This window comes from Anarhichas minor, unplaced genomic scaffold (genome assembly GCF_050575085.1).
Source record: "Anarhichas minor isolate MPS153535 unplaced genomic scaffold, ASM5057508v1 ptg000021l, whole genome shotgun sequence".
In the NCBI taxonomy this organism is placed as follows: Eukaryota; Metazoa; Chordata; class Actinopteri; order Perciformes; family Anarhichadidae; genus Anarhichas; species Anarhichas minor.
This window is the reverse complement of record NW_027466467.1, coordinates 5666052-5737893: the sequence shown is the minus strand read 5'-3', so window position 1 is coordinate 5737893 and position 71842 is coordinate 5666052. Positions and strand designations below refer to the sequence as shown.

The following is a 71842-nucleotide window of genomic DNA, read 5'->3' as shown; positions in this document are numbered from 1 at the left end:
TTGATGAAGGACAGGTGGGGGTTGATGAGGGAATGAGGGTCAGGTGTGCAGGGAGGAGAAGGGGTGGGGAAACTCGCTGAGGCGTGGAGAACAAGGCCCGGAAGTTTCAATAAAAATGATTATGTACTGAGTTTGCTAATCGGACATTTTTCAAGTACTTTTATTTAGTTTCGTGCTTTTTAAGTCTTTTTGTGAATGATCCTCTTTTTTTTATTCAATGTTTAAATGTGAATTGAAGCAATATCATCAACGTGTGAAGTACAGTGCTGGGAAAAGACAGATTTAAGATGCATGAATGTAATAAATACCACTATCAGTGGGTGAATGGCTTCCCATATGATTTCAACATCCCATGTCACATTACATTATTTGACCCGCTCTCATTCAGCGATGATGATGTAACTCTGCCCAGCTGGTAGGTGGCCTGTAATCCCAAACACTGGGGTTTAGCACGAGGAAATGTAAAACACCTCGAGCCGCGGGAGGGAAGCAGGAAACCTGCGGTACCCCAGAAGATAACGATGCTCGAAGCTCCATTATTCAACACAGAGACGAACTGAAAGTATATGAAGCAAGTGATCAATTATTAACCCAACCCCATGCATTATTGAGTTGGCAAGCTGGAACATTCATCGGGACTTTGTTTTCCATGTTTGTCCGATGAAAACAATAAAAACCCGCAGCTATTGCGCTTGTAATTTCTTTGAATGACCATCACGTCTGCAGAGATGCTTTTGTTTGGGGGGGGTCAGGTGTTTGATGCAGTGTTTGTGTGTGAATGAGTGTTTAAGCCTTCAATTGCCACACATTTTGTCAAGCTAATTTGTTTTCCTCCCCCCGCATTGATTGCCACTATCTCTGGAGCAGATCCAGCGCATGGGACGGCCGATCATCTCCATCATCAATATGCATGTCTGACTCCCCTGACTTTGAGACTAGACGAGAGGAAAACAACTTCCTGAGTTTGTTTCCTAGGGCGTGCGTAGTGATAAATAGCTCTTCCCCTCGCGCGCAGTAGGTGAACTCATACACTAACTGTGTGGGGTTGCATCACCAGGGATTCTGCCATGCTCAGCTAATGCGATTTGAGGCTAAGTTTAAGGAATTTCTAATGAGAGGAGCGTCTTCACAGCAAAAGTGTGAGCTTCAGGCACATCAAAAGGGGCGTCAGATTTGAGGCAAACTGATGAATATTCTGCGTGGCAACTGCAACTTTGACAAAGGCAAAAAAAAAAAAGGGCCTTTTCAAGTTGCACGTCAACTTCACAGCAGAGCACATTCTCTATTTATTACCAAAGAAGACAGGAGTTTAGGCCCGCTGGAACAGCAACTTATAGAAAAGCTTGCAGGAGATGTGCTGCTGAGTTATTATATGTTTAATCGTGTCATTTCATAACTTCTCATTTGTCTGTTCTTTTAACTTTCTCCCACCTTCATTTGAATTGCAAAGTAGTGATGCAGACCAAGTAGCTAAACCCCTCCTCCTGACAATGATTGTCCAATCAGAGCTCAGTAATCGTAACGATGAACAACTAGTCTGCCCATCTTCGGATTTGCACATGCTCAATACTTGGTTTTGTTGTGCGTTTTTTCTTCTTTTTTTTAGCATTTTCAAAAACCCAAATCAGAATGTAAAAAAGTATGAAAACATGGAGTGTTTATCTGCCCTAATGTAAGCTGTAAACAAGTCCTGCTAACCAGCCTATACTACCTGCAGTAGCAACCGAGCGTTACATCCAAGACCAAGGATTATGTCATTAACTAACTATATAAATGTGTGTGGTTACAGGTCGTTCACGACGAGCACATCCATCATGTAGTATACCATCACTCACTGGGCTTTTAAGAGGCTTTCACTGGAGATTTCAACAGCCTACATCCCTGTACAACATTCGCCTTCCTCGTCTGGCACACAGCCCAGGCTTCTGAAACAGCAGCGTCCGTTGGGAGGTAATCTCTGCTGGGAACCCAGTCAGAAATCACACTGTCAATTTTACACATGTCGCATGGGCCACATTGAATCACACCAGGCAATTTCAGAGTTGACTCCCTTGTAACCAGTGTTTCTGCGGCAGTAATTGGATAAGCTGTCAGCTCCAAAAGAGCTGGCTCTTACTGTACCTGTCGGTGTGTGTGTGTGTGTGTGTGTGTGTGTGTGTGTGTGTGTGTCACACATGTGTGTACGAGTGCTGCTTTTGTGTGAGTACTGTAGCAGAGTCATATAATGGTAGCCTGTCATCATTGTCATCGCTCCGCTCTGTTAAAAGTCATTGTTTTATCCGTTTTGTTCACCAGGATTAGAGCATTTTTTTTGTTGCTAATTGTGGTGCGCCATTTGTTACAACAATACATCACTATGATACGGATCAAGCAAACAATATAATATTAGTGAGCTTTAGACGTGCTGGTACAGTAGGTGGATTTTGTTACCTTTGGACAGGGTTAGCTTTGCCACTCAAAATTGTGTACATTTTGAGCATGAAACTCGTTTGGGTTTGGATTCCTGTAGATTCTATAACGAAAACGTTTAACCACGGTGAAAGTTAGGTTGGGCATTCAATCAAATCTTTTTTCAATTACGATTTTGGCTTCCAACGATTATGAAAACAAGACGATCGAGATAAAACCGTTATGATGCCGAATTCTGTACTGTCGTCTTGTCTTGTGTTATAAACCTCTCCTTTGCAGTGGTGCGCTTTCGTCCCGCCCGGTTGGGTCAGGGACGGGACGGCTGCTCCCCGGCGCGGTGCTTTAGGTCGCCTTGCAAAGGTCTTGCGGTGAAGGTGGCTCGCGGCTCTGGCCGTGAGCTTTACTGCACCCTTTGCCCGCCGTGACTGTCAACCGAGGCAACAAAACGTGACTTTGACATGGTAGTCCACTGTTCGCTTCCTGTTTCCTACTGACAGTCAATGTTGGTTTCTTTTAGCCATGACTAAGACCGTTCCCAAGATCGTTCCAGCAGATGTTCTTCACCAACACAGTTAATGTTCTCAGTCTGATTCCCTTATTTATATTCATGAAAAAATAGCGGGAACATTCATAACCAGATGAAGATGATTTATAAATTCAGCAGATGTGATCCATGTTGGAAATTTGTATCCTTGTGGGATGCTGAGCCGTTAAAAGTTATAATGAGATTCGACTGTGTTGTTTTGAAATCTTTCCTTTATACAGACGTGGGGATTTGACATATCAAACACTCCATAGTCCTCTCTCCAACAGCTCAGTGGGCGATTATTTAGATATTGTAAATGTTATTTTAAAAACACATCTTTGACATCGGTCTCTAGAGACCTGTGTTTTTCCCTTCAAAGATGTGAAAATAAGTGAAAATGAAACACCAACCTTTCTATAATTAGAAGTGATATATACATGGTGTTACATTCTGTTCTTACCGTCTGTCACTCATTTAGTTAAACTGCAAACTGAACAAACCATTACAAGTTCTTTAATATCAATTCCACAAAGAGAGTTTTCATATTTCTTCTTATTTTGTTGTAATAAATGTTTGTTTAACTGTGCCAGGACATCTGATGCATCGCGGCACAACTCAGTGATCAAAAAGAACATTTTAGTTGTTGCCAAATAAAGGTAAGATTTTCTGACAGCCAGCCAGAGAAAGTAGAGCACACAAATAAAAACCTCAGCTTCCCGAAAATTAAAACCATCACCATCAGTATTGCCTCGGTTCATCTGTTTTGTCCCTTTTTCTTAAGCGTTGCTATTTGTGCAGACGCAGGGAAATGTTGTAATTGTTGGTAAAGGCGACAGCATTCTTTTATTTTGGGAATCTGCCATCTCAACAAATTATCTGAATAAATAAACTAGATAGTAAGCTGTAAAGATCGGAAGCAAGCCATATGGTTGAATTACACTCACTTTAGACGCTTTAGACGTTCGCCTTCCTTAATGTCCTCCACCTTTGCTTGTTTTTCTTGGTTCCAGAATTTCAACCACAGATGGTCTTCCTCAGGTAAAGGTGAGAGTGTGAGCACGCCGTTATATAGCCTTGACAGCTAGTAGTGTGCTCACACTCTCATCTTTATCTTCATTAAGTGATATCGAAACGTCAGTCAAGTTTACACTGAAAAGATACTTGAAGAAATACGCAGAGTACGGGCAAAATAGGCAAAAAACAGAGCCCTAAGCCTTAGTCACACACTTCTGGCCGCTGTTATTGCACCCAGCCCAAATGACATCCCACAGTGCATGGAGACAGTAATCGGATTAGCTGTGGTCTTGAGGAGACAAACATAACATGTTGTGCTCTATTCCAAGACTTCCCCTTTAGCCATCATCTTCATCAGGTGCCATTGTCCCTTATCTCCTTCCCTCAGCGCCTGTCCTCCAGCTCTGCTCTGAGGACACAACACTCGCAGCCAAACCAATTTACCCACATCCAAGAATCCAATCACTTCCTCTATGAATCTGTGTCAACGCCCGAGACTGGGAAAACTGTTGTCCAATGATCTTTGAAATGCAATGATTCGCTCGGAGTAAAAAAACAAACAAATTGGATACTGTAAATGGCTAATCTGACTGACGGCAAACAGCAGTGAAATGATTCATCACCTGCTAACTAAAAGTGAAGACGTATCTCTGTAAAAAACACTACCTCAGTGTTTTATAAGCATTTGTTTAACTGAACTCGCCCTCCCTATATTGCTTTCTAAATCCAGTAAAAGCCCTGTAGGACAGACTGTATTGATTGCTATGATAGCTGCCAGAGGAATACTAGGGTGTAATAACAGCTTTAAGGCATGTCCTGGTCTGACTCCGCTACCACTGCAATGCCATACCGCGACGAGCAGGGAACAGGGCAGGAAGCACATGAATAATTCACTGTGATCTCACTCTGGCTCACATGTAATTTAGCTTGTCTCCCCGATGGCTCGACCAAAAGACCGAAAGTGTTCTGTTTTACTCATCTGAAGGGAACCCTACCTTCCTACAGACATGAGGCAGGTTAGAGCGAGAGAAGGGTGAGAAAACTGCTGGACTCATCACTCTGCATGCAATACATGAGGCGGGGGGATCACAGCATGACTGAACAATTAGAGCATTCGTAACAGGAAATCATGGCATAAAACCCAATCATCTTTCCCAAAACTGCAGTGCTGACTATCTATCTTACTGCAAGTTAACTCTTTTCCTGTCTTAAAGATGATATAATGTATGAATCTTTTCAGTTTGAGTGAAACAAATTTGCCATTGCACGTACTTGTGTACATACTACAAACTCAAATTTGAAGGGGAAAGCCATGCAATTTGTATATTTTGTTGGTTAAAAAAAAACACTTTTAGCGCTCTCTGTGTGGCGGTAAAAGATAGATGTGGGAACCACAAGCATCAAGTAACGGTCAATGGAAAAGAAACCTAAAAGAATAAACATTAAAAAAAAAATATCACATGGCAAAGGTTGATACATGTGTAAACCTTTGTAACAGCTATACCCCCAGTGAATGTTTTCTTTACTTTCTGTAAGAAACTTCAAGTTACAGAACATTATTTTAGTTAAGTGCACTGGACCCTTTGACACTTAGTGAAACCTTAAAGCTGCTATAAATATTATAATATAAATGTATCAAAAGACAGTGGGATTCACTGATTCACTGGTTATAGCTAGCTGTTTTTTAACACAGCTTTTTTCATCTGAAAGCTCTCATAAACATACTGTACAACTGTGCACTACCTGCTCAGTACCAAGCAGAAGACGGACACAGTTAGACACATAGCGAAGTATTTAGCAGCTGGAGATATTTTCCTCAGGAGGAGGAGACCCAAAACTGAGCTAAAAGAGAGTGAATATTGTACGTACATTCATCAGGTGGACACAAAACATGATTCAAAAAATATAATTTAATATCAGCAACCAAAGTCGAAGTATTTACGTTTTGATCCTGATCCTCTCTGCATTCTGTTCAGAACCCAGACAAGTCTGATCAGCTCAATGCGGCAATCCCTCCCCCCCCCCCCCTACTCAACATGACACATATGTGGTGGTGTTGTTGGACCCCCTGCTGTCTCTTAGTGTGTCTGTGAGACTGTGTGTGTGCTCTTCCCGGCCCTCAACTCCATTTACTTCAATCACTGCCTCACGACTCCACTGATCGCTGTCAAGTTGATCAGGTTGTGACACCACTTTGGTACATCTAATCAAAAACATTGCTAAACACTGGCCCTTTAAGGCAAATCAGGCAAAACAATTGCGTTCAATTTATAAGGAAAATATCCTGTGTGTTTAAGGCTGATACTGTAAGACGGGTGCATTTCTACATAAACACTTCAGCTCAAGATGTCTTGGATGTGGACTTATGCAGGTTCCCAGAGTCAGTCTTCCCATGGCAATCAGCTGCTCTACTAGGAACATACTGAAGCCATTTAATAGCCATCTGCAACAGCCACAAACCTAATCAGCAGAGCCGAACAGAATGTTGTTCTTTCAACCTCAGCTGCTCAATTTGTCAGATCCAATCTTTGTCACATTCTACTCATCTTTCATTGAAAGTCAGGGGTGCTGCTAGGAAACTGCAGTCGTGTCAGCGCTGCTCACCTCGAACAATTACTTGGTTCTGAATGTGTAATCTTGGTGTTTATGTTACATCCACTGTCACACATTTCAAGGAGAGTCATATGACGTATGACAGCAAAAGTAATCAAAAATAAAGATTAGAGTCATTAAAGCTCTTTTTCATACCTTTTCCATATCTCGTATGCTGTGCTCTGAGCAAATGGGACTTCAGATTCAATGAGGACGGCATGTGTGCATGGGTCTAAAAGTCTGTACATACCAATACATGGTAACAGTATACAGGACATTATAGTGCATTATGTTGAGTTTTCTTTCGACTATTAATTATCTAAAGGTGCACTAAAGTTTAGTATTTTACCTTGTGGGCAGCAAAACAAGCTGTAAACACAACATCTGACATTATTTACATTTATATAGCGAACAAGTTGACTATTCACACAGCCAGCAAACACTGACCTCTGTCCATTGCTCTGTTTTGGTCTCCACCAGCTGCTGGAAATGTTGTTGATTCTTATCCATTGGCTAAATGCTCCACTATGTTCACCAGCTACAGTAGTCTCAAACTTGGTGCATGGCGGGTAATGTACAGTGGGTTTATCAGTTGTTTTTGCAGCCTTAAAAAAGGTTGATCAGAGCGAACTCTTATCTAATACTACATAATATACTACATAATATCCAACAAAAAATGTCACTGTTTTGATAAGAAAATATCGTTAGTCTTGAACCAAAAATAAACTCTGCTAAAAAATCTGCACACGTCACATCCGCCATCTCCTTGTAAAATAATAATGAATATGTTAATTCAATAAAATCGTATTCTGAGTCAGAAATCAAATCAGATTATTGGCTCATCAGATAATTGGCTGTAATACCGGCTCATCAATAATCAAGAATGATAGCGCTGCCGGAGCTGCTCTACCACACATAGCTAATGTTGGCACAGATGTGTGCGTCTGTGTTACTAAAGGAGGGAGGAAAAGCAAAGTTTATGAATAAACAAGTCTAATCGGGGCTCTGTGGCAGATTGTTACACAACCCCTTTGAAAATCCTGTAAATCAGTTTATTCATGTGGCTTCGCAGCAGGGAGGGATGCTTGACATGTTCACTGGAGGAGAGCAAACTTCTGCAATATACGTATATATATATATATATATATTTCTATCTGATCAGCTTTGTTGTGGTGAAATCCCCTGTAGTTGATGGCAGAGACATGTTCTCTACAGCAAATCAGTTTAACAGGAGATGATGGATGACGACAGAGGTTGCTGGGAAAAAAAGCAGCTCATCAGTCTTCCCTCTGCCAGGGTGACGGGGGCATGAAGCTGTCATTTTCACTCGCTCTGCTACTTGCTCTTCTCCGCTGTTCACAACTCTATACACGCCAGCCTGCTCCGCTCCACTGCAATGCTGGATTTGCCTCCTGATCCGCAGTTTAGAAATTCACATGTATGTGATTCCTGCACTGCAATCGTGTCAGTGGATAGTTGCGTACACATGTATATATATTTGTCATATTTATTCATGTTTTGAGAGCATTGCCATGTCTGTATGGTAAATATGAAGCTGCAGCCAGTTAGAAGTTTACATTTTCCCATATTGCCCATTCACAGAACCCCTCATTTCACAATCAACTCGAACTGCAAAGCTGTGCAGCAAAACGTGTGCTGTTTATATCTCTTAAGTTGTCAAACCAATAAAGATTTGTTTTCTTCTTTTCCTCCAACCTGTTTTTGTCCATGTTCCATGGACAAAAACCTGTTTTTGTCCATGTTCCACAGCACCATGATGCTGAAGCGTCAGCGCTCCCCTCCTGCTCTCGTTTGCCTTCCAGTGCTTTACAAGCTCTCTGTGGCATGGGGAAAGTATTGCAAGCCTAATGTGTTGATATTAAGCCATTTACCTTGATAAGTACTTAATGCTTCTGGACCCATGCTTGGTTTTATGGGAGTTTATCAGAATCCTCCCCGGAAATGAGTGTTGCAGTGAAAATGCGATGCAAAAACCCTGCATTACCTTCCGCAGCACGTTTACATCTGTTCTTGTTGTCTTATACCTGCATGTTGGTGGAGAGAGATTAACATCTGGGAATTTCATCACCATCTGGGACAGTGGTGACGGATTGACAGTGATGATTACGAAGTCACAGGAGAGATGACGACAGGGGTTGGAGATGCACCTTTATGAGGATGAAAATGCATAGTGACATTCACACGCACAGGTGCTGCAGGATGCGGACAATTGGTGGAAACATAAAGACCAGGACGTAGGCAACCCCACTATAAAGACACATCGTATCTTTATATTACAGCCATTACTTGACTATCGTGGCAGTAAAAGCAGCTTCATCAGGCTCTTTGTCGCTGCGCTGCAGGAAGATTGGGAGGACATTAGAGGTTAGGAGAACAGCTGTGAAACTCCTAAACACCCAAGAACCACCACATCATGTAGTGCATCTGTCTGAGGGCAATGTAGTCTGTTTAAATCGTACCTCCTCCACTAACATATAAAGACATATTTATTGGCTGTTAGACTTTGCAATGATTTCTGTGGCATATTTGCGATAAGACACATTCTCCAAAGAGAGTTGCTGAATGACTGCTGGAGAAGAAGCTTTTCTTCACCGGCTTTGTCGGCGTGTATTGTGAATTTGGCTCGGTCAGCAAAGGATCAGCACAAGATGCCTTACTCCGTGGCTGGCTGGCTGAATGCAGCCCTGTGAATAATCTGGATAAATAATGTAGTGCACTAAGTGGCAACCCCTGCCTGCCAGCTACAGCAGAGCCTCATCAGAGGAGCTGATTATGCTGGCCCTCTGTATCCTGGTCCACTGGTCCAACAGGCCGATAGCGTCGCTTCTCAATATCAGCTACAGTACACCGTTGCAGATGGATGAATATGCATCTGATAGAGACACGGTGGTGGCGCTGCCCGTTGACAAAGCGCTGAATCATGTGTAGTATTGACAAACTGGGCTCTGACCTTGGTAGGTGTCTACGGCTGCCTGATTGATGGCAGAGAGATGCCAAGCACAACAAAGATAGAGTGATCGATCTGGCCAGGACTCACCGAGCCCTCACTGATCCCCGCTGAGGCCCAGACCCACATAACTGTCACAGTAAAGAAGAAGTCCTACATCACATCAGCTCGTCTTGTTACACTGCTTTATTAGTGTGTTTTGCTCTTATCACAACTCCAAGATCAAATGTTTTATTCTACTTTGCAGGCAGTGGTCACCCTTGGAAACTCTGGGCCTCGTTGTTAAGATGATCAGTGACATTATGTCACATGCCATAAATAAACATTACGGTTGTGATTACGAAGTGCAGTGTCTTTACAAAGCTTAGAAGAGGTTATTTTGAACGGAAGTTGCTCAGTTGTCGCTGCATCCTTTATTGTTTTCAAAGTCATGACAAAAGCTCAGGGGAGATTAGTTTACTTACTGATCCATTTTCCAGACAATGATCCTCAGCGCCCCTTCAAATGATCATCACTCCGCATCGCCATCCAACTTGCAGCAGAACATTGTTTTCAATGGCAGCACTGACATCTCCTGGATGAAGAGCAAACCTGCAAGAGTAAAAATACAATACAACGCACAGCAGTCTTTATTTAATCTATATCTTTACCCTTTTATGCAATCAGATTTAAGTCTGTGGCTCTGTCATAGTAACTGGGTGATGAAAGATCCATCTCCAACAAAACTGTTCAATATGTTAACCGTCATTTGATAGCCTACTGGGACTCTTTTGAAAAACACTTGACGAGCAATTTCCCCTAGAGGGCGCTCTATCTTTTCTTAAACAGACCAACATGTTTTTACTGTATGTAGGGTTAGTCACTTCAACAAACATACAATGGCTGGCACCAAGCTGTTATTATTGATGAGCGCAGCTGAACTCGATCGAAAAGTGTAACTTTTTTAAAAGCAAAAAATAATCATAAAGTCATAATATTCTGTTATTCTGCTTCTTTGTAAGCCAGCTGTAGGTTGTATTCCTTCAGTCGAACATTACATGAGTCATTGCAGACACGCCTGCAGAGATCTGCAATGTGTTTGGGAAATGGTGGCCAACAGAAAGACGGAGGCAATCTGCGCGGCAGTGGTGACGGTGGATGAGGGGGTTGGAAACAGCAATCAACTACACAATCTACACCTCATGTGGCCTCACAACCACTGAGTGATCAGAGGCTAATGTCTTTTGTACCCAACAGACCACACAGCATTGCATTTACCTGTGGTGCTTGCACACACGTACACACATGTCACAGGCAAGGTGCACATCACAGCAAAGCTGTTATGGATCATTAAGCGCTGAACAAACTGGAAGTCCATGACCTGCTGGGTGACACAATAATACACCAGTCAATTACCTCGACGTGTCCTCCGACTCCATTGGCTGTGTGTGGTTAGGAATAGTAATGCCGGGTCCAATGCATAGAAAGGATGTAGATGAATGCAAAGCTGTGTCTACAGCCACACTAACAGCTCTTTGAGGCTGTGAGTAGGCACAGGGGTGTTTTTCAGCAACATGCTAATGTTAGCACACTACTGCGACAATGTTTATTGGCTGATGCTATGCTGGTATAATGTTTACAAAGTTCAACATCTTAAGTTAGCATGCTAACAATAGCACTAAACACGAAGGACAGCTGAAGCTGATGGGAATGTCTTCGGTTTTGCAGATATTTGTTGCAGGTTCATAAGACTAACAAGAACTTATAGGAAGGTTGACTCTGGGGAAACACTATTTGCTGTCACTGGCACTAGCATAGTTCAAGTTCTACCTCACATGCCAGACAACTGTTTGTTTCCATTAGCAGCTTTAGCTCTGCCACTTCACAATATCCTTCCTCTTGGATATACAATTCATCAGTATGGCCTCAATCTTCATTGCTATGCTGATGAAACACATCCTCTACCCTCGTCTCCTTCCCAGCAACACGTTGCAGTCTCCTTTCTAAATTGGTCCATCCCTTGTTTTATTTCATCCTTTGAAACTGAGGTGAAAAAAAATCTTGGTGTAACTTTATACTGCATATGCCAACTGTAACCAGCTGTGGAAGAAACAAGTGCGACCAATACGAGTATAAGCTGCTACACACGCACAGTAATAAACCATGAGCCTAGGAGGACACGATAGATTTGATTTTGCTCTTGAATGTGGACCTCTAGCCAGCAGGCAGCTTGGTCCAGAGAGCAGAAACACAGCAACTGAACACATTAATTTCAAAAGAAAAATAGCCAATCAAAAGTAACCGTACAGAAAATTGTTCCGGTCTAATTTTACACACAAATTCAAAATGGAAATTGTTTTTGAAAAAATGTATTCCCTTTGCAGGATGAGGAAACGGCAAGAATTCTTGAGCTGAGGACCACAGAAGCATGAAGAAAGTGTGCTATTACCATTTGATTCCATCTCAAGCTTTTACAGAATGACCTTTTGATATGCAAAAGGTCTCCTTTTTAAATTGGGGAAAAGGGTAGATAAGATGAGGTAGTTTACTTATCATGTGCAAGTGGGTCGGTGTGGGTTTGTAGCACAACGAATGCAGACACTAATATTTACCTTTGGCTCAATGTTCTCCCAGAGCGATCAGAAATATTGTTAGAAATAACCACAGGCTATTTTTTTCAGCCAAGTGCAGCATTTTCACATCCCTGACTTCGGTGTCTTCGGGTGATAAAGATTGATATTTTCCATCTAACTACTCTATACTGTATATATACATATACATATACATATATATATACATATATATGTTGAATGTTTACGGTTACAACCGTGAAATGATCCAGATGGATGACGTCATTTGTATTTTCCAGTTGTAGGTCTACATCAATGTAAGAAGTTTATCAGAATGTGGAACTGTGAACTGTTGCACTGATCTGCGCAACCCTGCTGATACACTGTGTAATGAATGTATGTACACAACAGGGGAAGGTTACAGTGGGACAGAGTAGTTGAGTGAGCATAATAATTCTTGCTGCACCCACCGCAGTGTCCAAAGCTCTTTCTATTAATTTGGGGGGGGGGTAGTTCTGTGTAATTGTCTGAGGTGTGTCTCATCTCAAATTCCAGTGAGGCTTATTATAATCCTTTTCTCATCCCTGCAGAAATGCTGCTTCGAGGCAAACACACCACATCAAACCAATGCTTCTTCAGATGGTGAGAAAATGATGAATAATGAATGATGAATAATGAATGATGAATAATGAATAAATTGGGCAGAAAAATAATCCACAGCAGACCATGGACGGAGGTTTGTTTAGTCAATATGTATTGACATCTGCTGAAACAATTATGTCACATGGTGGCATTGAGGTACATTAAGATGTGTTCAAGCTCTGTTCAGTAAAAATGAGTCGGAGGCGATGATGTAATCTTGTAAAATGTAGTTTTGGGCAAGAAATCGGATCATCAGGAATTATCAATAAATTTGCAAAAAAACAGTAAGCCAATGGTAATAAATCAGAATCAGAAAGGAGTGTGTGTCAAAGTACAAAACAGATTTATTGCTTTGTTTTTGTTTTTTACTGCTATCGAGAATCGTGGAATTTGCTTTGTATTGGTATTAGATTTCTGGTACTGTGACATACCTAGAAATAATATAGCAGTTATGCTTCTTAGAAAGCAGTGTGGTGAAATATTTAAATGTGGTAAACTGGGTGGCCTCTGCTGATTCCCTGCCTAAGGTTATACAATTGAATAAAGAGCATTAAGACTGTCTCTCACTGCACTGAGCAAGATTGTCAGTTTTGAAAGTGTGATGAAAACAGAATTAATCATAACCACTCTGCAAAGAGCAACATTAAGTTTAAATAGATTCTTCCTAAGGCCCTTAGGCTGAATCTATGTAGGCGGGGGAAAAACATAGTAAATATAATTACAAGTTGCAAATATATTTTACTTTTATGTAAGGATGAGCTGTCAATTCTGAGAAGCATGAAAAAGGGAAAGAAAATATGAGACAGCGCATGTTCATTATTTACAATCTGTTCAGCAAAGTACTTGAGATGACATGCTGTCATTCAGATAGCGCATACAGATGCAACATTTTATTTGGATAAAGAAGAGTGTGAGGTGTACGCCACTTCCAACAAAGTTGTGATCCATCAGCAGCTGTCAGCAGCTGATGAAATTTAAATTTTGTGTCACGGGGCATGATAGAGGACCCAAGCGCAGACAGTCAGATGCAGCGAGAAAACGGGTTTTAATGAACCACGAACACAACAGGGAATCCAAGGACGAGACAAGGCAGGCAGACTGGGAAACCGGGAACAGGACGAGCAAAAACGGGCAGGTAGGTATGAACAATGACCTGGCAGTGAGTGACTGAGAGACAGGGGTTTATAAAGTGACTTGAACAGGTGAGGAGAGTTGTGCTGATGAGGGAGTGCTTGATTACTGATCAGGGACAGGTGGAGGGAGCTGGACTGGTGCTGAGGGAGTGGCTGAGTTAGACTGGTGCTCAGGGAGTGGCTCCTCGCTCTACCTGAGTGAGGAGCTACAGAAAAACACACACAGAACACACAAGGCAAAGCCTGATCGTGACATTTTGAGGACATTTTTTTCACTCCATTTCACGCATCTTGGTCAGATTAAATAGATATCTTAACACAAAAAAAGCGTAAAAAGTGTAAATGCATGCAAGAAGCATTCAAGATGGGCTGGGATCCCATTGCCCATTGGGAGATTGATCTGGCCAACGGAAACACATGTAGCATGTAAATGAAAGTTTTTCTCAAATCTCAATTCCATCCGGATATGAGAAACTAGAAATGGTAAGTGTAAACGACATGGCATGGAAGGAACAGCACAGGTAATAAGGTTGGCTAGAAGGGTGCACTCAGCAGGGTGCAGATAATAATACATTATAAAGAATAATGGGTTGTTAACACCCGGGCCACACTGCCTGCGTGATCAGCGTGTGACGGCTTCATTAACTGCTGCGTCTGTGGATCTGACAATCAAGTCAGTTGTCCGAGCCCATGCACATCTCTGCTTACCATTTAATGGGCGAGATGGAGAGTCCCCATCGGGCGTCGGGGAGGAATCGTTTCGTCACGTGTGATGTCAGAGCTGGTGGCAAAACTAAATAAAGACACACAAAACATCCAGGGTTTACAAAATCAAGCAAAGGCATTAGCTCAATCAATATGTGAACTGTGCAAATCAGTCATTGAAACGAAGCTGTACTCTCAGGCTTGATGGAATGGACTATCTTGTCAGCAATGTTAGCTGAAGGACTTCATAGGTACAGTAACTCTCAACACTGTTTCAGCCTCTAATGCATTATTTAGACACTGGCCTCATGCTCGGATATGCTATCTTTGATCAGGGTGCATTTTTTCCTTTTTGAACACATCAAGGTATTGCCACTGTGGATCTTTTTTTTCCTTTCTTTCTTTCATTTACACATCCCTCGTTTGTGCTTTCAACCACCGGACTGTTAGATCATTATCAACCGGAAATATGTCTATAGAGATGAATCACCACTGGATGGAGAAGGGTTTTTCTCTTCTAGATCTGCTGATACCATGGGGTAATTTGAGCCAAACAAATGTTCTAAACTATACAACTTTATAAAAAAAAAAAAATCAAGCAATCTTGCTGATGAGTAGCACATTTGATATTGTTGCTTTTCCAAAAACAAGATTGTTTTTTTGTATAGAAACGTATCACAGAGCATCTGTAACCTTAGTGCTGCTTACAATCAGGCTTGGATGGAAACTTCCAACAATGTATTAATGGATTCTGCAAAACACTGCAGATCTCTTACTTTGTTTATCCAGAGAGCTCTCTCATGTGGAGGAAGGGGTTTTAGTAGCCATGCCAACCACAGCACTATTTGCAGGTATGTGTCTTTTAAAGTAAATGACGGATGTAATGATAAGTAGCATAATTGTAAGAGGCACATAATAATGCTGCTGTATGTACTGTACAGAACGCACACATTGTGTAATGATGTCGTGTAAAAAAACAGCCATAAGTGTGTGCAAAAAGCAAAATCAAAAGCAAAAAGTGACTCTTTTTTTATGAAACATTAGTCCTGTCGAGCATTAACTGTGAAGTTTGATTTGAATTAATACTCAAGTACACAATCACATGTGCGCTAATGATCCTGTGCCCCGCAAGGCACAGGTGTTCATTTACATGCAGCAGGTATTTTACTCCAGCCTCCGCTCACACTGCTTCCTCCCTCGAGCACTTTGCTTTTGCGCAGAACGGCGCCTTGAAGAGATGAAAACACTGGTCAAACTACTACTAATTCACTGAGCGGTCTATGTATTGTGTGCGACCAGTTTTTTACATTCTAATGTCACACTGAAGTTCCCACCAGTCTCCCTACACAAACAAAATGAGCTCATTCTATACACCTTGTCACTCTAATTAGCCCAGACATACCATCTACAGGTAAGTATATAGATACCAACAATATATGTACAGTAAATATTAACATGATTTCACCAAGATATCAATAATAATTTACAAATATTTACAATCCCTACAAATAGAGTAAATTATAAACACATAATTTATCGAAATAAACAGAGCAACACATATTTTGACTCCCCCCTGTTTCCTGTGGTTGGTACTTCCCGGAACTATAAATAGGTGCTCGAGCCAAGGGGGGAAGTATTTTGCCTGAACACCCTGGGAAGAGGAAACAGGCAGAAGTGAGAAGTTGCAATATTTATGCTAACTTTTATCCTTAGCTTGGCAATATATACACACACACACTCTATTGGTCTACCACATAACTAATTAGACATTATTACAATCTGGTCTGTTCAATCAGTCACTGCAGTTGTCCATTTGTTTGTTCCCAGGGAGAACAAAAGGAACATCTCCGGTCCCAGCTGTGCACATGGCTCCTGCAGCATCCACAGTCCAACAATAAATAAATAAATACAATGAACTTGTGTGTGTTCTCCTTAGCTCCTTCGTCGTCGTTACGCCCCCCGCCAATGAGCAGGGTGTGCAGCCCCGTTCTAATTCCCAGGTCAATCACCGCCTTGACTGAATTTTGACTGTGCTTAAAAAAACAGCAACCGACAACGTGACTACATATTATACATTGAACTAATCTATCAACACCAATAAAATACCACAGCGGTGAAAGACAAAAAGGACTATTTGAAATAGCTAACATAACTAAACTATGTATCTAGGCGTAAGTATATAAATTGTCAGTGCCGCAGCCCAAATCTACTTCTTGTCTACTACTTACCGGGGCAGTTATTCTGTTTCCCTTTTGATTCGGTTTCCTCTGCATCCTGTCTTTGCCGCTGCCCCTCCTCACTTCGACTGCTGCAGCCTATACGTATACGGAGGAGTATAGAAAGACGGCCTACAAAACAAACGGAGACTCACACATGCAGGTTTGGTTTGCTTGGTCGCTTTCCTTTACCTAGCATATAGTAGGCGCTGAACCAAGTCCTTCTGCCTCCGTCCTGGGCCATATTTAGTTTTTTTTTCATCCAGTCACTCACACACACACACACACACACACACACAGCCCCACAACTCTGTGGTCCAAACTCAGTGTGTGAAGCTCTTCTCCCCTCCAGATACACTTGTGTCTGTTCTCTGTTCTCCTCTTCTCCTCACCTGTCTCACATTTGTATACAGTCTACGGTCTCACAACGACACCTGAAGGGATGGTGTGTAGGATTTAGTGGCATCTGGTGGTGGGGTTGCAGATTGCATTCAACTGAATACCCCTCGCCCCTCTCTTTTCAAGTGTGTCGGAGAGCTACTGTGGCCTTCAGGTAATGTAAAAAACGAAAAGCCAGTGTTTGGTTTGTCCGTAACAAAACTTGAAACTCGTCGAACCGTGCGACACATATCAAAATCAATGAAACCAAATGTAAAATATATATAAACAGGCCTACTGATGAAACACGAAATAAATCATAAATTAAAAACATGCAAATTCAAGTGAATAACTTAAAAGCTTTAAAAAAATGCCCCGACATTAGCAGGTGCAGCTTGCCGTCAAGATGAAGATATCCTGTTTTTAGCTTCTCTCTTTGTCACAGAAACCAGGGGGGATGAGTCCGATAAGTGCCTTTAGGCATGAGCTGAAATTATCCCTGTTGGGTTGCAGGCGACCTAAGTGCAGGCGCATCTTAGGTGGTTTAGCTTCAATTAATTGGAAAGTCTAAAGATTTATTTTGCAGGTGTAGCAGCTGCTGGGTGTTTGAATAACAAACACCACTCGCAACAGGAATCAGGATCTGCATGTATATTCAGTTTGGGGCACAGATCAATTCTCACACATTGGCAAGCTCCCGCTCAGTCCCCGGCACTCTAGCTGTTTTGTTTTGTGTTCAAATATATGTAAAACAAGTTAATGCAAAAAGAAATGTGCCCACTAGGCGTAATTAAATCTAGCTGTAAGTTACTCACTGAAACAAAATGTCTCACCCTACTTTACATGTAAATATAGGCATACTTAAGAAGAAGAGTGCACATAAGCAACATATTTTCACTTTGGCAGGTTATTCTTTCAATGCAGTTACACGAGAACATTACAAATAACAATATAACACTTTAAAACACCTATAAAAGTAGCACGGGGAACAGTCAATGCACATTTAGTGGCAGGCTGCATGTCTCTCGCAATCCCCTGCGAGTCAGAAAATCTCCAACAGATTTAACAGATGTAATGTGTGTCATTATTTTTAGGGATGTTTTGTATCTTCTAATGATTTATGTCTATTTCATTCAATCGGCAAAATGTATTGTCTGCTGAAAAAGAGGTTAGATGCAGCTAAAAAATTCACCGTGCTACTATAGACACAGTTCTTTCATGTAAGTTCTGAGGTCGATTTCCATCAACGACTCTCAGCTTGCCTGAAGTCAAGGCAGCAAACGTTCTCCTAGTCAATGTACCAACAGACCTATATCTCCTACTGCCTTCTCTCATACAGCCGCTGACACTAACATTACTCTAAACGTTGGCTCTATAGAGCTTGTGATGATTGTCCTCTGATGCTTCTGGCTGAGGTACAAAAGCCTGTAAAAATGTATTTAGCCTGGTTGAAATTCCCATTGTGATTTCTTTAACAGGTTGAAAAATACTTTCTAAATCTTATACACATTTAGGTAAATCATTATTTGATTACAGTGGACAGGTCTGTACCACCTCTGCTTTTTCCTCACTATTCTTTGCACAGCTGCTAAAGCGAGTGTGGGTTCGTAAGTGAAGCGAAATTCTCCTGCTACGGATGTTCGGGTGAATTGACACTCCAGGACATTCACATTGTTGTGTTGAAGTCATAACGGCTTTTTTTTCCAGTTTTTTTTGCTGAAGCGATTTTACCTTTCAACAAGCTTTGCACTAAACACATCATTTCTACCTAAATGAAGGTGGGAAAGGTGTCAGCGGAACAGGAGAGAGTGACCGGGTCTGGAACGACAAGAGAGTTAGTGGCATGGTAAACCGGGCAGAATGAATGAATGAGCAACGGATCAGCAGGGACTCCTGACACGGTTTTGACAGGAGATATAATTACAGTAATCAATAAGTCTTTCAATTTCATTCATTCGTTCATTCTTTAGAAAAGACGTGAACATTGAAATAAATGCAACTTGTTCCGCATACAAACTCAGAGCACTAGCCAAAGCACCACGAAGCTGCTTTGAAAGGAAAAGATAACTGGCACCAGTCGTTTTTTTTCCACCTCACTTAATCTATTCAGCAACACCTGCTGCATGCTGCTGATTGAAGTGCCTCAGAGGTTTTGCGGCCCACTCTCTCATCATCCTTTAACGGTCTCTGTCTCCTCAGCACCACCTTCACCTCCTCTTGTTGTCGTGCGTTCTTTTCCACCTCTCTATCTCTGTTTCTTCTTTGGCACTTTGGATTTCACACTCTCCTCTCTCTCCTTACTTTTGCTGCAGAACACTGTGTGCTCTGCTGCCCGTTTGCCGTAGTTTCAGCTGTTAGCGCAGTTAGCTTTGAGTCTCTGGCTCAGGCGCCGCCATGTTGAGAGCCGTTTAGGGCCAATCGAAATGCTCCAATCCTCGTGTCTTGCACCTTTAACTGGTGAGGATGCTGACTTTTGGCCTGGGACATGTTTAGCTTTAGTCTTTGGCACGATATCATACTGTGAGTGTAATCAAAATGTATATTTATTTACATACCAGCAGATAATGAGGAGTCAGACCTATTCCTGTGTCATGATTCATATCATTACAATAGACACAATAGTTTGATTATTTATGGCATGCTAATGAACGCTTCCTCTGCAAGACATGCACAGCTTCTCTTTCCGGACACTGATCAACATGTGCTCTGCATGTGTTTGTCGTGTTTATTGACTTCAGGATGAAGTTCAGCATGAATGGCAGCAAAGTCTTTCCACTGTAAAACATTGCTCGCTATTGTTGTTTCTGCTAAGAAGCAGATCACACGCACAGGGGAGGTTCCATGCATGAAGAATAATTAAAACGGTATTGAGGACCCCGTTTATGTTTTACAATTCAGTGTTTGAAACAACTGCGGGAATCGAGATGTGACACATTTGCACGCGCACAAAATGTGTATATATTATTTATACAAGCACATCAGAACATGTTGTGAACATCAGATGCAGATGACTTTGGTGTTATGAAAACACGGCAACACTTTCTGGTTCATATTCCTCCGTCAGAAGTGTTTTCTATTTAAATGTGAAGTGCCACTAGAAGATCTTTGGACGAATATTAAGCAGGTCAAGCAATTTATTACTTGACAAATTGACAGCACTTGCATGAATAAATAAACTGACTTCATGCCTATATAATTTTTAATATGCGTTGTATCAACAGGTGTCTACTCATTTAGAAATCAGCAAACGTTTCTACTTTGACAGCGGCTCTCACTTACATCTGCATTATTGCACTTTTTTTCCTGATTCGAATAATAAAAGCATATATTATGTATAAGAGGCCTCTTATGTTAATAGCAGTGACACCTTCAGTAATCATTTGCAATTGAACACGCATCATCTTTAATAATTGCTTTTTGACCACAGACGTAGGGCGTGCTTTCACGTACATAATTAAAGAGTGTGAGGTCTATTTTCTTCTGATCATGACTGCAAATATAGGCTTGCATTTCAAAAGAGTTACTGGTTGAAACTAACTTTTTACAGCATAGCTTTTGTGTAGAGACCTGCCACTTGATTTGAGAGGTTCCGATTGTATTCGGCTTTACATGTTGAGCACAGTTTACTTTTTATTCTTATGAATAAATTCCATTGAAACAGAAACGACAGTGAATTCATTCCACCAACTAACTGTGTCTGCGTAGCACATTCTTGTATTACTTCTGCGTATGTGCTATAGTACTCCATTGTTATCCAAAAGAAAGTCATATATTGCATTGTGTCATATTAATTAACTGTCCACCGGCTGTCTACTGAAGATGATTGCTGTAAGTCGTCATTGCAGTGTAAACACAGAAGTTACCAGACATGCTTAGTCTGCTGAACATTGAACAACTGTCACGGATATTAAAAATGCAGTTGTGGAGTTGTCTCTGAATAAATACAAATATATATTTTTTCTTTAACATGAGACTATTTAACTTTACCCAGTGTGATATGGAAGCATATTACGAAGAGTTAGGCTCTTGCAAAATTAGAGTGCAAGCCCGTAAATGTGTTTTGAAGCCAGTGTTCTCAGACATCGTTGTCCTAATTGTATGTTTCAGCTACAGTACGTACAATTTGTTGTAAATGGTGGTATGTCTCTGCTGATTGGATTTAAAGATCAGCACAAACTGTTTCCCACATAGACCCCTTTTCATCCACACACAGCTGGTCATCATTAGAGATGGTAAACATCTCACTTATTATTATGCATTTATCCAGTCCATATTTCGCAAAATCCTTAGAAAGGAAATTGAAAATGAAAAAGCATTCAGAAATGGGACAAAAGAAATCCCTATTTCCATTCGATGAGTCTCTGTGTTAACGGTAAAGTGGCTTCTCCTCAAAGAAGAACACATTGTGGTGACAGAGACAAACCTAACGTCACAAATCAAGTCACTTGGTGATTTTATATTTGATTTGAGGCATTGAAAGTCCCCACGGAGGAAACTGCAGCACTCTGAATTTTCACAGTAATTTTCATGGAATCCAAAGTATTACACGTTTTTCTTGATGATTCCTCTTGTTTAATACAATTTGTCTAGTAAAACATAGACAGTGCTGTTGAGAAGAAAGACATGTGAAAAGTCAGTTTATTTGCTAACACCTCAGAGATCAGCATAAAGGTGGAGAGGAAAAAGACTTGGAAGAATGTAAACATGTTGTGACATTGATCACCGAGCATCGTGCTGGATATTTGAAGATACTTAACACAGACCCATCTGTTGTGTGAGCTGACTGTTTAAACCAATAACCAACAGATATCTAGCATTATCATACATATGATCGTACACACAGATTATAAAGTAGACTGAAGGATCACATTCAGAGGACATACGACGCATGCAAACTATTACATATACTGTATACAGGAAAAACAACATTTCTATTTGAGTAAAACACTTTCACATTACACGGCACACTTACATGAATCTTTGACACAAAAAGATTACATTCAATGAAATAGACGTAACAACTTTAATGCAAATGTTCTGTCCATTTCAGGATTCTTGTTAATATTTGTCTTTCTAAGAAAATAACCTGATCCATATTGTCCTGTGGCGAAGTACAATTTGTCGACCAAGTCATTCGGAGTCTCAATCAATTCTAGTGGCTCTGTGAGGCTGTACACCGGGGCTTTGCTCTGAGTGCTAATGTCAGCATGCAAACATTTGCATAATAACATAATAATGCTAACATGCAGATGTTTAACAGGTATAACGTTTACCCAATTCACCATCTTAGTTCTCTGTGTTAGCGTGCTAACATTTGCTAACTATAACTAAACACAGCTGAGGCTAGTGGGAAATGGGAATGTCATTAGTTTTGCAGGTATTTGGTCATAAACCAAAGAAATGGACCAATAAAAAATGTGACCAGATGATGATCTTAGAAGGGAAGTTAGGGGATCCCCAAAGTTATTAAAACGTATCTTCTGGGGATCATAAAAGCCTGAGACAAATTCCATGGCAATCCATCCAAAAGTTGTAAAGACATTTCACTCAAAAACACGGACGTCAACCTCATGTTGGTGATGGAGGAGAAGTTCAGGGATCAACAAAGTCAGTAGGATTCATCCTCTGGGTACCATGAATGTCTGTACATTTTATGCCAACCCATCACACTTCATTGAATAAGTGAAAACGTTGACCTGCTGGTAGCGCTACAGGAAAAGTCAAGGAGATCATCACTGTCGTCTGGATTCATCCTCTTGGGAACATGAATGTCTGTACAAAATCCCATGGCAATCCATCCAGTAGCTGTTGAGGTATTTCAAGCTGGACAGAAGTGAAGTTAAAACGTCTCGATGGCCCCCTGGTGGCTAGCTGCAGCCCACCCGGAGGCTCGGAAATTGTACATTTAGGAGGAATGTCGAGAAATGTAACTGTCTGTTTCAACCAGAGACTGTATGTAAATATGACTGTATCTTCATACAGTCACTGATCGTGTTGCCAGCTACCGTAGCAACATTTCCAGGGCAGTCGAACCTTGCGTGTGTTCACATCAGTGGCAACAGACACGTAAATCACACGAATCAAGAGTCTGTGTAGAAGAATATGCTTTAATTTCATCATAAATATATTTCTAGAGATATTGTGGTAAGTTGCTGTGTCTGCCGTGGTGGTAGCGCAGCTGCATTTGTGCTGTGGCTGTTTTTGGACGAGCCGGTGTTTGTGCGTGACCTCTATACCGCGGGAACTGCATCAAAAACCCAAGATGGCAGCGTCTGGATCCAAGATGTATTGGCTTCATTTTTGCACAGCGGGAGGAAATGGAGACGCGTCGTCCATCAATACAGTCTGTGTGTTCAACAGGCAGGCTTGAGGGGAGATAAGCGTCCGAGGCCTCAGCACCTTTAATCCGACAGACTCTTGAAGCTGATGTAAAGGGAGCTGACCATGGTGGCATCCTCCTGGACGGACTCCTTCCGATCCGGCTGACGCACACAATCCAGGGCCACCAGCGTCTCGGGCAGCTTCCCACTGAACAGCAGGTAAATGCAGGGGTTCGCACAGCTGTTCAGATTGGCCAGCAGCATCAAGATGGTGAAGGTAACAGCTGGAAACAACAGAGGAGCAAGTGAGAAAAATAATCAACTGTGACTTTAACTCTGATATTTTGAGCCATTTTACTACGAAGGACCAATTTCTAACTTTGAAGCGTCATCAATTAAACTCTTTTCAATTAAAACTTTCAAGGAATGAGGAGCAATATCTACTTAATGTATTGCACTGTTTTCTATCAGTGTGAGTTCACGTGGAGATGACCCCTTAATATTTGTATTAATATTATCATTATTAAATAAAAGATGTTACCTAAACTCATTCACAGGGAATTAGGATTCCAAAATGCCATTCAATTACCGAGGATATAAGACACATTCTGTTTCTCTGAAAATGTTTTTCATCATCACAGTTAGTTGATGGTGTGCAGTGATGACAGTAAATATTTGGCATGCCGTGCATTCACATCTCAGAATGTCTATGTTTTGGAAAAGCTGAATTAAATATTCTCAGTAAGAATGTGTCTGTTTTTCAAGTGAGATCCCAAACCATGTCCTCTTACTCTGAATGGGCGCATCAACGTCCCACACGGACCAGAGCTGCACGGTGAAGAAAGGCGTCCAGCAGGTTATGTAGGCGAGCACGATGACCACGGTCATCCTCACCGTCTTCACCCTCGCCTTGGACACCCCTGCCACGCTGCTGGCCCTGGAGGACAGCGGCTGACCCTCCGCGACGTGCTGCGTCTTAATGTGAAAGTTGCTGCGCACGGTGTGGCAGATGCGCACCTGGCACACGATCACCACGATAACGGGCAGAGCGAATATCACCAGAGTCGTCCAGGTCACGTAGGCTCTCAGTCCCCACGGCTTGACGAACTGCGCCCAGCAGTCGTACACACCGGGAGCGACCTCGACCCGAGAGAAGATGAAGATCTGCGGCAGGCTGCCGACGAACGAGACGCACCAGGCGGCGCACACCGGACCGTTCCAGCGCGCCCTGCGCCTCTGGAAAGTCACCATGGGGTTGCAGATGGCTTGATACCGGTCTATAGTCATCGCTACGATCATGTAACTGGAGGCGAACATCCCGACCACCTGCAGGTACTTCACGACGCGACACAGTATGTCGGGCCCCACGAATCGGTCGGTGATGTCCCACATGAGTTGGGGACAAACTTGGAAGAGTGTGACCACCAGATCGGCGACGCACAGGTGGAAGACGAAGACGCGCATCCGGGAGAGCTGCTTCCTCCACTTCCACAGCACCGACAAGAGCGCAGAGTTTAGGAGTCCTGCTGCGATGAAGATGACGGACAGAAGAGCCATCTCCACTTGAGCCAAGCGCTCATCTCGCGGCTCATCCCCAGAAAGTGGACTCCCAAAGTGGTGTTACTGACGTTGACAATGAACCAAGACATGCTTTCTCCACAAATAAAGTAGCTAAAGAGCTGAACACAGTTATATTCTAGCTGAATCCTGCGGAAGTTCCGAGAAAAACAAACTACTTGTGTGAGTTTAGTGTGGGTGAGTGTCCAGTAAGCAACAAGTGTTGAGAGACTCCAGGCAGAAACTGCAGTGTTGGTGAAGCACAGCAGAGGGCTTTATATCTCCTCATCTCAGGAAGGAGGAGCAACCTCACCCCACACACACAACATATTTCTCACAGCAACAAAACACATGGAGGTGGAGAGGATGTAAACATGGAGCTTTGTATTCTGCAGTGCATGCACTTCAACAAAAATAAGTCACTCTTTTCAATAAAAGGTACAGCCTTCTTTTTAAACATTTTCTTTACAGAAAACACAGCAAAGAAATGATACACAACCGCAGTTAAACTGAGGAGAAAATCAAAACAATCAAAAACCAAACTTCTGCTTTTCATTATTGTTTTAACAATGAATATTTTCTGTAGAAACTGAGCATAACAGCTGCTCAGCCAATGGATTTGCACAGAGCTCTGTAGTAACACATTCAGTGAAATCGGTGGTCATTGTACACGTGTTCTCATACAGCTGTGTTGCAGAGAGGATATTGTGTGTGATCTCTTTACATGGCGTCGCAGAACAACAAAAGTGGCACTGGGATTATTTAGAACAAAATTGCATTCATCGGCGGCTTCGCATTTCCCAGTTCTTGCAGTGTCCTTTCTTGACAATATGCAGCAATCTGCTCAATCAATATCTGTAATGAGGCCCAATTACCTCCACTTTCCTCCTCATTTATTAAGACTTGATGTAACTGAGGAGTTCATCTTTGTCCATCTGGTAACGACTCTTCTTCCAGATGTCGCGGAGCTTCTGTAAGGTGGCGCCTATCTCCTTGCCCGACGTGACCCCGAGCCTCCTCAGATCGTGGCCGCTGACGGGGAAGCGAGGGACGGACCACCTGCTGAGCTCTGCCAGCAGCTTGTCCTCGCCCTGATACTTCAGCAGCTCACACACTTTACTCTGGGAGTCCAGGTCCCGGCTCTGAAAACATACAGCACGTGTGGGAATTACACACTGAAAACCTGGTTTCAGATAAGAAGTCATTTTCTATAACATAACTTAAAAAAACGTAAATTACGGTATTATTTTGATTTTGATCATTTAAACACGCAGCTGATCTGCTGAGTGCTGTCTGATCAGATTTGATTGACAGCGGCTGACGACCAGAAGCAGAAAATCCCCCTCACTGTCGTCACCCTTTGATTAAATCATTCCTGAATCCTGATTGGTTCACAGTAATTTGTGACATCACATTTTTCCAGCTGAGCTCGGCCCACTTCAAACCAGTACGAAGAGCACAGTGGGAAAAACACAGACGCATACCCGGTGTGTTCATGAACAGTGTGTACACGTGTAGGACCACTTCACCTGTAATAACAAGACGAATGTGACGCCTTTGTGATCCAGTTATTCTGTAGCGAGATGTCTCTTTCTTTTTTGACAAATCCACTCATCCTGCTTCGTCGAACTCAACAGAATTATTTCAAAGCTAAATCCAGTGTGGAGCTACGTTGAACTGATCACATCTGAATCCTTTCGAATTCATTCAAGCTATGATATTCATGTTAAAACTAAGAAATGAAACTTCAAGTTAGCCGGTCAAAGAACTGAAATGTATGTAAAACGGATAACATACTTGTTATTAAGATAAATGAGAGCCAGAAAATTGCGGTAAGTTCTTCTTGCTAATAATCATAAAAAAGTCGAGACGATTATTCAAAAAGACATTTGTTGGATCCGAGCACTTAGAAACAGATTCATTCTGATTTGTCTTTGCGAACTCAATCCTTGTTAGTGATGACAAACGTTTCATAGAAAGCCTTTCACCGGGACACATTAGTATGAGAGGGAACACGTCGCAATCAGATGTGGGTGATGGATGTAGGAGGCGAGTTAAAGAGCACGATTCCTGCATTTAAAGTGGGGCTGTAACTACAATGAACGTCATGGTTGGTTAATCTGCTGATTATTTGACTCGTTAATAGTTTGTCACAGAGCCCAAGGTGACGTCTTTAAATAGTGTATTCTGTCTGCTTCTTGTCATAGAAGACTAAGAAAACAAGCAAATATTCACATTTGAGCTGGAAACAGTCAAGTTTTTGCATCTTTCCTTAAAGAAAAAAAGAATTATAGATTGATCGATCTTTTGACCGACTAGTCGATAAATCCACAGATCGTTTGAGCGCTAGTTCAAAGCATGTGTTATCAAGAACCACATTGTTTTGGTAAGTGTCCCAACTATAAATCTCTCCATCTCTTTTTAATTTAAAAACAAAAGAACGATCGCCATCCGACAACTGCAGGAGGCTGAGACTTACGTCGAAGATAAAGTCAGTGAAGGGTTTGAGGCCGTCCGGCTCGTCTTCGCTCTTGCGGAGCTCCCGTCGGTGTTTGACCAGGAACAGAGCCAGAGTCTTCTCCTCCCTGGACACCTTCAGCCGGATGTCCATCTTTTCCACCTCCTCCGGGCGGCGGAAGAGAGCAGCCAGGACGGTCATGGGCTTGGGAGAGCGGTCTTTGGCTTTCTGCCACACTCGCTTCATCTCCTCGACGTTGCCATCTGGAGGTAAACCTGAGGAGGTGCGGAGACGGGAGGGACTTTAAACAACGACAGAAACTAAGCACGACGAAGAACACAAAGACATTTTACTGTTGATGACTGTTGTTTTTTGCTTAACAACATAATTAAGCAAATATTAATAGTAATGGTTGATGAATAAACTCGGTGTGTAATAAAGCCAATGCTTGCATTTCTCTGATTTTGTGTATTTTTTTATATACCATCTTAAATCCATGTCAATGTATTGTTTCTTTGTACATTTAGGCAAAGCAGCACACCCAATTTATACACGCCAGGCTGAACACCCATGTGTTTGTCCTTCTTGTTTACCTGGTTTTGTGTTTAACACCACAACACTATGCGTTGGAGGTAATTCCCTCAGACAAAGTCTGCAGAAATGCCGAGTTACGGAAAGTGTGCATAGAGGGCTCAAAGTGTCTGCGAGAGAGCCCTCGTGCACATGTGACAGTGGGACAGACCTGAGCCCTCGCGGATTTAGCGGCAACGCTCCTCGAAGTCTGTGAGTCTGGAGATTGAGATTGGACCAATGACTTAATGTTTAAAAAACACACAATACGTATTCCCATTTCCCCCTCTGCTCATAGTCTTCATGCTGAGGTGAGCCAGTCGTCTCCTGGCTCCAGCTTCATATTCAGAATATTCATATTTGGGGTTTTGTTCTGATTTGTTTTGTTCTGTCCCGTGTTATAGTTCCTCTTTCCTCCTCAGATGCCAGAAAAAAAAAAATACTTTCATTCCCTGCCCCCCTCCCCCCTCTCACCTATGTACTGGGCCAGGTCCAGACTGTACATCAGCTCCAGCATATGCGCAGCGTGGTTACCGACAACCATCTTCTTCAGTTCCATCCAAATGCGTTCTCCTGATATGGCTGCAAGTCCCCGACCGTTCTCCTTAATAGCAGCCAGCGTCTCGGCCTCGTGGCCGTCAGGGTCCAGGGCCACCCTGCCGTAGAACCTTGGAGTGAAATGACACGGTTCAGGTCAAAGCGCTTTTAGGTCAGAGAAATACAAACAGTGATTTTCTTCTTTCGCTTTTTTTATATATTATTATTATTATTATATATTAGCCCACCTAAAATAGCGCAGTATTCTCAAGTAGTCCTCTTGGATTCTTTGTTCAGCGCTGCCAACAAATCGAACTTCACGATTCTGCAGGTCTTCGTATCCTTTGAAATAGTCATATAATGTGCCATCAAGCCCTATAAAAGATCAACAAAACACAAGTGTAATAAATGTAATAAAATGAGTGACAATGTCCCCTGAACTGATCCCACGCGCACAAACACACAAATACCTAAAAACATGGAATTGATGGTGAGGTCTCTCCGCTCAGCGTCTTTCTGCCAGTCAGTGGTGAACTCCACCTCTGCATGACGTCCATCCGTCTCGACATCCACGCGCAACGTGGTCACCTCGAAGTTCTCATTGTGTAGCTATGAAAAGATTAAAAAACAACCAGTAAACAAAACACAGATGACTAGAGGCTCGGCAAAGACTCCCATAATGCCCTCAGTGACATGAACATAGTCCCTCATTCTGAAGTCAACCAACTCTCCCTTCCAGGTAGAGCAGTATGACAGAAATAAATAGCTGTGTGACAAGCTGTAAAGCTACCTGATGCCATTAGAACAGAGTCGTTTTTATTTATTTATATAACCTTATGGCACCATATGCTCCAGCACACAGCTGCTCATTAGATGCAACTTATTTACATATTCCAGGAATAAAAAAGAATCAATGTTCGAGCTTCCTGCCTTGCTGGGCTGCTAATCTGTGTGGTGCTTTCCCACAATCCATCAGGATGGCTGATCCATTAACTTCTTCAAATCAAGACGTCAGACCTGCTTATTTGATCGATCAGACTGCATGTGTAAGACGAAAATGACCCATTTAGTGCTATAGCCTCCCATGATGCAACTGGCTGGTCCAACAACAATGATCTTGTATGCCTCTTACTCTTGCTGTAATGGTGCCATGCGTCTCTCCTTTGTTGTTGATCATCCTGATGCCAGCTTTTTGGAACATGTGCTTCATCTCCTCTGGAGTGGCCGTGGTGGCGAAGTCCACGTCTTCAGGCCGCTTCCCAGAGAGCAGGTCTCGTACAGCACCTCCGGCGATCCTCAGCTCATGCTGGTGCTTCTCGAAAACCTCTGGAGAGAAGGAACACACGCTTACAGAAGCTGGGTAACGTTTCAGAGGAAGTGAGTCTGGAGGCACAAACAATCTCACTGTTGAATCAAACCTGGAGGGACAGAGCTGGAGAAGAAGCTTTCCAAAAACATCCCAATTATTATTTTTTCCCTTTTTATATTATGAATGCAGTTCTCACTTTGACAATTAGCTAACAAGTCTTTTTGACTCCATCTGAGGATATTTCACTGAAACAATGAGATTATCACCTCCTCTGGAGATATTTTGGAAACGTGTTTTAGTCTTTTAATGCGTGTGAAGTGGCAGTTAAACCAACAATCACAAAATCATCTACGTTCACTCATGGCTGGCCTTAGAGATAAAATGAATAGAGCCTGTTCCAAAGTGGAGATGTAGAGTGTATATTTACCAGACAAAGAGGGTTTTACAAAAATATTATATTGGTTGCACTATGAGAAATAGAAGATCTATCTATTTTTGGCATTTGGCCCAAACTAGGGAATAAAAGTCTGAATATTTTGGCCTCTGCTGCATTAATATTGACAATTTTAATCCGTCTCTGGCCCAGAACCCCAACTTCATGGGAGTGCAATACTAACCACCTGAAAAACATACAACATTCCATGAGTCATTATCTAATAATTGGGATAAAAAAGACTTCCCGACATGACTTTATATTTGGATTTCACTGAGCCTGGCCATTACTAGATTTATGAGTATATATATATATTGAGTGGGACATATTAAAGCAGAACATAGTAAAACATGTCAGTGCTCTCTGGTGGAGTAACTGTCACAGTGACAATGTTTCTGAATAATTTCCTAAATCTTACATCCCTGTGTACTGCAAGTGCCTCTCTCATTTGTAGACCACACACTACCTTTGTTGCCAATGCCTGTGAGTTGTATGGGACCATATCTCACCTGCTAGTCCATTCAGCCCATCCGAGAACAGAGACTGGAACTCACTGGTCTTCAGCTTCATAGTGAAGAGACTCCTCCAACAGACAGATGTTCTACCAATCACACGAGGACTCAATACTCTGCTCCACATCTGTAACAACATAAACAAAAAGTCACCGTATTACATCATTTGAGCTACATGTCATTGCTTTCCCAAGCTCGTTAGAGGTCCGCGTGCACTTGTCGCGGTGTCCACGCCGTGTGTCACACATCTCCAACACACGCGCAACATCCACGTGTCAATGTAAACACACCAAACATAACAGTTAGGACCAACCTGCGACTTAAACAAGGAGCTGTTATAACCAGACAACGTTGTTGTCACTTCATGGTATCCCTCTCTCTGCTGCGAAAGCTTGGCAGGAAGTCTTTCAGCCACGTGCCGTTTCTGACCAATGAGGTTTCACCCAGGCTGAGGAGGCGGGGCTTAAGATAACGAGCTTTCAACAGCTTCTCGCGAGAGTTTAGTTCGTGGCTTTAGGTGACTTTTTCCGGCTGATGAAGCGGATACACCGTACTGTCAGACTAGTGAACGGAACAAATGGCTGAAGTGCAGCTGACACCGCTCAGACTGTGGGACGACTTCTACCCCGGCTCGGAAAGATTCGCCAAACCGGACGGGAAAGATTTGGCGAGATGGAACAACAGGGTTGTCAGCAACCTGCTTTATTATCAAACTAACTACTTGGTTCTGGCCATCGCTGTTTTCCTGTTTGTAGGGTAAGTTACATTGTAACTTTATGATATCAATACAGCAGCTGTCAGGCGCTTGTTTTGGTTATTCTCTGGCAACTTTTCAGGTTGTTTGGGGGTTGCTCGTCCCCTTTTGTTGTCGTTACCGTTGCCATAGTGTCAACTTGGATGTAGCCTCCTTTTAAAGGGATTAAAGATAATGGTGCAGACTGGGTGCAGGCTGTTATGTGAGAAAGAGTTGAAAGGAGTCCCGTTAGAATGAATGGAAAGATATTGTTCCTGCTGTAAAGTGATGCACTGTTACTGGTATGTACTGTCAGTGTGAAATATCTTCTTTCTCAACATGGGAACCAAAGCCAACAACATTCATCCAGTTTGTGCCCCTCGTGTAGAAACACACATTCATTGATTATTAATATATAAGTGTTAAACGATAAATACAACAACATGAGGCTCCTATGATGTACTCATGTGGAAGCACATTCAAATTAATCAATGTTGTGCCCTGACTCATGCAGTACAAGGACCAAAATCAAGATTTCCACAAGTGTGAGGTCTATTATCAGATAATAGATACCAGGTAGATTCAATCAGACGGAGAACACACACGGTTAAATCTAGGAAGTGTCTTGGCTTTAGTTGGCACTTTGTTCCATCTAAATCCCAGTTTACTAAAAATAGCGGTGCCCTGTCACGGTCTGCCCGCTGGCCTGTATGATGACACATTGTTGCTCTGGTCATGGAGGCCTCATAAGCCGTGTGTCTAGTCAGCTGTTGGAGAGCACAGAGAAAACAGCAACTTTAATCAGGTGATTGGGGAGATCTCCCAGTATATGTAGTTATTGTTACTGTCACATGGAAAAGGACACACCAGGTTGGCCGCCTGCTGCGCGTCATAAGAATGCAGGCAGAGGTAGTAGTCGTGTTTGTTTTATGGTTCGTTAAATCTATGAAGAGGCAACACTAGTTTCTCAACTTAGTTGCAGGGTTATATGTGATGATGTGAGAGGTTCCATCAGATGCAGCGGTTCAGGAGAGGTCTTCCTACGAGCTCACCACGACACAGTGCAAGTGAGGACTTGTATCTCAAAGCAGGACTGGTAGTAAAGACAAAGCTAACCGGCTTTTTCTGTTTGTTTACAAGAGACTTTGCATGACATGGAAATAACATATTGTAAATGTGTACACAGCACAATCGATGTCCCTCGCTCGGTATGAAACATGGCTTCAGGGAGATAGTTTTATGTAGTGTCAGTAACAGATACAATTTACAATACTATACAGAGGTAGACCTGACTAATAAGGGCATGACATAAGCTGACATAAGCGTATTAAATATATATTGATATCAGCAAATATGTCAACCACAAATTGCTCTACAGAAATTGATATTTTACATGTTTATGAGGCATCTTTTGAGTAGAACATGTTTCTATAAACTCAATAATATAATGCCAAATACAGAAAACAGTGTCCCAGAGGAACGCTGTGATTGGCCTTTAAAATAAAACAATATCTGCAAACTGTCTTTGAGTTTTCTTCAGCTTTGTTTTCCAGGATCGCCGGTGTTTATGAAGAGTGAGTTGAACTCAGTGTGAGACGGGCTCTGTGAGGTCACGGACTCGGTTTGATGACATCACCGTAGTCGTGCCAAGTCTTGATTTTATCCCACAAAGCTTTTCTATCCAAGCCGTCTGTCCAGGCAGGGAGATCACAACAGTAGATGTGATGCAGGTTCAAATCCTGATGTAAATGCCTGTTGGAGCAGTAACTATACTGTGTACAATATGTGGCTGATTTTTATTTTTCATATTTTTGTGTCCCAACTAAATTATTGCAGCGTTTTGGAAAAATGTAAGGTTTTGGGGGTTTTCAGAGCTACAACTAAAGCCTATTTTCATTGTACATGAATTTGTCGGTTATTTCTCATGATTAGTGGATTTATCATTTGGTATTTAAAATATTAGAAAATAGAGAAAATATTAAAATAATAATTTCCCAAGGGGCACCTTTTTTTTATTTCCTTATCAGATGTTCATCTGTGGTCCTGTCCTGTTAGTAGAACAGACGCATTGCTAATAGGCGTCTTGTTGTTGTCCAAACGCCGTCTAACCACTAGGGGGAGCCAGTGACCACACACACACACACACGCTCCAGTTGAACCAGAGCAGTTTCAAACCGACCCCTCTGCTCCTCTCGTGTCCTGTGTTGCTGCCCCGCAGGTTCCTGAACCCTCTGGGGATGTTCACAGCCACGGCCGTGGTGTCGGCCGTCTTCATGGCCTCGGTGTGGGCCGGAGAGAACAGAGCTGCGATCAGCGACTTCAAGAGGCACAATCCCGCGGCCTTCGTGATCGCCGTCATGGTCGCCAGCTACATGTTGATCTCTCTGCTGGGGAGCGTCATGGTGTTTATGACGGCCATCACTTTACCTCTGGCTCGTGAGTTCACGATGATACTGTAGCACGTGAATATAATATAATACACGTTAGGCCTACTGCGATATCATTTCTGGCAACAACAAAAAAAGTAAACAGACAAATATTAAACTGATCAGTTAAATAAATATGTTTTATGACATAATAGATAGTTAGAGGATTATGATGATTGCATTTGAAGTGTTGTGAAATGAACCCTAGGCTTCAGCCTTCTTTCTAAATCTATAAAACATGTTTTGGACTGAAATCTCTCAGATCTTCAGAGACTGATGCTCCGATAGTTTGACTTGAACAGAAGTTTTACAGGTTTGTTTTTGCCAAGCTTTTTAAAGCATTAACAGTCTCTTTTTCTCATCTGCTTTCATTTTTTTTTTCAGTGATATTTGCACACGCTTCCTTTCGCCTCCGCAACATGAAGAATAAACTGGAGAACAAGATCGAGGGAGCCGGACTGAAGAGGTCCCCCATGGGCATCTTGCTGGAGGCTCTGGGCCAGCAAGAGGAGAACTTACAAAAGATCCAGAGCTTCCTGGAGGGAAAACTGAAGGAGTGATTGTGCACTCGTGTGTTCTTCTTTTTCGCCAAAGATCTTGACTTTTTGTCTCAATCCAAACCTCTTAAAGTTTGTTTCATGTACTGTGTGTGTTCACCCGTGTGTGTGTGTGTGTGTGTGTTTCGAGAAGAAAGACTGTAATCTATTATCTTCTCCTCCCTCAGGGTATCTGTCACTCCACTCAGAACTTGTCGGGGCACTTTTTTCTCAAACGGTGGTGACAGACATCTCTGCTATGCAATGTGTCAGTGTTCATGTGAAGCACAGCTGCGGACTCCTTTTTTCTCGGTATATGAAATCTGTGTTTAATCAGTCTGAGAAACAGCCGTCGGTCCTGTCGGCCAGAATTGTGAAAGCAATGCAAGTGTTGCTTTGTAACAAAGAATAAAAAAAAAAAAACAGTGCACAGTCAACACGCATCACTGGTCTGTACTGTTGGAAGCTTTTGACTAATGTCTCCTCACTTAAAAATCTAAAAGTTGACTGAAGTATGCATTTGAATAGAAACAATCCAACTTCATGTTCACGCAGATAGAACAGAGAAAGCACTGCTTTGACTTGAGCTGTGGAATACATGTGACTCCAAACACTGATCACTGTGTCAATATAAATGAAGACTTCAAAGGAGTGCGAGGTCTTAACCTACGGCCATCAGTATTCCTCCTGCACCTCTTGACTGTTTAATCTTGACAATGCCCCCCCCCCCCCCCCAGGGTGATGGATTGGCTAACTCCACGCCGTACCCCAATGCTAATCAATGGGCTGCAGTAGATTATAGAGAGCTGAGCGCTGCACAGTGACAGAGTGGATTCATCTGCAGTCATTCTTCACCTCCAAAGACCCGAGTTAGTCGCTGCGTCAGCTTCTTCCAGCTGCTTTTTATTTATTTATTGGATTCCATTTGAAATTGGCTGCAGATAACGAGAATCCATGTGGAATGTACAGCCCTGTTATTTGGTTATGTGGCAGCGTGACGATAAGAATGATGGGCATTAAAAAGAGTAATCACTTCAGAGGGCTGTGATGTTTTTTCATGAGTGTCCACGTTAACCCTTTGCTTTCAGAATGACACTTTTAAGGCAGCATCATTTCCCCGTACGGTGTTTATCTTCTGACGACCTCTGCATACTCGGGCTCTCCAGGTTAACTTTGACTTTAGCTGCAAGGCTTTCCCGCCTCTCTGCTACAGTAGTGATTGATGTCCTCTCCTGCGGTGCCTCATCTCCATCCATATTGTGCAACGTGGAGGAGTGAACCAGAGTGCTGGTGGCCATAAACTCAAGTGAAGTCTTATGTCTCCCGGGGCACAGTGGAGGCCCTTGTTCAGCTGCAGCTGCTGTTAGGATCCGACCAACACGTGTGCGCTGCCGCACGCCCAACAGGTGCGTGATTTCTGCTCGACGGACGTGTAATCCAGGAGAGGAGGTCACAAACACACACACACACAAAACAACACTTAACCTTTCTTGGTGTTTTTGCACGAGTCGACACGACTTAACCCAAGTTGTCATTGTGAAACGACCATAATTGCTTCCACGGGTAACCGTCGGTGAGGCAATAGAAGTCAGTGGATGCGACACAATAACAAACGTGTACTGTTTCTGCTCGAGCTGCTAAGTAACGGCACCGTGCGTGCTTTTTGACTTGCAACATCTGTTTAGTTTCAACCACAAACAAAACAAGGCGTGGGACAGGGAGTCATCTAGTTTTATACAATACTTCATGTTGTTGGTGATAAACACAGCCCGCTGCCTCTGGGTTGACCCCTTTTGGGCTGACCCCTTCATCCCTCAGCTTGCCTGAGAGGCTTCGGCTTTTGGCCGGCCTAGCCTGTTAGCCAGCCTCATAACTTAAGCCAGCCTGTCAGTGAGCAGATGTGGCTGCTTGGGCCTTTACTCCAGCTGATCATGTGACATGTTAACGATGACAGGCTGTGACCTTTGCAGTCTCCTTAGGTTAGCTCTTCAACCATGCATGTTTAAAGAGAAATGGATGCAGCGTCGGAGGCGGAGCCCCCATGCTTTCCTTTGATAGTTGCTCAGAGGCGCATGAAGCACAATAAAAATCAGATGAAAATACCCGGATTTTCCGGCAATGTCCCGCATTCATGGACCTGTAGAGCATGCGCACTAGCGTCTCCTTTAACCCCGCCTCCTTGACCTCGGTCCAGCCCACAGTATATGGTCCAGCCCAGGCGGTTCTGCCGAGTGAAGCCAATGCGTGTCTTAAAATGTGCATTCTCTATATTGACCAGCAGGGGGCGGCAACTCTGGTTGCAAAAAGAAGTCTGATTGTATAGAAGTCTATGAGAAATGACTCTACTTCTCTCTTGATTTATTACCTCAGTAAACATTGTAAATAAGAGTTTATGGTCTCAATCGCTAGTTTCAAGTCTTCTTCAATACAGCATGATGTTCATTTTGTAAATTATGGTCCATTTAGAGTCAAATCGACCATAATGGTATGCTTTAGGGTGGGCTTACTGTGAGAAAAAAACAACATGGAGATGGCCGTATTCCAAGATTGCGACAGCAAAATCGCTAAACTCGAGGCTCCATAACGGCAGTCCACAAACCAATGGGTGACGTCACAATGACTACGTTCACTTCTTACATACAGTCTGTGGTCCAGCTTCGTTCTCAGGCTCCTTCACATTAACGGAGGAAGGAAAATATCTCTGGATTGGGCTATAGTGCACTACGCAACTTTTAGGACCTAATAAATCATTACCGACCTCTCCTTCCCAATGTAAGTCTATGGGGAAAATCACGTGACGGACCTGGAAACTTTCATTCCACCGTTTGGCCACTATGTTTGCTTCAAAAGCCCGGTGCTCTTCCTGGGGGCTTGTCCCATGCTTTCACTGCCTCCCCGACAGAAGGTCATCCGTAGTAGCCCACGTGACCGCTCAGCTAATCCAACTATTCACCCTTTATAACTTGTCCGAGCCATTACTCCCTTGGATCGAGGTAAGTGTGCTGATCCTTTGAGAGGCATAACACGATTTATAGTCACTTTAATCTGAGTTTGGTGTCCTATGGTCCGGCTGACATGTGTGACATCCCGTGTGGTCTATGGGTTTTGTTTAAAATATGCCGTATCAGTAGTTTCAATACGGACACCAAAACAATACTTATTTCAATACCGTACAAACATTTTTAAAGGAGCAGTGGTGTCCAAGCTAACGGTAACATTTCTCCCTTGTGTAAGAGAACTACGGTGGCCCAAGTGAAAGCGCAAAGGGCCCTGTCTATAGTTTGTCCGTTCAGGGCTACTGTAGAAACATGGCGGCCGACATACTTATATTATATTCCCTTTCTTCCAATAGATCCCCCTAAATGCTTCACGCTGTTCCTTTAACAAAAAAAGTCCCAAATGCTAATGTTGAAACACAAGCAGCTGTATAATTACCTTTCCTTCATAAGATTGGCAAAATGGATTGTATTGGAAAAAGCAGCATTAAATGATTTTTGTTCGACGAGGAGGAAAGTAGATAGGAGCCCATTGTTTATGTAGTGGAGTGTCAGCTGGAGCAGCCTCGCCTGATGTCTGGCTGCAGCTGGTGTGAAGCAGCAGAGACAGAGGGAGACAGCTGGATACAAAACAACCCAACCCAACCCAACCCCACACACTGCCTCGGGTAAAGCCAAGGAGCTGAAAGTGTCTGAGACCTCCCCTGAGCTCGCTCAAGAAGCAAAAAAACACAGAGAAAAGCTGCTCAACTGTGGCCTTCACAGGGAAGGAAGCAGAGGCAGGACACTAATAGAAAATGTGTCCTGGCTAGGGAAGGAAGGAAGGAAGGGAAACGAGGTGAAGGGTTATAGGATAATCTACAGGGTAGGGGGGGGGGGGGGGTGTGGGGCAATGCATGTGTATAGCAGGTTTTACAACATGGATGCCTACAGGGAGGGTTCGGTGCTATAACCACTAGCTTGTCATTCACAGAGAGGACAGAAGAACAGGTTATAGCCCATAATGGGTGTGACAGCTTTTAAAGACCGGTTCGGTCGGTTTTCACGGCTCAACGACGCTGAAAATGAGGCTCCGCAGCAGCTGGTGGGAACACGCAGCAGAGCAGCAGAGCTCTGCAGCAAGAGAGCGTCTCTAAGAGATGATCATTTATTCATAATCAGCTCGCATCACGACTGATTGCAGCTCGGCATACAAGCACACACAAAAAAAAGAAACTCTTCAGTTATCTTTCCAACTATAATCTGCCTCCTTGAATGCACTGCAGTGGAGAATGTATTCATGTGTTCCAGTTTACCAAGAACACCATTCTAACGCCTGTTTTTCAGAGCAATACAATCAAAATGAGACTCGAGGTTATTTGGTTTCTTCAAACCTCATTTCATTAATTGAACCATCTGAACAAACGTTCAATTACCTAATTTAATGGATTTGGATTTAAATCCTGTTTTCCCGCACTCCGACGGAGGAGACTTAAAAGTTTTAAAGTATGTATACTGTATAAATAAATATGACCCTCAAACTGAACCGATTCAAATGCAGATTTTTTTTTAATTCAAACAAATGCAATTTTACAAATTACTAAGAACCAGCTTAAAAATCAGTTGCTTACTATATATTACATGCTTTTCAAATACATACAAATGCACTAAAAAAAGACGGAACCAGTGTATTTACAAAACCAACATTTACATACAGCTTCCCTCTCTTGAGAGAAACTGGGAGCACCACTCCATGATGTCCAGCATGGATGAAATAACCATGTCACAATAAAAAGTTCAAAAAACGGAAATTTCCTTTTTCCTGCAGTGACTGATCAGATGTGGCAGTGATATCAAAGTTTGTGACTTCAGGTAATACTCAAACGGTGACAAGTATTTGGCTCAATTGTATTGTAAGTACTGACAGTGAGACAGACTGAATACTTTGTAAATGACAACCAAGTGTACACTGTGGTAGTTACAAGCTATGCGATGATAAAACTGACTGCGGGATGTTCCAGGAAGTAGCCGTCTTTCTGACTCATTTTTCAACGAGTTTAATCCTTCATTTGTTTGATAAAGTCCTTATCAAAGCTCGTCCAATCCTTCATGGTTACAGTGTTCATACATGTGTGTGTGTGTGTGTGTGTGTGGCAGAGCGTTGTTCATCGTGGCTCACTGCGCTCTCACAGAGACAGTCCTAGTCCTTGGTTTGTGAAGCCCGAATCTCTACAGAGAAACACCGGAGATCTTTAGTCCACACGGTCCACAGCAGGTCCTGGTATAGTTTCAGTGCACAAGTGCCATCACCACAAACACTCGCAATCCAGCAATGATGCCCGGCGTTGGGTTTAGTTCTGATCACAAGGCTGTGGGTCGGTTTGGCTATTGCATTTCAAGAGAACAGAAAACGAGAGGACTCCAGTTCCTTTACGGTCAAGTTTCTTCATTCTTTGGATCCTCTTGTAAAGAAAAACTGGTAAGTGCAGTCTAAGGCACAATGACAACTCGTCACGGTGAAGGAGTTAATACAGCGCACTGACAGACAGGCAGCTACACTATTGTTCCCGGTTTTGAGTCCTCGTGCCAGCAAATCTGGTCCTCGGGCTCCAGGTCAGTGTGCATTTGGTGACTACTGTGTGAGTCCACTTGGCTGACGTCTATGTAGGATCTGTAAAAAACACACCAGATTGAAACACGTTAGACAAGGTAACAAACTGAATGTAGCTTGTGACTGGTTAACTACGTAGAATGAATTAACCCTGGGCTGTCAAATCAGCTTTGAAGTGCCAAGTTCAGGCAACTAAGTCATGTACTGAGTTACTTCATGTGTTTCAGGCGTGTTAATAGTAATCTCTGTTTCAGAAGAAGGTAAACCCAGGGTCAAACATTCTCACCCAACAACACAGCAGATGCACACAGACATGAAACACACGCATAGCCTTCAGATGTGAAGATATTCAGGGGTCACAGTTCATCCTCTGCCACACAAGTGCTCTCCCACCACCACAACACACCCAGAGCAATGAAGCACAAATCAGCCAGAGCAATGTGAAATGATTTGGAGCTTTCTGTTAGTCCCTGCCACATGTATTAAAAAAGAAAAGAGCCACACCACCATCACCATGATAACCGTGTGGGGAAGTTTTTACATTGTCGTCTCTCACCCTTTCTTCTGTGCTGTGACTGTTAATTGGGGGGGAGGGGGGGGTAATTTTCCTGGTCAGTAGCATAGGCAACAGCACGACACCTCTCTAAAGGCCCCGCGGGGCGCGCCATCCTATCACAGCTCCGCCACTCAAACTCTGTGGGACATCTGCGTATGAGAGGGGGGGGGCAAAGATCAATGGGTGAGTGGCAGCACATGGGCAGGGAGTCTCTGCACGGGCCGAGAAGAAGGCAAACAGCAGAGTGCAAAACAAACTGTGGAAAGCACACGGCAGAGAAATGTGACCACTGGATGACAATATGCCAGCTGGAAGTGGAGGTAGGGCAGGCGTGTTTATTTTGTATTTTTTATTTTTTTTTTAAGAAGCCATGCAGTTACTTCATCATACATGACAATGAAAGAAAGACGAGTCAAACATCTCAAAAATGCAAAGTTCACTTCAAAACATCAACAAGCAGACTACGGAGTCACGTTGCAGACAAACTGAGAGAAGCAAACGCACAGGCTCCGGGCCGCTGCTGTTTACTTACTATGAACTACCTTTAGCAAAGGACACCTTATTGAGCCTGTGCCCTCTGGAGGATTGAGGCTGCGCGGGGCTGGAGGCCACCTGCCTGACCCGACAGCCGGGGGAGTAGGTGGAGGATAAGGGGGGAGAGGAGGAGGAGGGGGGCGGGGAAGAGGTGGAGGAGGAAGCTGGGGGGGAAGAACTAGCAGGGAAAACGGCACAGCGCCTCCGGCCATCGGGGCTGTGCCAGGGGCCCTTAAAAGTCCCGGAGGCGCCATATCTATAAGAAAGCAGGGGCCAGCGGACAGTTAAGGAGGAGAGCAGGACCAGTCTTAAACTCGGAGGAAGAACTGACCTCAGGCTGCACAGATCCTATAATCGTACCGCTGAGCCAGTTAAGCAGACTCATGTTTTCTCATTATCTAACTTACGGTTGAAGAAAAGGTAACAACGGCTATACATCAGTCCACAGTATTGTTGCGCGTAAAAGGGGGATAACAAAACCAAATGGCAGCTTATATCTTCTGTAGCCATCCATTCTAGGTAATTAAACAGCAGTGCTTAGGTTAGGATAAGAGGGATCAGGGAGTGGCTTATTGGATAAGGAGATGAGTTGTTTTTGTTTTCTCACCTGTTGTGGGCGGAGTGGCTGTAGGGGGCTGTGTTGTAGGAGTAGGACTGCGGCGCGTGCACGGGCATGCCGTATTCCGACATACCACCACTGACACTCGCGTGGCCTCGCCAGTTTGCGCTAGAGGACACTGAGGACACTGGAGAAGGAAAAAAAAAAAATGGTCAGCAACTGACCCACCTACATAACAACATAACGCACTGAAGTGTGTAATACAGGGTGCAGTGATCTCACTTGTGGAGTAGGACATGTTCCTGCCGTTGTGGCTGTTGTGCGGTGCAGGCATGGTCTGATAGCCCAGGCTCTGCTGAGAGCCTCTGTCGTAGTCGTAGTTGTATGCCGCCTGTTTGTGCGTTGCGTTGCGTTGGTACCAGCCCCTCAAGTGCTCGGCCACCAAAGCCTTCTGGATGTTGTTGCCAATCTGCTCGTTGCCGCGGGGCGCCTGACGGTTCCTGGGCGGCCTCAGCGTGGCGTACGGGTTCTGGGCCATGGCGTCCATCTCGTCGGCGCGGTAGTGCATGTCGTGGCCGTGGTAAGCTGTCGGGGCGTGGGGGTACGAGGGATTGACGTTATAGTGTCCTTCCATCTCGTTTTCGTACATGTAGACTCCGTTGGAGTAAGGCTCCGGTTCCGGGTAGCTGGGATAGCCCGTCACGTAGTAGGCTGTCGTGGTGGGTCTGGCCCGCTGCTGGTAGCAGCGGGTGTCCGGCTGAGCCAGGTTGGGCATGCTGCCCGAGTTGGCGTACTGGTCTTTTCTGTGGCGGCCGCGAGCTCTGTGCCGGTGCGCGTGGTTACCGGGGACGCTGTACTCGGCGCTGGACTGGCTCGTGTAGGAGGAGCCGTCATCGAGGACCTCCGTGCTGTTGCTGCGTCGCGGCGTGGAGAAGGTGAACGTCGGCGCGGGAGCTTCGGTCTCCGTCGTGAGCTGAGACTGGGACTCCAGACTGCCGCTGCGCTGGCGGAAATGTTGTGGAGCATCCTCTGATCTGTGATTTAAAAACAATAATTAAAAGCTGTATGTTGTATCTATATGTTGTCTTCATTAATTTAGCTATTAGCAGATGGCTTGCGGTTTCTCGTAGATACACGTGCACAACCAAGACTGGTGTGTAACTGGCTCCATGAGCTGTGGATGAGGAAGACATTTGAGAGAAAACAAATAAAGTGATGAATCAGGGCCCTACCTGAGCTGGTTGCTGCTGTAGGCGTTGCGGGTGAGGAGGGGGGTGGGGGGCATGCTGCGGGCATCACGTGGCTGTCTGGAAGCCAGTTTAAACGGACTGCAGTGGCTTGCTGAGGCCTCGCGGTGACTGTAGTGGAGTGATTCCTGGACTTGTCCGTAATGTAATCTGGAACACAGATAAGAACAATGTTTTCTCTTTAGGTCAGAAGAGCTTGTTATTGAGATAAAACACATCTACCATCTCTTCATTTGCTCTTAAAAAAGAAGCAGAACTCTCACACTTGAATGACTGCCATTACAAAGTCCTTTGGTCTTTCTTTTCACGCAACAGCAAGCATTATGGCGGTTTATAATGAGATTAAATCACGCACATCATTTTTGTAAACAGCCCTGAAGTAGGTGCCATTTAAACTACGTTTCCAGGGCCACTTTCCTGTTTCCCCCTTTCTTCTCTGCTCTCTTCTTGGAATTGTTGTCTGCTCCTTCACAGGCAGCGACATGTTCTTTTCCATCTATTTTTAAAGTTGGTGCGTTGGGCTGATAAGAGGGAGATTGTTGGAGAGGCAGGAAAAGGAGGGAGGAGGAGGAGACTGGCAGGAATGCAGCTCTGGATCGACTCTACAGGCCTGTACTAGCTCCATGCTTAGTGCGTCTACAAAAACAGACACGCCAGACACGGAAAATTCATATACATTTCATGGGTGTCAGTGCTGGCTGTATACCTGCTGTCTGCATGCTGGTCATTGCCAGAGCCCCGTCTGTCGTTGTAGTGGATGTCCAGAGTTTCAGCATGGTGTGGTCTGGGGGAATACTGAACCGATCTGGACCGCAGCCTCTGGGAACTGAGCTCATCCTCTGGGAGATAAAAGCGATTGCGATTGGTTAAAATGGATCTAAAATGCAGCAAATAGGGGGAGTGAACACATGACACACTGAGCACGGCTATGCCTGGGAACATACCATCATCCAGAGTGAGGCTGTCAGACAGAGAGCTGAGTTCTGAAAGGTTGACATCATCTGGTAACAGAAGAGAGAGAAAACGGCCCTCAGAGACACCTCCGATATTCCACTTTCATAGAAAGTGACAGACTTTTTAACTCAACTACCACTAACCAATAATGCTCAGCTCTTAAAAATGAATTTCAAGCTTTATTTTACAAGCAAAGCACTGCTGTTGTTGATGACGTCTACCTGCTAAGATCAGCGAGGCTCTCTGGGTGGGCTTCCTTCCTTTCTTGATCCTGTAGGCGTTGATCTCCTTCTCGATCTCCTCCAGCTTCCTCATTGCATCCAGACAGTTGTTTCTCCTCTTTTTCTTCACCGTCTTGCCGTGGTCGCCCTCGTTGGACAACTTGATGGCCGCTTCCACGATCTTCTGATGCAAGGCGAACCTGCTCTCCAGATTCCTCAGATGTGGGTCCTGCAGGGGAACACGCAACACGCAGTGAGCAGGGAATTTCCCGACAATAAACAGCAGAGAAACAGACTTAAAAACACTTCATTTTCGGTGTGCTGACAGATTCCAATTTACATTTATATTTACATTAATTTTCCCAATTGACAACAAATGTTTCACGCAGAGCATTTTGCAATGTAAGCCTCAAACCACACGTTAAACTCTTAAGCCTCGTTTCAAAAAGTCAAATGATCTCCAGGTAACCAAACACAGAGATCTGTGTAACATTCATAATTACACAACAGAGACATATCACAACACAACAACAGCTGTACTGACCTCATCATAGGGGAAAAGGTCATCCAGCTTGAAGGCTGTCCCGACACGCCGTCGTACGTGAGGTGCCTTCTCGCCTGTGGCCAACGGGTACTCGTCAGGCAATCTGCCCGTAAGCTCCTGCAAATGACAACCACAACCAACAGTCAGCCGGGAGTGTGGACCTTTACAAACGGCGTTGGAAAGTAACAGAATGAGAGCGATGACTCACCGCTTCTCTCATGCAGATCTTCTTCAGTTCCTCAATTTTCTGCGTCAGCGTGTCTTGAAGGTGTTTTTCTTTCTTTTTCAACTCGGCAACCTTCTCTTTCTTCTGCTCCTCGCTGACTTCAGAGTCGACGGAACCTGGAACACACACACACACAACTGATTAACTGCAAATTACAGCAATCAATCATCACTCATCGTTTATGATGTGGAGCAGAAGCCATTAGCCGATTAACTCTCCGCTTACCGGCTGAGATGAGACTGCCGTTGCTGGCCATGATAAGCTGGTCCCTGCTCTCGATGCTGGACAGTTTAGTGATGATCCGCGGGGCGCAGATCTCTGTGAGGTCCATGGCGATGTCTCCTGAACTCCTGGTTTTGGACATGTTTGACTGTAAGAGGGGGAAGGGGGAGGAAACAGGGAGGAGAAGGAAGGAAAGGAGCAGTGAAGGAGGGATTGTAAGTACTTCATTTTAATGATAGCAGCGGCTCCATTTGCATGCTCGGTACCCCGAGTGCGCTGCTCTCTCATCAATCAGTGCGGGCTCTATTCCTGGATGAGCACTGACACACCATCTGCCTTTGAGGAGGAGACAGCGGCTGAATAACCTCATTTGACTGCAGCCACACGCTCATCCATCTCCGCCACAAAGTGCTCATCACACAACACTTATACTGTATGATAAACCCCGATGCTCAGCAAATATGCTTCATACACACAAACACGAGTTTATCTTCAGCATATTCGGGCACTGGAACAAGGACCTAGGCTGTGAACACATTGGGCCCTTTCCTATTTATTCTCAATGGTGCGGTCGTAAATATACATGTATCCCTTCCACACTAATAACTTCATATGGCAAATTGTAGTTTACTTTGGGTTGAATGTGGTTCTTCTTAAGCCACAGGCAAGGCAAAAATAGGCATAATATTAGGCACTCCCTCTACGACTATATCATTCTGCCTGCTATATCTGCAGAGTGATACAAATATTTTACTCAATTACAAGCTCTTGTGCATTTTCAATTGAAGCTACCCAACCGCCTGTTAGCTCAGCTTCAATAGACACCACGATTTCTCAACACAAGGCTCAGAGGAACTATTTACATCAGACCTGTCATATCCCTTTATTTACACAAGTCACGGGCATGGGACACGGATCAGGCAGAGCATCACATGATGAACAGTCACCATTACACCACGCTGGGACACTTGCACAATAACCTTTTAAACTGAACTTCTGTCCATATTCAAACTGGAAGAGACAGACAGGAGGTTTGATCCGTCTAAAGGCTCATTTTACAGCCTGGTTAAACAGGCATTAGAGAGTATGAGGCTGTTTTTAACAATATTTAAGTTGGCAAGAGGTGTGAACGAAGTAAAGTGAACAGACACTCACTTTGCTTGTCTTCCTGTCCAGGTAGAACTGGTGCTGACTGATGGCCATCACCCAGATGGTTTTAATCAGAGCGTGGCTGGCATACCACGTGTGAATAACCAGACCAGTCTGTCCGAAGGTTCTCTTAGTCACTGTTCTTCTGCAGAGGATAACAAGACAAACGTTCAGAGCTCGTGCTCATCCAAGAGGCAAGTCTGTGCAACAGCTGCATACCAACACGAAACAGTTGAAGGTAGATTAACAAAGGCTTTACTTAAGATTAACAAAAAAAGATGTGCAAATCAAAGATTTAGAAAAGAAGATTAGAATCTTTGGCCAATTAAATTTGTGGGTGTTTGTTTAATAACGTAGTGAAGAGCGACGAGCGGTGACATCAAGCTCCCTTTGAAACAGACAGTGGGATTTAATGACAGCTTTGGAGGCTTAAAGTGCCACATTAAAGCTTGGGTGAGGGGCAGAGGTCTTATAGCAACATTACAGTAATGAAGTGGACTTTATACAGCAAGAAAACACTCATTTAACATAAAGCTACAGCTATTAACATGGTGTCCTAAGTGGGCCACTGGCTGCAGATGCCCTTCACACTGTAAGGTGTAGGATAAGGACATCTGAAGCAAGCAGCAGCTACAATGGGAACACTTTAAAACAGTAAAAGGGACCTATTAAGATCAGTTCAGATAGATTAAGCGGGTTGCCTTCTCTGACCTGTGTGGGTCGTTCACTTCAACAGCGAATTTCTTCTCTCGGAAATACAAATTCTCTAACTGCTTCCACTGGTACAGCTGTGGAGAGAACGAGACAGTTTGGCAGAGAGAGAGAGAGAGAGAGGGGGGGGGGGGGGGGGGGGTAGAGAGGCATGACACATCAGTGAGTGCACAAGCCAACACAGAGCTATCAATTAAAATGTGCATTTGCACTCCATAAAACACATGACACACAAAGGACAGCATCAATTTACTCAGAAAAGCTTTCCTTTACGCGCCACTTCTTCTTAGTTAACTTTAGCAACATTAGCAGAAAACAACAGAACAGCTGAGGCTGTGAATGGGGCTCGGCGGGCCAGCAGCCGGTCATGTGTAGGTGTTGGGGGGCTAACACAGGTGCAATCATTATGCTGCTGCTGCATGGAGCAAAATCGTGCCAGGTGGCAGGCCAGTTCCACATTGCATCGTGCTGTGGAGGGAGACAGAGGCGGGACTTCTCTGTGTCAGAATGAAACATCTGCTCCACTGATACTGGGCTCACTGAACAGATCTGGAGCATTTTGTCTGTGAGCAACTTTTCCCCTGCACTCGCTTTGATAAAAAAGAAAAAAAGTCTTTGCTTGACTTAGAAAATGTAAAACCATTGTTTTAACTGATACTGTCCTATAAGAACATGGTTATACATCTCAAACCAGGAGAGAAACCGTGCCGAGGGTAAGAAATCACGATACGTGAACACATCTCCACTTCCACCGAGACAAACATATTGGCTTCATTTATACCGAGCAAACTAACTATAACACATTACACGTTTACAACAGTGCAGCTCACACAGTGGCAGAGCGCCTGTCTCTAGAGCCCATAGAGCCGGTACAACACCACACTACAGAGAGCATTCAGGAGCAAATACAACATTAAACCCTCTATTTAAAACAGCCGGATAGGTAATGAGGAGGCTTACCGTAGAAAGGTATTTCTGTGCTGATCAAATCCCTGTTGAGTTCTCTTGGGTTTTGTATTGAGTCTCTTGACTTTGAGCTTCCCACAGGGCTAGAGCTTCCTCGAACAATACGCTCTCTTGTCTGCCAGATAGGTGTTGCAAGAGTTTCAGCTGAGCTGGCCACGCCCCCTTCACCACCCCCGCCTCCTCTGACATCACAGATGCATCACAGATACCTCAGGCTGCTCTCTCTCTCTCTCTCTCTCTCTCTCTCTCTCTCTCTCTCTCTCTCTCTCTCTCTCTCTCTCTCTCTCTCTCACAGCTCACTTCTTTTTCAGTCAGACAAGATGAGCAGGTTGTACACAAAACATTTTGCAGGGCTAGGTTCTGCTCCACTTCCCGTCACTTGCAGATAAGTCATCGATCCCTTTAAATACTCCACTTCCATCTGGGAAGTTCTCTCTACTTTTCGTCTTGTAAATTCCACACAAAGCATTGCTGTGAGGCTGAACCTACTATAACCAGCTCCCCCACCGGGGCAAACATGTTAGGAATCTGTTACTATGGTCTAATCATTAATAGCGGAGGGGGGGCTCTTTTTGCTTTCATGTGGCAAAGGGAGCACTCTGTCAGCTAACCAGGCAAAAAGAAAACACTGTGTACACTATGCTGACAAGCATGATAGTCTCAAGCTACATGTTTAATCTGTCTCGATATCCACGATAACAATGAATGAGAACGTTGGATTTATTGTCAAAGTATAACCACCATTGTCTTTATAATTGCGGGCATCACACAGTCAGGCTACCGGTGAAATGCAGAGCATGGTACTAAATGAACAATGGGAACCACCCAAAGCTCAGGCCAGTTCACACCCTCTAGTCACAACCACCAGCATCATTTACATTGTAACAACAGATGTGGAACAATGGTCTATGCGGACATTAAACACACTTTAACAGGATCATTCCTCCTATTAGAGAAACTCCACACCTGTGTGCCAGCACCGACATGAAACTGCTACAGGACTCTCCTGCGAGTGCTCATGAAGCCACGGCCAAAATATTTCAAGGATGTGACACGCCTCAGTCTCCTAAAATCACAAGACCTCTTGCTGCAAGTCCTCTGGAAGAGCAACTTGCAGCTTGAACTCCCTACTTTTTTAGTTCCTGGTCTCATACTTATACGGCTGCAGTCCATCATCTATGTATGAATGTAGATTTACAAGCTCTTCAACTACGAGATTCATATTAATTATTGTTACACTTGACCACATTTAACATACGACTCCAGGTGTTACTGTAGTTTATAGATGTATTATTTTTCTCAAAAATCAAGTCTCTACATTGTTTTCCTACTCAGTGATTCCCTGTGGTCGTCAACCCTTCAAGTGGAATCATTGTGCACGCAAGCAAGTTGACTTACTCTGCATCTATGTGAAGCAGTGACTCATCAATTCAACTCTTAGAGAGAGAACACAAAAGTAGCCATTTCCTTAAAGCAGCAAACACGGCCGCTTAATAGTGCACTCAAGATTTGAGTGAATGCACAGGATTTTCTGTATCTTCTATCTTTAGTATTTTCGTATTTCATCTCCCTTGTTTTTGCCAAACATTTCATTACAGGCGGGTGGAAGTGAACCAGAAATGCCTGTGGTTTCAGATGGGATCAGGCTGTTCACATCCAGCTCACACACCCACAGCCCGAGGAACCCCCGGGGGCCATGATTCCGCAGAATCTAACATGGATAAAAACGTGTCAAACGGCTCCGACTTACACGCCTTCACAGAGAAAACATCTGCCACACCCTTCGCGTAACACGTCACGCTCGGCCTGGCCACACTACTATTCCACACCATGACGCATTGCTAGTTGTGAAAACGTGATAAGAAGACGACGCCGGAAGGCGAGTTTAATCAGAATAAAAAATGACAGAGAAGAGGATCTGTTCAGTTTTCATTTAAACTTCTTTGCTCGCAACTAAGACACTTCTTTCAGGCTGACACTGTCACCCGATAATAAACTGAAGATGTATTTTGGTTCAGCTGGCTCATCATATGTGCGGACCAGCATGTGGTCTCAGAGAGTGTCCCAACACCCACTGGGAGAGAGACACAGAGAGAGAGGAAGAGGGACAGACGAGTGTCCTGGTTTGATTCAGGGAGAATTAAGTCTCGACTGGCCATCTGCTGCAGTCCCGGAAACACTCTTTTCTAGTCCAAGCCCTGTTGAGTTCCTCCGTTTGTGTTCCTGAACCTATCCTCTTCCTACACAACATGTTGCTTCTCCTCTCGGCATCTTCTATTCATTCTTTGTCCCCTGCAGATCTTTGGAATACTTCGCCTATGCCTTTTGTCTATATAGAAAGTGCTCACTTATATACACTGCATCTAACGCGTGATGGAAACGACAGTATTCACGTGATTAAATGTGCCACTATTCCTAAAACACAGCAGGCCGAGTGGGCTTTTGAGGGCCGGGCTATTCAATATAGAGTGATGAAACTGGCATGCATGCAGGGGGGAGATAATGTGAGGTCAAGCTAGTGTAGCTGCTTTCAATGATTTTCACTAAATAAAAAAAATATAGAAAAAATAAAATAAAGAATCGACACAACTGCCGTCCTCCCACCAGTACTACCTCTAAACCCCAGCCCCCCTACACAGATAACTGTTTTGTATTGTTTGATCAATTGTGTTCCCTCCAAGACACACAGACACATAGATTACCATAATGAAGGCAGCATGCTGAGAAGGGCTGGGGTGAATACAGGGGCTGTGAACTGAGGCAGGGAGCACTATCAATATCCACCAGATACAGAGGACTCCCTGAGAGGCAAACGGAAAGTAGCCATACATTTCCAATTGTCAGTAAGTAAAAAACTAAAAACTCATCCAACACCCACTAGCTGTCCCCAACCTTTAAACTCCCACCCACCCGACTGGCACAGCGCCAACCCCCCAGAGTCCCAGAAGGTCTGCTGCTCCCCACAGAGAAGCATAATTACAGCTTCCACAGGAGGGTCGGGGACAGACATGGTGGGGCTGTGCCCATTAATGCCTCAGAGAAACAGCACACCCTGCTAAGTCAACAGGTCCCTGCCAATGTAGCAGCAGCTACGGCGAGGCTAATGAAAGAGGCTGGGGAGAAACACTATCACATAACAAACATCGAGGTTAAGTACAAAGTACAAACTTAAAAAAGTAGTAGTACATGGGACTTGAAGTACTTCACACAGATGCAACATGAAAGGCACATGATGGGCCTTCTACAGACTAGAAGAGTAGCTTAATAAACAGAAAGTTTAGTGTCTGAATTATTTTCCTTCAATGTGAAATTAATGTATTTTAAAGTATTTTTGCACTTTAAACTTTGTTGAGCAGTTTTATAACCCGATAACAATTCCCTCCACTGTTGACAGCAATGTACTGTATTTGCTCTTATACCTACAGCCTTGACTGCACGCTGCACATACTGATACTCCCAACATATTTTCCCATCTGTCCTCCTCGTTCTCCTGACTGACATGGGAACCAGGGTCTTCCTTACACCTATTTACAGTGTGATGGATCATTAACCAGCTAACAAGAGGCATGGTGATGAACGCTGGGCTTTCAATTAGCAAGGATATTCACAAACAGTGCTCAATCCGAAATACTTCCACATGGAAGTTAGAAGCCGATAACTTTAAAGGATTATATGTTTTTATTATGTGAGTATTAAATGTCACTGTAAGAAAACCATGTTGAGTTTAAGTTAGTCCCAGAGGGCTTTACAAAACATACTCCACAAAAATAAACAACTAAATATGTTTCAAGTGGGGGAATTTAGCGTTAACAGAGCCGCTGTAAAAAGAGGTCAGCCTACCTTTCTCGGCTTCAGTTTATCCTGCAAATCGTACTGGCCGATGCCTTTGTAGCTGACCCCCAGCCACCACGGTAGTCCTTGCTTGTCCTGCATGAAAGCACACGCACAAATCACACCACCACTCATTAGGGGTAGCTTTATTGGTGGGAGTTTGAGAAAGGCCTGTTACAAAAGCAATTATCCCATTAGGTTCACAGCAATAGCAACAAAAGAAGAGATCAAATACACTGAAGGCCTTCAAATCTCTGCAAGCCTGCCTGAGTCACTTTAACACCACTGTTTGATCTCCTCAGACACCTTGATTTAATAAGGCTTGGTTGGGAAAGTCAGAGGAAGCAAGTAAAAGTAAGGAAGGTTGGAGGAATCACCTAAAACATGCTAACTAAATGTAGTACGCTGGTTTACTGGATGTATTATTTTTTTTAATATTCAAGGTGCAATTCTGTACAGAGCCAGTTTGTATTTTTCTATCCCACCCAAGCAGGTAGAGCATAGTCCTGTACGTTACAACAGTAACATGTGCTACTGCTTTAGCTGCAGCACAGCGTTTTAAAAGGAAAAGGCCTCATGATCAAAGCGTTACGCTAAACATTTAGGTGAATAAAGGTCAGATTGCTGAGTTAGATTTTAAGCAGAAAGAAATGAAGACGGCACGTTGACAGAAGCTTGTTCAGAGGTTAAGCTACTTCGTGAGTCGGGGCACCGCTCTTACCTTCACTGGGTAATAATGGACTCCGTATGTCGGCAGGGACTCCACCAGGGCCAGATACCTTGAGAGAAGAAGGGAACAGGTTAACACTTACACTCCATCACTGTCAACCGGTGGCTGTTTAACAACAGACAGAGTGGGATTTAAGCCGCAGTCATTTGCAGTGGCAAGCTGATCGATTTGTGTTTCAGGTCGGTGACAGAGGGAGGGAGAGTCCATTGATCAGGTCAAGGGCACAAATCATCCCGGCGTAAATGACCCAGGGCTGCGCTGAGTTACAGTACCACGAAAAGCACAGCGGAGGACCGACGTCCCTCCCGAGGCTGGCTGGGTGCCGAGTCTAAGAGCACCTCCTCTAATTAATGACACATTCTGGCGCGATGACAGCCACCTCTTACAACAACAGGCACCACGGTGCAGACGCATGAGGTTAAACAGGAAGGCCTGGAGTACACAGGTTCATCATGAAAAAAACATACATGTAGTTGTTTTTAAACTTACTGCACAATGGCTTGTCCTCTGGTCAGTCCCTTCAGTTTCTTGTAACGTTCAATCACTTTGTCCTCGCTGCAAAAATGGATAGATAAATAATTTAATGAACAATTCATCAAAGTGTTGCACATTCCAGCCACAGAGGGGATTTGTGAGAGGGCTCTTTCTTTGACACACATTCTGTCTGCTCATGCAGAAAATGCCGTCTGGCCTACTGATGGCTCTCATCTACCTCTCCTGCAAATGCATCCCATTTACTCGCCACTGTAATCATCCTTTTTAATAGCATAGCGAGGCTGCAAACCAACCGCGGCTTAACAGACAGAAAGAGACAGAGAGAGAGAGAGACGTGTTCATGTGCACTAAAAGACTACGATTTTCATTTGGATATCAAAATGAATGTAGCAGCCTCAGATGAGCTTTTAGCCAGATGAAGCGGGGACAAGCAGAGGAGAGAAAAAAACAAAACAGCAGTGAGTGTGGATTGAAGAGACAGACAGCAATCCGTTAGATAGCCGGTGGCTGTCAGCACCTCTCTGTGCGCTCGCGAGGGCTAATGGGCAAACGTAATTAACACAACCCAGGGCATTAATTAGTCACCCCATCAGAGGCAAAACCATCTGCCGAGTACCGGACCGTTCTGTTGACACTGTTCCACTCAAAGCTGCTGCTGTTCTGGGGAAAGAAGTGGTGCTGACCACTGAGGCTATTTGACGTCTGAATTGTAAGCGTATCTTGTGGAGAAAAGGGCTAAACTTACCAGTAATTGAGAGACGGGTGCTCCCTTAATACCCTAGTGGGCAGAACTGGGAGCTGCTTCAGGTCTGATCTGGCAGTCTCAGCACTGACAACAAAAGAAATAATCATATACACAAGTTAAGTAACAGCAAAAGTATTCATTCACAACGAAAATAAAAGCATCTATGCTTCAGCTGGGTGAGGCACAACACATAAAATACATTGATTGATGAGAGACAGGTTATCTCGGTGTAATTACTGACTCCCCTTATACAACGATAAGCTCTACATTTAGACATCTATATTACCCTGTTATGAGCTGAACGGAGTGCTTCAGACCAGCATGTGGACCATAAGGAAAGTAAAGGTAGCTGTTTACACAAGAATCCCAACTCAAAGCCTATAAATGTGGTTAGAAAAAGGTGCTGTGTCAGGACATTGTTTTCATCTTTCTTGTCTATAAATAGTAGGACTACTTGCCAAGACTAAACACGAGCTTCACTCATGTCTTGCCAGACTTGACTTATAACAGCACATGCAGGGCCATTAAATCATAGGGAGCCTTTTAAAAAAAGGGGGCCTGGCAAGATATCTTTTAAAAAAATATATCAAAGCCATTTCATGCAGGTTCTCAGCAGCGATGCACTCCACACAGCTACTCTCTGTACTGGGAGGTAAACTACTTTGTATTGATTCACACCATGACGGATGCAACGGGTCCGATCGGTGTCACCCACAAACTCCAAGTAGTAAACGGAGAAACTGGCCATCCTATGTGTTCAGACAAATAGTGTTGTTTGTCACCGTCAAGCTCTTCGATAGTGCACTATGGGTCACTCGAACATCGTGTAGGAGGGAGTACTGGATCTACAGTTCAAAAAAAGGGGCTCTGGCTTGGCGGGCCAGTCCACTGGAGACCTGAACAAAAGCCATTCAACAAGCACTTGGCAGCCTCTCCCTGTGTTGAAAAGCATTGTACGAGCCCCAAGCGCGGTTACAAAACAGGCGGTGGCCTCCGAGACGGAACTCAGATGTGTAGGTCAGACTATACATGATATAAACTCTCAGGTATTCTACCAGCAACCCCAAACACGTATCGGACATCAATTTAAGTCCTGCTCTTTAAAGATGAATGGAATTTAACAGCCGCTGACATGGTAGGACAGACCCATAATGCTCCAATAATGCTCCAATAATGCATAATGTGAAGCAGCTTACTAAACAAAAACAAGGGTGATCCGCTGTAAGGGCAGAGGCACTTGAATCACTGTTCCCTGTAGCTACCTCTCCTAGGGTTGACTGACTTCTGCTGCCGCGGCACTTTTTGCCGCGTGTTTGATGGCGTACGTTTTATGGCGAAGGCTGGGGCCTGGCGTTGTCTGGGTGATCTACTCCACAAGCCGCGCTGCCCCGTCAGCAATCTGGAACTCATTACTACGTCGGTTATCTCCCCTGCAGCCTGCAGCGCGGGGGCAACTCCTACACCCGGCCCAGGCGCAGCCTACCCAGCGTGGGGAGAGATAATACTCATGTGTCAGCTATATTCCGTGGGGCTGAGACGTGGTGACTGTGGAGGGAGCACAATGAGAGAGCCTGTTGCTGTGAATGAACCACTAACTACAGGCTACACCTGCAAATAGAACCGAGGACTAAAACTGTCCGGGTGTAGTGTCGGTCGGTGTGGGGAACATTTGAACACAACTGACATTGTGTTAATCACAGCTGATTTAAAACTAGAAAAGTGTATTCATAGCAACAAAGACAATGTCTCTAGCTCACTTTTGTAAGTTGATTACAATCACGAAAATAAAAAAAATCCCGCACTCGGTTACACTGAGGCATAATTAAAGACAACAAGCAATTCAGCAATTTCCTACGTTTTCCACAATCTCTTTCATCAACTCTCAGCTTGTAACTTGTGGCAATCAGCTGTGGATTAAACCTGCGGGTGGTGTGAGTCAGTACTGTCAAGACACAATGCAATACTGACTGAGGGAGGGGAATTCTGATACAAGTACAATGTGAAACCTGATGGCGCATGTATTCAATGCACAGCAGGGGGGTTGGCCCACACCACAACAATAACAGTGAGTCCTCCTGACGCCAAGTTGTCTGCCATTGGACAGTGGGCCGTGGCTCATCCCTCTTAAGGCGGCTGACTGTAAGAGGAGGAGGTCTCCCTAACTCCTCCACAGCTAATCTCACTGCTCCAGGGCCCTTTGCTGATACAGTGGAGAGGAGACACATTTATATTATATGCTTTATGAGGGGATTTACTGGGCCTGTTCTCTCAAAGAAGTAGTTAAAAGGACACTGCAGACAGGAATGAGAAATACTGCCACGGGACAGCGCGGGGGGGGGGGGGGGGTGTACATCGCTACGATAAGAATGTTAGAGTTTGGGGCCGGTACATTCAAGTAGAGCAGTGTGAGGAAAACAACTTCATTGTGAGCTATAAAGTGTCCTAAAACCTAGTATCTGGAAACTATAATCCGAATGCGCAGGGGGAAAGTAGTATTTGTGCAAATAAAGACAAAGACTTGATTTGGACACACTCCCCTCCACGCTGATTCTACCAGAGTTGTTGGCAGGTTGTCTTTTATTGTGCTTTCAGAGTCAGTACAAAGTACAGCCCATCCCCACTCCCACATGAACTGAAGCTTCAGACTGTACACTACACTTCAGGGTGAAGCAGCTTTAAATCAAAACACCCAGGCATAAAACCATAAAAAAGAATAACGACTAACATGTATCAGATCCATCTAGCCTGTAAATATCGGTCAATGAGAGCACAAGCAGGTGACGCCAGGTTATTTATTTTGTCTTTTTTTGCAGCAGAACAAAGGCAATGGTTTGACAAGGGGGTCAAACTGCATATTCAGCATTGCACGGTGTGGCCATTCAAACCATACACGTGCAATTCCTCACAGAGCACAAATCTTTGTGTGCACATAATGGACTGAGAGGCCTTTAGAGGCAGAGCACTGGGAAAAACACACAGGTTGTGCTGCTTCAACCTGCTCAGTCAGTCAGTCGCTCACAGACTGAGCAGTGTTTACTAATCACAGCCAATGCCCTTCAAAAAAAAAAAAAAAAGCAACGCACCTTATCAGCAGGTCAAGCCTCTGAGAGCACGGCCCACAATGAAAACATTATCTTCACTAGTGCACAGATTCTCCCACCAGTGTCCACCGGCACACATGCTGTGTTTGTGAGTACATTTATCAAGAAAGCCATGCAGTCACACATGTCTGCCTTTGTTGAAAGTGTCAACACAATGCGTCTGCCTTGATAGTCAACAGTGTGACAAGAGAACAAGAGTGTTTTGATTTTAAAGGCAATGTTTGGACCATGATGGGATGGCAGCGAGCCAGCGGAGGGGGTCAGTTCAATGTCACACGAGCACATCAAGGGAATTATTATCTCAGGGAAGTTCAGCGTTAAAATAAAAATCCGACCGAGTCAAGTTGAACATTAACTCGCTGTACAGTTTATCTTCTGTGGACTGAGCACTGACCAAACAACTTGACAAACCAGACCCTGCCTTCTTTGTCACAGTACGAAAAGGTGTATGGATGACTGCTAGCAAAAAATATCCTAAAATGTTATTACATGTAACTTTACCTTTACCATAGCATCTTGTACCTGGCATTCATTGACACTACTTTTCATTCCCAGCTAATTTACCCTGAATTTGCTCCTTCTAAACATGTTTTAAATGACAGGACAACATGATGTTGTTACAAAAACCTTTTGGGTAACACTCACACCTTTCTACATGTATCTCATAAAGAGGTTTTAATATAGATAACTTCTTACCTGGTGTATTCTCCTTTGGCCTCCTTAAAAGAGAGAAATACTGCAGTTAGTAAAAAGCACTATGAGAAAATGTAAGACTTACAAAATGACCCAGTAAAAATCTGTGCAATATAAATACACCGTGCAATAAAAATGATTCTCTCTGTATATCTAATGTTTTTTTTTTTAGTATATCTTCTTTACTGTTTTATTACTTATTTATAATACTTGTTTTGTTCTTGTTTTTACTATGTCTCTTGTTTGCACTATCCACTATGCTGCTGTAATACTGTAAATGTCCCCACTGCGGGACTAATAAAGGATTATATTATTTTATTTTATCTTAAATTAACTGTTGTGCTAATGTTAGCTAACGTTACCCTCAGGCACAATCTGCAACAAGGGGTTAACGTAACACGATAAGACCATTTAAATACGTTTTAATTTATCTCATAACTCAAGTTAACACTGCCTCGAAGCACAAGTACATTTAAGAGGCCAATAGTAATATAAAAGAGTAATAATATTCAACAATAGTCCCGACCAAAGCAGGAGACATTTTCAAATGTTGCGTCTTCATTCACAAAACATCTAGTCTAGGAAGCATGCGACAAAAACTCTTTCTTACCTGCAATGCGAATGCGGCTAACTTGAAAACATTTTCACTCTCCACTTCGATGGTCTCCTGTTGTAAAAAATAGGTAAAATCAACGTGGTCTTTGTAAAACAACACGCACAACCAAAGTGCAGTCCGTGTCCGAAACACTTGACTTGGAGAGAGAAAATCTTCCCGTCCCGTACCTCTCGGTCCCACCACCGTTACCGACTGAACCAATGCCGCAGAGACACAATACGGTGTGTGTGCGTGAAACTGTCCGTGGAGTGTGTTTACTCCAGTTACTCCAGCAGCCGAGATAGTATTACACTTTCTATATGCGACAAAACACACAGTGGTTGCATACGAAGGGCTAGTTGAATATTCCTGCCCCCCCTCCCTCGATAAAGTGGTACAGTCCGAAAGCAGGTTCAACAGTCTCCGTCTCCCATGGTGACCAGTCTGCTCACACCCGCGAAAAAAAAAAAACTACACTGCAACGGCTGATCACATGGTGCATTCAGGCGCTCCTTGGACGGTTGGAAAAATCCTAAATTCCCTGAAAACAACTACCTGCCTACCTATCAAAGTATTTACAGGAAACACTTGGAATCAGTGGTCCTGCCAATACTTATCTAAATGACAACCTGAACCTGTAACTATTCGCTACGCTGTGACTATAGTGCAGGGTACTTTAAATGCAATGCCAAACAACTTCATTAAACAATAACATATTGCTTGTATGATAGTGAACCATATACTTTAAGTAAAACTGTAATATTTCCAACAGCATTTGAAAGCAGCATAACCGTTTGAGATCTAATGCAGTCAGAGTTTTTCAAAATGTAAATGTTGTGAGGTTAAAAAGACATGCATTTCCTCAATAAATAGCATGTTATGAATGAACCAAATACTGCATTACAAACGCTATGTATGCACAATAAAGATAAAGATAAAAGAGGCCAGATTAGGCTACGAAGCCGTGAAAATAAAGGCTAAATGTTGTGTGTAATATAGACATATAGCATGAAAAACAATTTGCAAGATATTGATCATCTGACTCTCAACCCCCAGCAGAATGAAGTTTTATGAGTCAATGGTAAATCAAGAATGATGGCAGATCAATAGTTGGATTAGACATCTCATAAGGCAAACTACTGTGTTCAATGATCTGGAACTCAAGGACATGCCGAATTTGATTAAAAGGACTATATAAAAATATGTATATCCCATCAAAGGTTTTTAGAAAATAAATGTTTAAAAACACTTACATTAAACACTAACGATTTAGCGTTCAGGAAGAACAGCTCCACCGTCGTGTTGTCTTTCAAGAAGGTGATCTTCTCAATATAAAACCTGTGAAGAGTTGTTTTTATCGGGTCAGCAAGGTTCACTTGAGATATAATATTTTGCTGATACCTCTGCGTTATTCACAGACTTCATTGTGTCAAATATAGTTTAACAATCACACAGCAAGACTATGTAAACTGTGTTCCATCACTGCCACCTGCTGGTCAGGACCAGCCTTTGAGGACATGAAGCTCTCGAGAGTAACTTGCTTCATATTAGGTCCATATACTACTATTCACAACTCAGTCTAATACACAAAACATTGACATTTTCAATCCTCAGTGTAGGCTGATGTTTCTAATAAAGCAGTATTCCTCATTTGGCAAGCTTTTGCAGTGAGAGCACTCACCTCACCAGGAACTTGAGTTCCAAAGGCCCCGAAGTCTTGGAGAAGTCATGATCAAGGACTTTACGATCCAGCTGGAGCCAGTTACTCTGGCCACTGGTCAGGGGTAGAAGAACAAATCATGTGCTGGAATACTGCTATCGTAATGTTCCTCTCTTCTGTTTTTTGTCCTCTCTTAAGGCGTCGGTTCTAAATCAACCAACCCTTTTGATTAAAAGAAGATGTAATAAAACCAAGCACACACACCACTTGGACATTGCACTTTTTTTGTCTTGAAAATGCCAATAATATTAGGAAATACACTTACGTGTCATCTATGAAGCACAACCCAAAGTATTCTTTCTCCTTCAGGTTAAAATGTGAGGCCACCAGATCTAACAGCTCGCGGGACAACAGCTTGGGCTGGAAAGTAGAGATTAAAACACAGGAGTTCAGTTTAGATCTGAATGCTAAAAGCTAAACAGGTGACAAGAAACAAAAGCAATGCAGGAGCCAGATTCTTTACAATAATACAACAACACACATCATCAAATCCAACACAATTGCAGTACATCAACATAATCTTGCAGGGTGCCTGAGGAGGCCAGCAGTGTGAGTGTCCTCTACCTGAACCAGCAGCTCCAGCTTCCTGCCATCGAGGAGGTGAACCTGACACAGACGGCCCTCGGTCATCTAGAGGAGGACGGACAACGTTAAGACGATTCCTGCAAAGCAACACACTCGCTGGCAGAGCACACTGTCTCCACCTCCACCTCTCCACTCAAAACCGTGCATTCTTCCTCTATTGTAGCCCAGAGAATAAAATGACTTTGTGCTGCTGAATGAATAAGAGGATCCGTTAAGTGTCCATATGGGACGCACGCTTCCAAACATCAAAGTCATTGCCGACATCATCATCCTTATTTGTAAGAAAGAAAGAAAAAAAAGTGCACCGGTGGAGTTCGACTCATAAATCAGCTCTATAGGAGCACCGTGAGTCATAAACAAAGACTCTGGAGTTAAGGCTCCACACATGCTATTGTCTTTCTCGCCCACATATCCTTCCTCTGCAGCAACGCCGGTCGAATGCAAATCCCTGAAATGTCAACATCCAACGTGTTCCTCTGCCGGTAAGAAACAAAACCGAAAGACAATGAAGTCCTGGTTTAATTGAATTCCCGCTGCATTGTTTAAGATGAATGGCTTCAGGATTCATCCCGCTGCAGTCAGCAGAACTGCCTTTCACTGCAGGACGAGGTAGAAATATTGTTGTGGTGATGAATATTAGTCAAGTCATATTTCAGTGTGTGAAGTTGTTGCCAACAATCCAGGCTGATATTTTACAATATTCTAACTCCTTTATACAAATTCAGATGTCGTGGTGTTTATATAATCAGTTTCAGTGATGTGGGTGAAACGTAATCTCAATACTAAATGTCATAAATCATTTAGGAAATCATATGTAATGTAGCATTGTGAATTTATTTTTCTCTGTGTTCATAAAAGTTTGTGCCTTAGGCATTTGTCACCATAAGAGCAGGCTAAACCCATTTCACATTTGCATGAGTTGTTCACTCAATCCTTCTGTAGGTCAAATTAAATTCAGTACCAAAGCGTTCCTAAGTTAAAGGAATATTTCAACATTTGTATAAAGTTTGCTTTAGCTGACATTAGACACCATAAGCTACTGGCCATACCAGACCAAGTAAGTAAGGGTGTAGCGGCAAAACCCCTCGTGTGTTGATTTGAAGTTTTCATTTGTGTTATTTCCACTCTCAAAAGTGATAAGTATGACACGTTTGATGTATTGTACCACATCTTTTGTTGAATACTACATCAGTGGTAATGGTCCACCAACTCATCACATGGGTAAAGACAAAGTCTGATCTAATATAAAAGAAAATATCCACATACTTAAAGCCACTATAAGAATCTTTATATCTGGGATTCTGGCGCCCCCTAGTGGCAGTATCAAAAAGGAGACAGTGGCAGACAGCAGTGAGCTAAAAGCACAATCTTCACAAGTGCTGTGTTGTAAATCAACACTTATTCCATGAGACGTTTTTAGAAAATGCTTTGTAATCATTTTTAAATTCTACACATAGCAGTTTTGATGTGTTAAAATATGCTTTTTAGTAGATGAGAGATTAGTGCACAGTCTGAAAAAGGGGCTTGCTCATGCTATAAAAAAGGCACAATCCTATTCCATCACTCTGTGAACTTTATCTTCGAGTATTTTACTGTCTGATCTCTGTGATACTGCGCAGAACCTAAATGGTCTGTTGTTGACGCCCAGGAATGTGTCCGGGAAGCCCTTTTTTGTTTGTTTCTGTGACTTCAGATAAAAACATGTGGCATCCAACTACTTGGCTTCTGCGTTGGAAAGTGATTGTCACGTCAACGTCCGGCGTGGCCACGGGGCGGGAAGACGCCTTCTGGCGCAGCGCTAAGCCTCACTCTCTACGAGGACACATTGTTCTCTGCACCGCAACAGAGCATGCCGTTTCACTTTTATACTGCAGAAGCTACTTTTCCACTGCGATGAGTTTCAACGCCCCAAACCACAGTGTGATTTACGGTTCTGTGGGTAGAGCTGTACTTCTCAACAAAAGGGTTTTATTTGCAGTCACGCTAACTTGCTGTTGTACTAACTTTTGCTCTGAAGCCTCCCCATATTTCAGCACCATACCCACTGCGTCTACTGTCTGGTGTGGGCTGCACAGCGGGGTTCTGTTAAGCTCCATATCTCACTGGCCCAGAAGAGGCAAGAATCTTTGTCGCTGACAAAAAAATGTAAACAAGGAAAAACTACTGAAGCTCACCTCAGTGAAATGCACACCTTGATTCGTCTTGATAAGGAAAATAAATTTGTGTTCCATAGTTTAATCTGGGATTAATCACTAAAGTACCCCTTTCATTGTTGTGACTGTCCCATGGCACAATCTTTTCCCATCTATCAATGCTGCATTGTTGCAGGGCAGTGACATCAAAACATAAATGGACAAAGGCCTCTAGTTATCAGTCTGATGTCAAGCTCACAGTCAGCCATTGAATTACAGATTCACCTTCAAAATCTGTGCTCATTACTCCAAATCCAAGTCTTCTCTCCTGAACGCTCAACCACCTTTCAAAGAACTATTACATTAAATTAATTCTTAAAACACTTTGATGGGAATCTACTGTTCAATATAAGTAGCACTGGCAAAGCCGCAATACTTTTCAAAGACACTTTTATCCACTTTTTTTTTCTTCAAAGGGCTGACAGAGATCGCTGCCCTCAGACCAGCTGAAGAGAGCGGACCTTCCCAGGTCCCAGATGATGAAAAGAAAAGGTTGCGACTGTGTCAGGGAGGTCATCCCCCTTAAGCTCTGTCGTTACGGGCCCCGATGGGTTCCCTCTTCACATGACCCCTCCAGCCACACTGACCTGCTCAGGCTGAGCCGGGCCCACCCTGCATTTAAAACTGCTTCATACTTCTACTCCGCTACATTTCAGAGGGGCATTTTGTATATTTCTACTATATTTATCGTAGATAGAACTCATTTTTTAAATGAAGACTTTACAAACAAAACACAAGATTGGTTTAAAATACAATTAGTTACAATTAGCCCCAACCTGACCAACTATAATATGACGCTAATGCATCTACAACACGCCTTCTTCTACTAATGTGTATGTAATTCTGAAAGGTAGAAAAGGGAAAACAGATTAAAGGGATTTGGTACTTGTGGTACTTCTGAGAACTCTTTTGAAGAGAAAGCAAGAGTGTCAGTCATCTATGCACTTTTATCTATGTCACTATGTTAATATTTCTAGCTTTTTGTACATTTATTCCTTTGTAATGTTATTAGTATAGTAAAAAAAACACAAAAAAAGACCCGCGTGCCATCTTTTTCAAAAGATGTACAGGTGGCAGTGAAAAAAAGCAAAGAAGAGGAACCTGAGTACTTTCAAGTTTACACAGAAGGCATTCAACTAGCATACGCCCCGACGGTGTTCAGGTGCTCCAGCAACAATGCATTTCAAAGACAACTTTAAAAGTTCTCCTCATCAGCCAGACAGTGAGATCAAACGGCTGGTCATGCTGCTTTTGTTTTAATGACTGCCATATGTGCTGCGGGAGAGACCCTCGTTAAGAAAAACAGGCTTGGTGACTCACCAAGAGGCAGCCTGTGTGTCTTCACATTCACACAAACAAACACATGCATACACTAATGAGCCAGATGAGAAAAAAAGCTCACTTAACTCGGGGGAAAGTTGAAGGGAGGTTACGCGCAATCGAAACCATAAAAATGCAATGGGTGATTATAGAAATCCATCTGCGGCTCAGTAATTAATCCCACATGCTGTCACTAAAGCAATCAATTAAACTATGGTTAAACTTATTTTCTTTTTACAGAAAGCATCCATGCTGCTGTCATACCTGGTAGCACTTTCCAATCCTAAACCAGGCTTCTAGTAAGCGTCTGCATGGCATCATCCCACGACTGTACCACCTCCTCAGGGTCTGATGCGCCAGGCTCCAGACGAGCTGGCTGCCCGATGCCACCAGGTCCTCCATCCCTCGTATGATGCGCACGGCCATGGTTGGCCAACCCTTTTTCTACTCTCCTGACGGCGGCTCACAGCTCGGGAACCCAGAGAGAGGATGATCCGCAGACCACTTTGTTTTGCTTTCGGATGCAACAAGCTGAAAGGAGCAGCTAGACTCCAGCGCGCGCACACACAGTCCACTATGTCTCACCAGCTGATGTGATGTCAGTGAGAGTCAGCGCTCCGGAGAGGCTGGAGCGCAGCAGCGTGCCTCAGGCTTGCTCCTGGGCCCCGGTCCAAAACACTGCCTCATAGTGAGGGGAGTGCAGGGGAGGGCAGGACAGAACCACAAGGCCCCTGCTGCAGAGGCTCCGTCTCCCCCATAAACACAACAAACACAACAAACTTCGGCCGGCCGCTCAACCTCTAAAGTCATAAACACTTTCCTCTGTTGCTCACTCAATTTTGCTCAGCTAAGGCAAATCACTTCATCTTTTACTTTGTTGTTTAATTTCAGCACGATTTTCAAATTCATTGTCTGCAAACGTGTGTGTGGGAACGGTCTGTCACTTTGTCTGGGATGTGAGAGCAATTTCCTGAGGAGGCCAGACATCTCCACCCATCATATTCTGCAGCAACACTCAAAATAATTAGTCCTGTTTGGACGGCAGAACTGACGGGGATAAAAACTAAAAGTGAAACTGCAGGGGGGAGAAACGTTAAAGAGAGGCATTGATGTAAGAACATGGAGGCTTGAGACTCGCGACCAGACGTCTTCCTTTGCACAGCTGCGATCAATCAGCAAACGTGGCACACGGACCGAACACCTGACTCAGATAAACAAGTCAGAGAATACTGAGAAAAGCGAGGATGGAACAGCTCTCAGCGGAAACAATATCCTGCTGTTTGATTATTGAGTGTCCTCAGTCCCAATGGGGCTGTTTCATTGAATTGTCTCAGAGGATGTAGACTTGAGGTTAGGCGAGCAGGCTTCTTGTTGTTTTTGGATCAATAATTCCCAAAAACATGGCAAGGACAGTAAATGAGTGATGCTTTCTGGCTCGTCAACCATATTAAGGACCAGTGGAGCTGCTCAGACAGTGACAAACTATTACAGTCAGTTCCAGAACTCTCCGTATGTGCTCAGTCACCCAACGCTATACACAAACAAATAATAAACAAAAGCAATAGTGCCCGTCAGGCATCTAATTGCTTCTGTGCATGCAGTAATGCATGTGAGCGTATAAATCTGGAAATGAGCACATCAATTACCGATGCAGGCAGTGAACTGGCTATACTGAGCAGTGGCAGCTGGGACATTGGGTCTTTAAAAAAAGATAAAAAAGGTATTATGAGCAGTTGTCAAATTCATCCGGGCACAAACGGATCGTTCGTTCAGCCAAAGGCTGAAGTTAATTGTCATGTTTTATTCACCTTGCTCTCAAACTCTAAACAATTGTTGGAGTTTACCCACATCCTCACTAACGCCGCCCAACTAAACTCTGCACTACAGCTCATAAACTCTATCTTTACCCGACGCCATGTTTATCTCAAGTGACCGATCAGTACTGTGCATGTGTAACTCTCAACAGAAATGAGAAGGAAGGGAGATGCCTCAAGTTTCAAGTTTAGCTTATTTATAGAGCACATTTAAAAACAATGGAAAACTACAATACAGCATACAAGAAGGCTCACTCCTCAGCTCTGAAAAACACAATGTCTGTAATTCTTCTTCTTCTTCTCGCAACTCAATTGCCAGATTCCTTCAAATCTTTGTAAAATAAATCCCAAGCTGTCTGTTGTTGGCAGTGAATCTCCTGACATACTCTTTATCTTAAATACAATAGACATTGAAAGCGTATTAATATATACTGGCGGCCGTTATAAGAAAAATAATGTACAGAGTTAAACCAGAAATAATACTGACACAGCAAATGTGCTGTTAGAAGTTCATTCCTTTGGCGTGTAGAAAATGTCCTAACAGGATTAAATACTATTGATGCTGTAATCCACCACTGCAAGAAGTGGATGGATCTATTTCTGGAAAACAGGATTCATCACCAGAGACCCGATTTGAAGGTATATAGATAGAGTGCAACCAGCAAACCATGATAAACATGGACAGATGTGTGAGGCCACAGCCGCCTGGAGCAACAGTGGCCAAGACAGCCAAACATATGGTGGACACAAGCCGCTGATGGTACACATGATCGCCACGTGTTCTGGTCCACACAATGTTCATAAACACAGGGTTTCTGGTGCATCTGGCAGCACAGTATTTCTGAGTTGAGCTTGCATGCAATCGTAAAAAAAAAAAAAAATTTAAATAGCTGCCAACATTCCACTTGTATGATTTATTTATTACATCTATAAATAAGCAATTAACATTCAAATGAAAAGCAAGATTTTCAAAAAATCTGTGAAATGACTTGAATATAATCTATACAGTGTAAGGAAACAAACAAAACATTGGTTATATTTCAATGTAAGGGCATGCAGCCACGCACATTTCAAGTGAACTGACACACAGGCACGTATGCCAAATGCCTGCAGGCGGCAGATAATCCCAGTTGATTTCAACGCTCCATACTGGGGGGGTTCGGTGGGGTGAAGATGTAGGAAGAGGCAACGACCTCGACTAGAATCAATCTGTGGGAGTCTGCACTCAGAGAGGGCGTCCCATGGGAAAGTGGGAATTAACTGTCTGCTCTAACTCTGAGAGACGCACAATAGGCGCTGTCTGATCCTCAAGTTGCCTGTTTACAAGTGTCCAAGTCTCAGTGCTCTCTTTAGCATCTTTTACTTATAACTTGTGGTCTGGGTGAAAATCCTGTGTTTGTTTGACCCATCTATCCGCCCGGACCCCCTCCCTACGCGAACATTGTGCTACGTCACCTGACATCCAGCTTTTTTGGGGGGGGGGGCTGAAGTGCTCTTCTTATGAATATCTTTACACAGGCAGCGTTCATTGTAACTCAGTATACATGGCTGGCGTCTCCGTCGTCTCTTTGTCTCCAGCCTGGTACCACGGCTGTAAACACCATGACCTCACACCGCAGTCCGTCACCCCCTCTGATGTCACTCGGGTGTCACTCCATTTCTCATGTGCTGCACACAAGACTGTGCTCACTTAAAGGCTCATTCTTTTCCAGCTGTTGTTATACTTTCCCCCTTTGGCTGAGCTCAACCAATTGTTGTGGGAGTGCGGTGGTGGCTGACATACTTATTGCTCATGCTGCAGTGCCCCTTTACAGCCAGCAGATGGGGAAATCGAGTGTCTCACACGACCCTCTGGGACTGAAAAGGGGAAATACATTTAGTGCTGGAAATTATTTGGTAAATTATGCTACCTGGAGGGGTTTCCTATTATCTTTATGCCAATGTCATGCCCTTTCTCCCTAACAGAAGGGCCTCATTCTACTTGCGATGCTTGGATTGAAAGTTTTAATAGGAATACAGACAGACAGGCTGTTACAATTTAGCCCACTGCTTTGTTCAGTCCCAGAAGTTCGGTATTATTAGGCCCGAATCTGTTGAGAATACAAGGCAGGGCATGACAGGGGCAGCCACGCTGCCAAGATCATCACACTTCCCCCGTCCCTGGGCTCACTTCAACAGGGGACGGCAATTACCATGTACAGTAAGCGGTAGATTAATTGTCTAAAAGGGGAAGGCCTCCGAGTGATCATAGCAGAGCCCGAGCGGAGCGGGGAGAACAGCTGTCACCCACACGGCCCTGCAGCTGACGAGCTACGCCACATACTGAGGCTGCAGCTGACACTGAATGGAAGCTGTTCTGTGCAGTGTGCCCGGCACGCTCCCTAACACACACACACACACACACACACACACACACACACACACACACACACACACACACACAGGACTGTGGTAAGTCATGCTTACCACGCTTGTCATGCTTCCTGACTGTCACTCGTGGTTAGAAATGGAGCAGGTGGACACAGCTGTCAGAAATCACAAAACTGTGAGGGCGATTTGTAGTCATACATCATAGATGAATAGATTACGTTCATAAAACATGAAAGAGGGCCATCTCTGCTCATGTATAGATTATGTCCCACATTTTATTTTACGTAATGAGCTTTGCTACTGCAAGCATGATGTGTGACAAGCCAGAAAATAAAATACCATGGCTTCTGTCTGCTTTTGCCGTCGCTAATTCTCTCCTAGACACATGCTTTGACGGCATTAAATCAACACAAAAGGAACTACAATTATTTTTTACAATATGTCTACCCTGAGGTCGTCGGATTTTTTGACAACCGTGCCAGTGAGTGAATGGTTGCCATTATACATCTTGACAGAAATTTTCCCTGCATCTGTTAAAAAAAAAGCAAAAAAAAAACACAAGACATCTTAATTACAGCCAATTAACACCATGTGATAGAACTCCATTTGGCAAATGAATGGCGAGACAGAAAAGCTTTTTGTGTGTTTTTGTGTGTTTACAGTCAAGCCCAGCTTTGTGTGGCCAGGCGGGGGGTAGAAAAAGAAAAGAGGGCAGGGAAAGAGGCGAGGGCCCGGCTGCTGCCATGCACCCATATAGGCTCGTCAGATGCGTCTGGGGATTTGTGGTCAGCTCCTCTTGCTGTACGGGACGGCACTCAGGGGCTCGCTGCAGGCCACAGGCCATGACAAACCATGTGTGCGTGTATAAACCAGATGCTATAGAGAGGAGGAGGTCAGAGCCGGGAGCATGCGGAAGAGGCAGAGGCCACAGTAGCAGCCTCACACTTTCTGCCGCAACAAAATGTTGCCCCGAGGGACAGCGGGTGCTCAGATTTCTCCAGACATTTCTTAGAAGGAGCACAAAGAGCCTGTGTCATTCGTTTTCAATATCATAGCCAAGTGATGGAAAATATGAATGGCCACTGTGGGCATCTCCACGGGCGTGCGAATGAAACAAAGAGAAAGCGAGGGAGATGAAGCAGAGGAGGGGGAGGGGAGGAGACACCACCAGTGAGGGGCTTTAATGAGCCTTGAGGCGGCGGAGGGGGTGAAATTATTGCATGGAGAGAAAAAATAAAGAAGTATTAAACTGATATTGTCTCTGAAAGAATAAATACAAAGATGGCTTAGAGATTGAGGAGATATTAAAAAAGCATTCCCATGTTTATTAATAATATAATTGTATATATGATGTGTCATGTGACAAACCATCATAGTTTACTTATAGTTCACTGTGAATAACAGCATCAAGCTGTTTTCATTCAGAGCTATGCTGGGAATTAGTAAATGCAGAATATTTACAACCCTTGAAAAAACAGAAGTGATTTAACTTTAATTTCTATCATGATTGTAAATGATGCCTCAGGGAGACTGTGTGGGGATCCAGGAAAAGACCTCAGTTTATATCAAGCTTCCTAATATATACCAGTTTAAGGAGCACACAGCGAAAACTGAACCTCAACTTTTAGCTAAACGAGTGTAAAGCCATGCCAGCTGCTCTGGGAGGCGGTTAGACCACTAAGGCTCAGTGGTGCTTTGAGCTAAATGCTAACATTCTCATGTTTAGCTGACGTTTAGCAGGTATATTGTTTACGATGTTCACCATTTTGGTTTGGCGTGTTAGTATGTTAACATTTGCTACCTAGCGCTAAACACAAAGAACAAATAAGGCTGGTGGCGGTGCCATTAGTTTTGCAGATATTTGCTCGTGAACTGAAGACTCACCGACCTGATGAAGAGTCCGATTTTATTTCTATTTGTCCAATAGTTGCCATCCCTTTAGAGCCGCACTGCTAGCGTGGCTAAAAACACAAGGTACTCCCTGTTTTGCTTCACTATAAAGGTATAAAATCCTATTCGTGGCTGTTCACTTTGATTGGTAACATGTTGGCTCTTTGTAATCTGGTTTTAGAACTGAGGAAATTGGTTTCATCTGATACCAGAAATCGAGCCCTTAACACATGTTAAGTGGCCGCAAGGGCTATAGCCCCCTTCAATTAAACCAATACATTTACATGCTGTATAGACACACTGGAGTGTCTAAATCCATTCGCCGCAGCAATTAGCAGAGTTCTGGCAGTGGATATCTGCATTTAGATGATGTGCAGTAATGAGAGCCCCTGGCTTATCACTCTCAATCCAATTTACTGACTTGATAATCAGATCAGAAACATGACCTTATCTGGCCAGACAACAGAGAATTCACAACTGATCCAAATACTGTATGTTGAAAACTGCACTCCGGTAGCCAATGTGCTGTGTAGACACACTGCAGAACCAGTGTGGCACAAGCAGACATCACTTTCAAACAAAACGTGTGAAAGCCCCTTGTATCCTTGCCGCTTTCATGTCAGTATTATTAAGCCACCAATATGGCAGAAAACCTCTATTTTTGTCCTGCTGTGTATGAACACAAAAGCTCTCGGTGGAATGAAAGCTCTCAAAGATTCCAGCTCTGTCAGAGTGATTTCAGGAGGTGCCATGATTCGAAGGGCGGGTGAGTTCGCTGGGAGTCAAATGGGGATTCATAAGTTTGTAGAGAAAGAAGAAAGGGCCTGGAAACAGAGCATCTGTTCCTGCTTTACTGCTGCTAGAACGTCTAATTCAGTACTTTTACTGTGACTACACCATCACATATTCTGAGACAGCTGCTACACTGCAGATGGAAAACACGTCTCACTGCTTTTCAATATTCTATTGGTTAGAAAAGACTGTTTTTATGGTAAAGAAGGTAAAGATCCAACAAAAGAGGCTGAAAACAACAGGCTATAGGAGCTTAGAGCTTCACACAAATATTTCCATATTTACAATGGTCAGTATGTAATAATATAAATGTCATTCAAAACAAACCCAGAGAATTATCGCCTGACTTAGTGACCGAGTATTCCCCAGCTGCTCTACGGAGCGTTTTAGTATTTTTCAGCTCATTGTTTTGGTTTTAAGGCTCGCAACTTAGTTATTTGGTCTTTTGGTTCTTGTTCACGGCTCTCATCAAGTAATTTTCAACTCGCAGCAGGCAGCTGTTTTATGCCCCATCACCAAATGTCACACAGAGTGAAAAGAATTGGACAATTTCATCAGGAGTTGGAGGAGACCAAAACAGAGCTAAAAGGTGAATGAATGTTGGACAAAGCCAAATGAACGCGAATGTCGCGTTGTGTCTGCTGCATGAGTACAACACTGTTTGCTAATCTCACTTCTGAAAGTGAAATATTTCATTGAGTACTGTGTTTTATGTCTAATTACTGGTTCTCTTTCAGTGGCAGCCTTACAGTAGTGAGAGACCGGCTGTATGCAGATCGTTGTTACCCACATGCACTGTGAAGGTATTACCAGGGGATGGCAGTAATTTCATTTTAGCCATTCCCAGTAGGTCATCTGTTATCTGGACAGTTAAATAAATTACAATTGGTCCTTTCTAATCATGGGATGCGCCACATAATGTCAAGCAAAAAAGGCCAAGCCGCTTCAGCTGGCTTCATATCAGAGCTTCA

General features: G+C 43.5%; 4 protein-coding genes across 9 annotated transcripts; 1 reads left to right on the top strand and 3 right to left on the bottom strand.

Moving 5' to 3' along the window:
• Positions 1–23188: 23188 nt before the first annotated feature.
• On the bottom strand, positions 23189–25243 carry avpr2b.1 (arginine vasopressin receptor 2b, tandem duplicate, 1). Its single transcript, XM_076095800.1, is given in 3 exon segments — positions 23189–23736; positions 24244–25065; positions 25068–25243. Coding segments are annotated over 3 exon segments (1059 nt in total). The 5' UTR covers positions 25102–25243; the 3' UTR covers positions 23189–23533.
• Positions 25244–25378: 135 nt separating this feature from the next.
• On the bottom strand, positions 25379–31264 carry trnt1 (tRNA nucleotidyl transferase, CCA-adding, 1). The gene is made up of 8 exons (XM_076095799.1): positions 31142–31264; positions 30826–30955; positions 29707–29900; positions 29045–29183; positions 28823–28949; positions 28512–28705; positions 27489–27742; positions 25379–26151 (listed from the first exon to the last, which is right to left on the bottom strand). The coding sequence occupies exons 2-8, from the start codon at positions 30953–30955 to the stop codon at positions 25906–25908; spliced, it is 1284 nt and encodes a 427-aa protein (XP_075951914.1). The 5' UTR covers positions 31142–31264; the 3' UTR covers positions 25379–25905.
• Positions 31265–31346: 82 nt separating this feature from the next.
• Positions 31347–35560, top strand: arl6ip5a (ADP-ribosylation factor-like 6 interacting protein 5a). The gene is made up of 3 exons (XM_076095801.1): positions 31347–31584; positions 33780–33997; positions 34372–35560. Exons 1-3 carry the CDS (start codon positions 31406–31408, stop codon positions 34545–34547), a joined length of 573 nt encoding a protein of 190 aa, XP_075951916.1. The 5' UTR covers positions 31347–31405; the 3' UTR covers positions 34548–35560.
• Positions 35561–39048: 3488 nt separating this feature from the next.
• frmd4ba (FERM domain containing 4Ba) lies at positions 39049–58367 on the bottom strand. 6 transcript variants are annotated; one of them, XM_076095806.1, is made up of 19 exons: positions 58204–58367; positions 57597–57619; positions 53800–53883; positions 53049–53114; positions 52551–52608; positions 51839–51925; positions 47033–47109; positions 46328–46466; positions 45176–45320; positions 44933–45066; positions 44725–44841; positions 44181–44409; positions 43950–44006; positions 43712–43844; positions 42991–43155; positions 42041–42792; positions 41807–41945; positions 41198–41455; positions 39049–40169 (listed from the first exon to the last, which is right to left on the bottom strand). In XM_076095806.1, coding segments are annotated over exons 8-19 (2178 nt in total). In that variant the 5' UTR covers positions 46376–46466; positions 47033–47109; positions 51839–51925; positions 52551–52608; positions 53049–53114; positions 53800–53883; positions 57597–57619; positions 58204–58367; the 3' UTR covers positions 39049–40168. The 6 variants fall into 6 exon arrangements, with proteins under 6 accessions (XP_075951921.1, XP_075951923.1, XP_075951925.1 ...); XM_076095808.1 differs by having other exon boundaries at positions 41208–41455; XM_076095810.1 differs by lacking the exon at positions 41198–41455 and adding an exon at positions 40666–40814 and having other exon boundaries at positions 58204–58366.
• Positions 58368–71842: the final 13475 nt, after the last annotated feature.

Coding starts and splice junctions, on each gene's coding strand:
- frmd4ba (XM_076095806.1), bottom strand. CDS start 46,375: ATGGCCATCAGTCAGCACCAGTTCTACCTGGACAGGAAGACAAGCAAA. Junction 44,842..44,932: donor AGATCTGCATGAGAGAAGCG/GTGAGTCATCGC, acceptor TGTCATTTGCAG/GAGCTTACGGGCAGATTGCC. Junction 42,793..42,990: donor TACAGCAGCAACCAGCTCAG/GTAGGGCCCTGA, acceptor TTTAAATCACAG/ATCAGAGGATGCTCCACAAC.
- trnt1 (XM_076095799.1), bottom strand. CDS start 30,955: ATGTGGAGCAGAGTATTGAGTCCTCGTGTGATTGGTAGAACATCTGTC. Junction 29,901..30,825: donor TGGGCTGAATGGACTAGCAG/GTGAGATATGGT, acceptor CCTTCTCTCCAG/AGGTTTTCGAGAAGCACCAG. Junction 28,706..28,822: donor AGAATACTGCGCTATTTTAG/GTGGGCTAATAT, acceptor TTTCACTCCAAG/GTTCTACGGCAGGGTGGCCC.
- arl6ip5a (XM_076095801.1), top strand. CDS start 31,406: ATGGCTGAAGTGCAGCTGACACCGCTCAGACTGTGGGACGACTTCTAC. Junction 31,585..33,779: donor GCTGTTTTCCTGTTTGTAGG/GTAAGTTACATT, acceptor GCTGCCCCGCAG/GTTCCTGAACCCTCTGGGGA. Junction 33,998..34,371: donor CATCACTTTACCTCTGGCTC/GTGAGTTCACGA, acceptor TTTTTTTTTCAG/TGATATTTGCACACGCTTCC.